Source organism: Colossoma macropomum, unplaced genomic scaffold, assembly GCF_904425465.1.
Source record: "Colossoma macropomum unplaced genomic scaffold, Colossoma_macropomum, whole genome shotgun sequence".
NCBI classification, from domain to species: domain Eukaryota; kingdom Metazoa; phylum Chordata; class Actinopteri; order Characiformes; family Serrasalmidae; genus Colossoma; species Colossoma macropomum.
Window position 1 is genome coordinate 1,344,563 of NW_023495007.1, and position 72,089 is coordinate 1,416,651.

Sequence of the window (72,089 nt, forward strand, 5' to 3'; positions counted from 1 at the left end):
TAGAAGGGCTCCCCCTAATTCGCAGTCCAGTCGTCACCGAGGCACCTCTCGGAGTCAGTGTGGTAAGAGCTCTGGGTTTGCTCCCTGTCATGCCTCTGGTCGTGTGAATGGCTGTTGTTGCGGTCGACCTGATCCTGCAGACGTCCCGGACTCCTTGGCGGGGGTTTACCCTCTGGGGATCGCATAACCAATGACGCATCTCAGCACTCCAATCATCGATCTCATTCTCCTGAATGCTAATCTTGTACACCTGTTCCTTCCAGTCATGTATCTAGTTTGATTTAGTATAAAGCCAAAGCTTTTAGACTAGTTACTTTGTGAGGTGTTGCTGCTTCGAGTAAGAGCTACTGAGTGTTTTTTCTGATTGCCTTCTTATTACTGGTTTTGTCTGCCTGGAATATTTGACTTTGTATGTTTGTCTCTGCCCCTTTGGATTTGGTTACCTGGTTGTTATGGTTTTTCTTTTCTGTCTTTGGATCTTTCTGGATTTGACCTCTGCGTGTTTCATGACCACAAGTTTCGCCCAAGCCCTTGATAATGAAGCCTCTCTCTTTATTTTGTACTGCAAGTGTCTGATTTGTCTGGTTGCATTACAATAATGAGAAGTCAAGGGAAAATGAAAGCTTTAATATATAATGTTTTTGTTGTTTTTTTCAGACCAGGTTTTGGATAACAATTTAATTCAATATGCACACACAGATCTTTCTTTGAAATGGGTGCATGTTCATGTTGAGAAAGATATGTAATTAAGCTTTACTAACAGACCATGCTCCTGTAATCAGTGTCAGAAGAATTAGTCTATGACTGTAATTAGTTTCAGATTCTGAAAATTGTAGTCTAAGTGTGTCAAACAAAGTCCTTAGTCCAGCAAAGATTTGCGATTTTTCCTGTTCATCAGTTAATTATCAGGCTTAGTAGGTGTGTTAGAGCAGGAAATCCCCAAACTTTGCCAAACTGCAGCCCTCCTGAATCAGACTTCAACACCTCTGTTACAGACATACAAAAAGTCACTCAAAAGTAATTACTTGAGTATTTTTATAATACGTTTACACTGAAGTTACAAGTAGTGTTTTAGCCCAAACTACTTTTTCAGTACAGGGTAGCAAGTAAGCTTTGGGCATTAGAATTTGATAAACTTTCATTTCTATTCTCCCATCTAACTAGTGCCAAAATAGCCAATGGAAGCAGCATGATCATGCAGAATGTAGGGTTAGTGTGAATTCAGCACAGTCACCAATCAGGCTGCATGCCAAATTGCACGCCCAGTTGGAGGCATGAGAGCAAAAGTGAAAATGCAGCTGAGCCATCTGCTCTCAATAACATTGTTCCAAAAAAGGCCAGATCGCTTACATTATATGAAAGTGGTCCAGATATTTTAAGTCTGACCAAGCGCAGTTAAGCCCAAAATCCAAAATATTCCACCATCAAGGGCTGACAAAGTCAGGAAATGCTACACCAATTACTCACAGACTGCACTACCATTATAAATGTTGAGCAGAACTGGAAGTTTGGACACACTAATATGTGGTCAAGTTGGACATTGAAACATGATGCCTTACTGTGTATGACACTGATGAGGAGTGGAATTTGCAAAACAGATGTTTGCAAACCATGTTCATCCCTAAGGACCACACTGCAGAATTCATCTCCCAGGTGAGGATGCAACCAAATCTTGGGGACTTAAAGAGAACCAAAAGGTCTATTTTGGACATTGAGTACAATAATGATATTATATTCATGAGTCAAAGTTTGTTAATGACTAAATAAATACATTCACAACTAAAAATAGAAATATATTGTTTTTTTTCCTGTAGAAAGAGGTGGGAGAGACAGGACATTTCAAAGAGCCATAGGATGTGTGTATGAAGGTGGTCAGATATAATATATAATTATATGGGATAATACTGGAGCAAGAGAAGGCTGTTGTAAAAGTTCTGTCTACCGATTAAAAAAAAAACTAAAACATGGCACCTTGTTCCTACCTGGCAAAAAGTGGACATCCTACAGTCTGTCCACAAGGCTGTGAATCCATTAGAGCGCTTCACAGATGCTTTCTCTGGAGACACATATGATAGTGTGTCCTATGTTAAGCCTGAAGACTGTCATTCAGTCACAGCAGCTGGCCTCACAGAACAGGAACTTGTTGAAGCTGAATTGAATAAATTACCTGTTAGCTCCTGATGCTGACAGTGAGACCAGTTCTTTGGAATGGTGGAAGATTCAGTCCACAACATTTCCAAAAGTGAGCCCCTTCGCTAAGTATTATCTCTGAATACCTGCTACATATTCCATCAAAACATGTTTTTAGCACATTGTGACATGCATAAGCTTACCATCACTTATCCATGACAAAGCCAGAGGCAGTGGACAGATTAGTCTTCCTGGCAAAAAAAAACAAAACAAAACAAAAAACTGCAGCACAACTGCTGAGTGTAAAGTAAGAAGATTTACAATATATAGATCTTTGTTTTTTTTTAACCTACCTCAGTGTCACACCTAATAGAGAATAAAGAAAGATATTTATTGCAACATGCATTCTAGTTTTCCAATGATACACACATTCTAATGGGTTAGGTGCAATATGTTAACAATTCAGAACTTCGTACTAAGAGTCTTGGTACTTTTATACTTCTTAAATGTTTGGGATCTTTATGTCTTAAGAGCGTTTTCATGACACAGGAAACAGATTGCTTTTTTTATGGTAAGCAGGCAGGGTAATCAAAATTTAAATGTATATAGGTCCAGTCAAAACTGTCCTCATGGATTTGCTGCAAATATGTTCCAGTTTAGTATACAGCCTTGCCTATAGAGATTTGTGTTTAAATGGAGGTGTGCTTTTGAGCATGACGTAAATGTAGGTAAGTTATAAATGTGTTTGATCTCTCTTGAAATTTGGCTTCAGAAGGTTTTGTCCTACTGCAGAAGGTATTGTATCAAACCACTGTAGATCAGTTTTTAACATCCTGTTCTCATTTCATTTGAGTTTCATATCAGTTGCTATTGATTTATTTTGTATGATACAATTTTCTCTTAATCATTTTTAAATTCATTTATGGTGTGAGGATTTGTAGTGTGATGAACTGTTTGAAGGCCCTATAACTATCCTTCCTTTTCTTTGAAAACCAGTCTCCTGACATGACAACCGCGGTGCCCCTCGAGAATGCTACATTCATTCGCCCCCATGCATTTTACATCAGTGGATTGCAAAACATGCCACATTCAAAGTATTACTATATGTTTTTGTGTTTTGTATACGTTGTGACTATTTTAGGGAATTCTTTTATAATGGGCACTATATACCTGGCACGTACTCTGCACACAGCTAAGTACATAGCTGTCTTTAACTTGGCCTTGTCTGATATGTGTGGAAGCTCTGCTCTTATTCCCAAGTATGTAGACTTGTTTCTGCCTGAGAACCAGTACATATCTTTTGAAGACTGTCTGGCAAGCATGTTTTTTGTTTTTCTCTTCATGAGCCTGCAGTCCTTTACTCTGCTTGCTTTATGCTTTGACAGAGTAATTGCTATATGTTTTCCTCTGAGGTATCATGCTATTGTCACCAAAACCACAATGACTCTGATCATTGGTGTTATGTGGCTTTTCGCTGTATTTATTATTACCATTCTTGTATCTCTGGTTACCAGATTGTCCTTCTGTGCATCTACAACAGTTGGCAGTTATTTCTGTGATCATGGCCCTGTCATCAAACTATCCTGTAATGATAATACTCCTAATTACATGATGGCCGATACCTATATTATTTTAGTTCTTTGCATTCCATTAGCGCTCATAGCTTTCTCATATGTTTGTATTGGTGTTGCATTGCTTAAGATCTCACATGGTGCTGAACGAATGAAAGCTATGAAAACTTGCACTTCCCATCTAATTTTAGTAGGCATGTTTTATGTACCAATCTTTAGCATTTATATGTTGACTCTTACAACAACTGTACATACAAATACTAGAATATTCAACTCAGTCTTAGCACAAGCAATACCACCCATGTTAAACCCCATCATATATACTCTGAAGACAGAGGAGGTATTGCAGTCTATTAAAGTACTCTACAAACGAATCAAGGTGAACTTTGCAATAGAAGATCCTGTGAAAAGCATAGCAAAGAATTAAAATTATATAGTTTTGGTATTTGGACTTACTGACATAATGCAGATAGCTGTCCACTGTTTTTCTGATTTTACCAAACAACATTTTTAATTGTTATTAAAGTAGATTGTAAGTTGATGTACTGAGAGTTAATGGTTTTGTGTTTTGTGTTAGGTTAGAAAATTTTGTTCCATTAACATTTAAGTAAGTGCCTATGTATATATATATATATATATATATATATATATATATATATATATATATATATATATAAAACATAGTATATTATGTTCTGATAATAAATATTTTGTTTTAAATAATAATGAACATTTGCTGTATTCACTCTGCAAGTTTTTTTCAAAGGATATTATTTAAAAAACTGTGACAGTGTTACATCATGATAATGAACAAGATTGATCAAAACAGAAATATTTATAAAATTTATATTGATAACAAATCTGACCATGTCACCCAGGTCTCATTTTGCATATATCAGTTCTAAAGGCATGATAACAAAAGTAGCCTGTTTAATTTTACATTATTAAGAAAGGTTGGAAAATAAAAATGAATTTTGACTGTTTTCAAGAAATAAAATTGCACAAATGCAATCAGTGTATCTCAAGGCAAAAGATAAAGTACAAGAAGAATGTAGGATATGGGTCCTTAGTGGAGCTACTAGCTATATTCAAAAATGGTCAGCTTACTCTAATATAGACAGACTTATGTCCAGTTATCTTACAGAGAGTTGTTAACAAAAAGAGATCTGAATCGGTTACCAACACACATAATCAGTTTTAGTAATATGTGATGTTACATTACTGCTTTACACTGTCCTGTCCATCACAGATGACTGTATGTGAAAAATCAGCTGTGATAGTGAAAGTATGAGTGGGAGTGTTTATTTGACTAGAACAGGACGTTTGATCAATTTTTTTCACATTTGTGACATTGATGACTTTTTTAAATGAAATGAAATTAAGTGACCCTCATTAGTCCCACAATGGGGAAATTTCACCTCTGCATTTTAACCCACTTAAACTAAAGGCCTAGCTCTAATAGTCACAGTCTGCCCCTGTACTTAAAGAAACATGAGGGGCAAGACAAGCCCTATCGAACATAATTTCTTACAGGAAATACATGTGTCCCCTTCAACTCTTTTAACCCTTGTGTGGTGTTCATGTTTTTGCTACTCAGTGGGTCTGCTGGACCCACTGCATTATTGTTTTTTTTTTTAATCAAAACAGCCATAACAATTTATGTAAAAGCACCAGATGTATAAAATATCCCAAGTGGCCAGCAAAGGTTCTTCTTTTGCAGCTGTAGCCAGTCAGCAGCCTGGCCATGTTGTCCACCCTCACACACATGAATACATATACAAACACATGCACACACACACACACACACACACACTAACAGCAAGCCATGTAGGAGAAGAACAGAGTGAAGGGACACAGCACCTCCACACTTTTATTCCCCGCGGGTTCACCCCAACATCACGTGTAATATAAATGTGTAAGGGGTGTACAGCGTGAAGTCAGTGAAAATGTGTTATTTTATATGTTCTTCACAGAAAATTAGCAAAGGTCAAGGAATCTGGGGTAGAAATAATAATAAATCACATCATTTTTTTCTTTTGGTAAACAGTGAAAATGGGTCCCACAGACCCAAACACCACACAAGGGTTAAATCTCCTGCCACAGTAGCTATGATGCATCCAAGCCCTCGTTGGCCATGGTAAAGTGGATATGCATGGGGAATTGCAGCTATCTGTGTTTTCTACCACAATGTAGAACAGAACTCAGATTGGTTAGCACTTATTATTGATTGGTGTCATCAGAGTAGCTATCAAGGCTTGAATTATATTTCTATTCATGTGTTTTCTCAATCAAAAAGATCATTTGTGACAACAAGTATGATGATTCCATGAGATAAAAAATACCACACTTGTATTTTTTAGTCCTTTAGACATCATTGGGCATTCTCTGAAAGACTATAAGGTCCTAAAGTTTCATTACTATATCTGTCACTAAAAGTGTGATTGATAATAACATATAATCTATAGAATTGTTATACCCACAATGGAAAAATTCGATTTTTGTCGACATTCCTGGGTTCAGATTGAAACTGTATGTGTCATAACCTTTAATCTAAACCATAGTAAAATGAATGATGTGACATTTGACCTTTAGGTCATGAAGAACATTTTGTCTAACATAACAACTAACAAAACTGTACTCTCTCCATTGATTTTTTTTTCTCTGGAAGGATTATGTGAAATGCACAAAAAAAGTATTGTGCTGCCTTTAAATATTGCATAAACATGGGCGTATGGCAAGGAGCATTTTATGCAAACAGTCAGTTCAGACATGACTGGGTGCCTTTCTTCTGCCGAACACTACTGAAGTAGGAAGCATGAGTTACATTGCAGATACAACCATGACAATCCTGCTTTCTGTCCTGATTTATCATTTATTATACAAATTTTTTTCTATGAGAGAATTCACATTTGCATTTTTATTCACTGCAAACATGTTTCCAGTTTACTATACTGTACAACTTGCCTATAGAGATTTGCGTTTTGGAGGTGTGCTTTTGAGCATGATGTAAATGTAGGTCAGTTATAAATGTGTTTCATCTCTCTTGAAATTCTGCTCCAAAAGCTTTTGTCCTACTGCAGAAGGTATTGTATCAAACCACTGTAGATCAGTTTTTAACATCCTGTACTCTTGTTTCAGATGAGTTTCATATCAGTTGCTATTGATTTATTTTAGATGGTACAATTCTCTTAATCATTTCATTACCATTTATGTTTCGAGGATTTGTAGTGTGATGAACTGTTTGAAGGCCCTATAACTATCCTTTCTTACATTTGATTAAAACCAGTCTCCTGACATGACAACCATGGTGCCCCTCGAGAATGCTACATTCATTCGCCCCTCCACATTTTACATCAGTGGATTGTACGACATGCCGCATGCAAAATATTACTATATGTTTTTGTGTTTTGTGTATGTTGTGACTATTTTAGGGAATTCTTTTATAATGGGTACTATATACCTGGCACGCACTTTGCACACAGCAAAGTATGTAGCTGTCTTCAACTTGGCCTTGTCTGATATGTGTGGAAACTCTGCTCTTATTCCCAAGTATGCAGACATGTTTCTGCCTGAGAACCAGTACATATCTTTTGAAGACTGTCTGGCAAGCATGTTTTTTGTTTTTCTCTTTATGAGCCTGCAGTCCTTTACTCTGCTTGCTTTATGCTTTGACAGAGTAATTGCTATATGTTTTCCTCTGAGGTATCATGCTATTGTCACCAAAACCACAATGACTCTGATCATTGGTGTTATGTGGCTTTTCGCTGTATTTATTATTACCATTCTTGTATCTCTGGTTACCAGATTGTCTTTCTGTGCATCTACAACAGTTGGCAGTTATTTCTGTGATCATGGCCCTGTCATTAAACTATCATGTAATGATAATTCTCCTAACTACATGATGGCCAATACATATATTTGTTTAGTTCTTTGCATTCCATTAGCACTCATAGCTTTCTCATATGTTTGTATTGGTGTTGCATTGCTTAAGATCTCACATGGTGCTGAACGAATGAAAGCTATGAAAACCTGCACTTCCCATCTAATTTTAGTAGGCATGTTTTATGTACCAATCTTTAGCATTTATATGTTGACTCTTACAACAACTGTACATACAAATACTAGAATATTCAGCTCAGTCTTAGCACAAGCAATACCACCTATGTTAAACCCCATCATATATACTCTGAAGACAGAGGAGGTACTGCAGTCTATTAAAGTACTCTACAAACGAATCAAGGTGAACTTTGCAATTGAAGATCCTGTGAAAAGCATTACAAAGAATTAAAATGATATAATATTGGTATTTGGGCTTACTGACATAATGCAGATAGTTGTCCATTGTTTTTTGACCTTTTTTTACCAAACAACTCAAGTTCCTCTTTTACGGCTGCCATTAAAATTTCTTAATTAATTTTTAGTATAGTAGGCCCAAGATTGTAGTTTGATGTTGATGATTTTATGTAAAGTTAGAAAATGTAATTCTATTAGCATTTAAGTAAGTGCCTGTATATATATATATATATATATGTGTGTGTGTGTGTGTGTGTGTGTATAAGGTTTCCTTTTGACTGTTGACTTCTTTGTTAATAATTAGTTTCAAAATTCACTGCCCAGTCCATACAGCCCATGTATCCTTGCTGTATAAAAATCAATAAACAAACAAACAAACAAACAAATTAATTAATTAATAAATATCTCATTTTTTTTGCTAAATTGATTACATAATTTGAGCTCAGTAGCTGCCCTTTATATTGTGTGAAAATTTTATGAAGAATGGACCAACAAAAAGGCTTCAGAAGTGCTTGGAATAAAATCACGTTGCACTAACTTACAAAGAAAGTTAAGGTTTTTGCCCTCTTTATTCTGGAGATACTTGTTTCATTTTGGACAGCGACATTATGCAAACTGCTGCAAAAAACAGCCCCTTTAGATTTTGTTGTTTTTGTGATGTCATGAAAACCAGTGCGTTTACATATGTCCGTCTAATCAGCCTACTGCAGGTAAGCCTCACCAGTTCCCACTGAAGTTATAAGGAATGTTTTAGCTCAGACTATTCTGAATAAAGTACAATATGGGGCAGCCAATCTGAACAGAGATAATTTACATATGTCTGTCTCAGTTGCATATAAATAAAAATGTTGTGTTTAATTGTAAGTAAGAGAGGTTGATAAATGGTCATGTAAAAATGAATTATAGTATTTGGACTCTTTAAATCTTTAGATTAGTGTAGCATATTAGTCTATAGTAAAATGGATCAGCATGTAGAATTGCAGTTCTCTGTTTTTTGTTTACAACTGTATAATATACTACATGTTACACTGTTACGCTGCCTGGATGCACAGGCACATGCAGTATAGAATTCAGATTGATAAGTGCTGTAGATTGGTGTCACCTGAGTAACAATAATTGCCAATAAATTGCCAATTTATGAAAACCTTTGATTTTACCCCTGGCAAAATGATTGATGTGACCTTTGAAACCACATCCCATTATGGGAAATTGACAGCAACAACAGTTAAATCTATATTGCTTTCAGTTTTTTTGCAAAAAGTGGGTGCCTGGCAGGCAGCATTTTATGCATTTGAACATTACTGGATGCCATGTCCATAATGCCCATCAGGAGGACCTGGAGATTTCCCGGTGGCCTGGCATGTGACATGGCTTAAATGGTCAAGCTAGTTGCAAAGATGCACTGAGCTAGAGCACAGCCCAGCCACATCCATTCATATGTCAACAAGCTCTATTCTCTATGTCTGTCTGGCCTGCGGTCTATCACACCCACATCTCTTGGACCGATGAGCGTGTATTTTTTTACATCACATGGACGTCTAGGGTATGTGTACACAGTTTATCCGGGAAAGTGCTGGCACCAGAGAGCACAGTGGGAAGAAGAAAAGCTGGTGACTAGAGTTTGATGCTCTGGGTAATGTTCTGTTGGGAAATCCAATGGTCGGAGAAACCGTTATTAGATGAGCGAGTGCGAAAACCTTAGATGCAATGAACATTTAAATCCAGTGTCAGAGAGTCGAACAGTTGGAGTGACAGCTCTGAGGATGTAGTAGTTAGCAGCTTAGTTTAATGTTAGTTCCTGATGAATATGTCATTAGTTCAATACTTTTTCTATTTTTTCTATAATTTTTCTTTTCTATCAGTTCTTTTGGTTAGATGTAGCTCTGCTAAATAATCAGTGACAAAGGTTTTGTTCCTTTAAAATGTTCATATATTTAGTTTCATTTTATTACCTAAACTTACTGTCAGTTGCTTTGCAGGAAGATGGGAGTGGGAAAAGGGGACGAGAGAGCGAGAGTAAAAAGTACAAGAGCAAGAAGGTTTGATTCTTTGGCCAGCGGAACAACTGCATTTTTTGCAGTCATGTTATCAGCCCAATATCATGAAAACAACAGTGATACTATGAAACAAGTAATGTCACAGTAATGTCTTGTAATTACTTGTTCTCATAACACAATAGCCAGCAAGTTTGACACTCATTGAACTGCTCTGTAGCCTCCATAGCTCAGGCTAACAGCCAGCCTCATTGCAGTAGCTAATATTGGACTGTATAGGTAGCTCAACCAAGCCGCATCCTGTCTGACCAAGCTCAAGACCTCACTCAACTGTTGGCCATAAGCAGTTAGCAGTTTGGGCGACCGGCAAGCCCAAGCTTCCACTGGTACCATGGGAGTCTGCACCATTATCCTTATGGTGTCCATTTCTGGACATCCTCAGACCTCAGCATCAGACAACAACCTGTCGGACCAAACAGAATCAGACAAAAAGCTGTTGGACCAAGTGGCCTCAGACAAAAAGCAATTAGACCAAAAGGCCCCAGACAAACAGGTATCAGATCAAACACTGTCAGACAGAATTGCCTGAATCCTTAAAAGTAGCATACCATCCACACAGTTAACAACAGCTGACAGTGCAGCCTCTTGTTTGTGGTAGACATGCTGTGAAGAGAGGTGAGCCATATCTGATTTAATTTACCCACAAAACAATGTTATACTGGCTTTTATATCGAGAATACACAGTAGTTTTCTAAGTTATATGAACCAGTAAATGCTTGACCAAGCTCGCATTTGGTCTGATATTTTTTTCTGAGTCTGTTTGATCTGGCACCTTTTTTTCTGTGGCTGTTTGGTCTGATACCACTTCTTTCTAAGGTTGTTTGGACTGATGGATTGAATTACATGAGATCTGAGACATCATGATGATTTTTTCCAAGAGTCAAAGTCATTTAGTCTGAGGAATGATGCCATACTGTTTGATGCTCGAGTACTGATGCTGAGGTTTGAGGATATCCTAAAATGTACACCGTATAGCCGCCTTAGCTAGCTATTCAAGTCACTTGAAGCTACCCTGTCCACGTGACGCTGCTGCCAGAGAGAGAAAGGGAAGGAGAGACTGAAAAAAACATGTTAAGAGACAGAGAGTTCAGTAATGCAGTAAGTTGTATCTGCTGTTAACCTGTTTAGTTTGCTCTTGAAAGTGAGGGGACCTATTGCTATTTTTTTGGGCCATGACGCTAGCTTTGACAGAACCCAACTAGGCTTTAAATGCCAGCTTAGAGCATGTGAGTGAGATTGTGTGTGCATGTGTGCGAGGGCCCACTGCACAATTTGGGTGTAATAGGCCTCTTTTACACTGTAGGGCCGAACGGTTCAAAGCATGGAGGGTAAATGGTTCCAGTAGCTTTTCCACTTGGTTCAACATGCTTAAAAACGCTTAAGAATGCTTTGACACGATTAGCTAACTGTACTCGGGGCCAAAGAACCATTCAGTGGGATGACATGACGACATAGCTATTTGCTGGTTCAACGTTAATGCCACAGCATCCTGCTGCATTATTTCAAACAATCAAAGTTCAATTTGCTTACACGTACACCAAATAAATGAGAGCAGTGCACAATTTTTAAATCCACCACTCAATAAATGTCAAAGCTTCAATCTAACTCCAGTTTCTGAAAGATGACAATTCAGTAGAAATTCAAGAGTTTTTGGCATATGTCTTGGAGCGTTGAGACTCTTGCTGATCCTGCTGGATATAGACGGCAGAGGCGGAGCCTACCCCCAAAGAATATAGAGAAATAAACTGAGAAGCTCTTTAGCTGAAACGAGTAGTCTGAAAATAAACATAATAATAATTATTATTATTATAATATTATTAACAGGATGGAGTCAAAACGTTCGCACAGAGGATTTCATGGAGCAGTTGGTTGAAGGGCAGGCAACAGATTGACTAGATTTGCGAACTAGGACTCATGTATAAACTGATGCTGTACAGAGTGACTGGTACTTGCATAATTTTTGGTCCTCAGACCTATTGTTTTTGAAGCTTGGGGAGTGCTCGTGGAGCTCATGCCCAACATGCACACGGTCAGTGTGAAGAGTGACTGCTCATATTAGCCTGAGCCTCAGCCTCATTGCTTTCAGTCATTAGACAGGGCCGCAGGGACCGTTGCATTCACTCTGTCGACTAGTGGCCATGGGCCCAAACATTCACTCATCGACTAGGGGCCACAGGCCCATTGCATCCACTCGTCAGTTTGGGACCATGGTTCCAATGCATTAACACATCAGGTTAGGACCACGGGCCCATTGCATTCACACATCAGGTTCAGGCCATGGGCCCATTGCATTCACACATCAGGTCACAGGGCCCACAGCATTCACTCTGTAAGCTTGGGGCCACAGGGCCCACCGCATTCACTCTGTTAGCTAGGGGCCTCTGGCCCACCGCATTCACTCTGTTAGCTAGGGGCCTCAGGCCCACCGCATTCACTTCATTGACTAAGGGCCACTGGTCCATCGCATTCACTCCGTTAGCTTGGCACCACAGGCCCACTGCATTCACTCTGTTAGCTTGGGGCTACGGGCCTGTACATGCATTGCATTTGCTTGGGCAATGGGCCCATACATGCATTATGTTAGCTCGGATGATGGGCTCATACATGCATAGCACCACCAGTAGTTTGCATAAATGATTGTTTCCAAAGCCAATATAGTGGATGGATATAGCCCAAAAGTTTTGGAGTTTATGGAATTACCTCAACTGTATTGGATCAGTTGACAGCAAGCATGTGCACGTAAGAGCCCCATCATGAGCTGTGATTACTTTAATTACAAATGCACACATTTCATTGTGCTGCAGGCAGCATGTAACGCCAGGAATAAATTTACAATGGTGGATGTTGGCACTTAAGGGTGAGAGAGTGATGGAGGGGTTTTTCAAGAGAATGAATTTGGATCCAAACTCTTACAAGGAAGATTAGGACTGCCAACTCCAGCTCCCCTGCCTGGTTGCCAAATAATTTCCCTATATGTGTTTATGGGGGATGCAGCCTTCCCTTTGCATGTCAACCTCATGTGTCCTTATCCAGGTAAGTATTAACATCAAAATATTTCATTTGTCATGTGCATCATTAGGAGACTTCAGTTTTACAGTAGTCTGTATATTGCTAAAGTAGAACTATAGTTGTTTTATCATACATTTGAATGAACAGATTTTCAAGTAATTGCACTAAAGCAGTGGTTCTCAACATAGGTCCTGGGGACCCCATTTCTTGCACCATTTCAACTATTCCTTGCACCGACACATCTGATACAGCTCATGAAAGGGCTGAGAAATAAACGATAAGCTGATCATGTTGAGGCAGGAAATAGTTGAAACTGCTGGAGTTCATTTAAGGAAAATTAAAGGCATTAAAGAAAATATTCTATAGGCAATCCAGACATACAGAATTTATTTTACATAACAATTTTAAATTGGTGTTGCAGCTATATTTTTGTTGCAGCTATATTAGCTATATTTCTGAATGTCAGTTATTGTTTCACTTTTCACAGCATCCTATTATCATAGGATGAAAGAATTTACAATTACAGACATTCTCAGGCTTGATGAGTCATTGAAAATGCTTTTAGGATTTGGCTGCAAGGTAGTGAATACTTGAGTGGCCAATTGAGTGTGCTCCTAAAAAGGCAGTGAACTTTGTAAAAGCGTGTGTTACACTTCATGATTACCTGACATGCACAGATGCAACCAATACAAGATGTCATTATCAATAGAGGTGTACTTAAACAGGTGTGAGGAAAAACATTTCTACATAGCTTGTTATGTGTCAAAACTGTACAGTATCATCTTTTTACTATTCTGGAATGTGAAATGTTTTATGTAGTTAATTTTGCAACTACTGGCTAAATATTTAGAAATGTAAAAGAGACATAAAAGTTGCTTCCAAAGTCATATTTAATTTGAAAAACAGACAGTTGTTTGTTTTCTCCGCAATTACATCATATTGCTTGCTAAAGCCAGGCAAATGTTGTCTCTGCAAAAAGAATGCTGAGGTCTTAAAAAAACCCTTTTAAGGGATAAAGACTCCCCAAGGCACCCCAATTACTAGATCATTGTCACCTTAATTCATTAATTAACTGGCACATTAACTGACTATGCAGGATCAGTCCAACTATCTAACTAATTTAGTCTAATCAGGTCAAACTATCTATCTAGGGTCAAGAAAATTCATGAGTAGGACTAACTGACTATCCAGGATCAGTAGAGGTCTTGATTAGGACAAACTGGCATTTTAAGATTGATACAGTCAGACTGTCGAAGATCATTACAGGCATCAGTCATTAAATATTAACACAATCAAAGAATTAAATGTCTATCCTGGCAACAGTTCTGTTGACTGTCCAGGATCAATACAGTAACAGATTCAGTTGATCATTCAGGTTCAATACATTTATGAGCTGGATTAAATGACTATTCAGGATCAGTGCAGTCATGAACTGGACCAACTGGCTATCCAGAATCAAAACGGTCAATCACAGGACTAGTTGAATGCAATCATAAATATCATTAACAGGCTATCCAGGATTAATGAACTTGACTGGATGAACTGCCTATCCATGATCAGTATTGTCATGAACGTGGAGAGGATCAGGAGGATCCAGGATCAACACAGTCAATAATATAACTAACTGGCTTTCCAGGATTAATACCATCTGTATTAGGATATAATTTCCTATCTCAGATTAACACAGTCATCAACTGACTATACAGGATCAGCAGCTACTGGCTACCAGATCATCATGCTGGGCAAGCTACTAATAAGTTTGCTAGCATGCTAACTAGATGAGCTTTAGTTAGCTCATAAGTTGATCAGATGGTATTTATGTCAAACATATCCTTAAAAAGTGACACTTTTCTTAGTTTCTGTTTGTTAACCATAACTCTACCTAACTAACCAGATAGACAGTTAGCAATGCTACTTACTAGCCTGTATGAGAGACTCAACATTATCTGTCCATGCTATATCTCAATGAATGAAATGTCTTTAGTAAAATTTTGTACCCATTTGTTTTATCCTAATACATCTAAGTACGGAAATAGCTCATTAACAGTGCATTTGTGGTGGTACCTGTTGTTCTGCACAAGCAGGAGGCAGTGGTAAGAATTTGAAAAACAGCAAAGATGCAGACTGATGATGTCACAAATCGATGACTGGCCGATAGCAGTGTTTATCCAGGAAGAGGTTCCACTTAAGAAAATCACATTGTGCTGATGATGCTATTTAGCTCGTTGAGGGTGCTATTTCCCCTAGATCCAGAATATACCCACTCACTCAGGCAGAGGAGAACACTATGGAGAAGTATATTTATGAGGCTTTAGCTCAGGAATTCATCCCTCCATCTACTTCCTCTGCAGCTGCTGGTTCTTTTTTGTGAAGAACAATGGTGGACTCAGGCATTGTACAGATTATTGTAGGCTTAATCAGATTACTGAAAGTTACCTGTATCCCCTTCTGCTCATCCTAATAGCCATCAAGCAGCTTCAAGGTGCCACCATATTCACTAAATTGGACCTCTGTAGTGCATATAATCTGGTCAGAGTAAGAGAGGGTGACGATTAAAAAACGCTTTCATTACCACTATAGAGCGCTACGAGTACTTGGTCATACCGTTTGTTCTCTCTCTTCCTCTGTTTTCCTGGCATTTATCAGTGATGTCCTAAAAGACATGTTGAGTCAGATGGTTGTCGCATACATCAATGATTTTCTCATATATTCCCCTGATCACAGCACACACATTCTCCAAGTCTGCCAGGTCCTCACCAGGTTACTAAAGAACCACGTATATGTGAAGGTGGAGAATGTGAATTCCACTTGCCTACTAAGTCCTTTTTAGGCTACATTATCAATTCTAAGTGAGTTACCATGGATAAAGTTTGATGTAGTTCTATATTGGCCCGTTAAGGGTTTGCTACATTTTCTGGGCTTTGCTAACTTTTACTGTCTGTTCATTCGTGGCTATAGCATCAATGCTGCCCCCATTACTGCCCTTCTCTGAGGCAATGCCAAACACCTTGTTTGGACATCTGAGGCTGAACAATCTCTCCTCACTTCAAAGGCAGTCTTCAACTCAGCCCCTATTCTCGAACTTCCAGATCCTTCTGAGCCCTTTTTAGTAGAGGTCAAGGCCTCGGAGGTCGGTTTTTGTTACGTGAGCTTTGTTATGTGATTGTCTGTCTTATTACATGGGCTCAGTCTCACTTCAGTGATATCCATTGGTTTACCTCATCATGCTCACCTGCTCACAATGTGAGGTCCCCAAAACTCTCCCAGCAGATAAACTCATGCCCCTACGTGTCCCAGCATATCCTTGGTTGCATATTGTTGTAGCCTTTGTCACTTACCTTCCCCCACCTAATGATTACACCACTGTCTTACCTGTCATTGATCGTTTCAATGGAGGAGTTAGGTTTCACCATTCCTACCTCTTTCCAGACGAGTCCCTGTTCAACTACATGTTCCTCTTTTGGATTTCTGAGGATATCATATCTGATTTTTTTTTAACTAGATAGTTATTCTAGGATGAATATTAAATAATATATTAGAATGAGTATTATAAGTATAATATAATATTAGTAACAATTGTTATTATAAATTAAACATTACTATAATAATAATAAGAAACATTGTCATTATTATATTATTGAAAACATATGTACATACCTATATATATATATATATATATTATATATATATGGACCTTCATTACTGGCCTGAATAATGGTCCCAGTCTGACCCTGCTGGATGCTGTCCTACCTCAGCAGGAAGCATGTGTTACATTGCTGACCCAGCCATTATAATCTTGCAATCTGTCCTGATAACAGGTCAACTGATGAGTGATATTGCTATTTTTAATTCAACGCAATTGTATTCCAGTTTAGTATACAACCACGTCTATAGAGATTTGTTCCTTTTTAGGAGGTGTGCTTTTGAGGATGACGTAAACATAAATCAGTTATAAATGTGTCTGATCGCTCCTATTCTGCTCTAAAAGGTTTTGGCCTGCTGCAGAAGGTTTTGTATCAAACCATTGTGAACCCGTTTTTAACTTCTTGTATTTTTTAAATGTGTTCATTAGTTTTACAGATTGTCAATTGCTGTTGACTAAGTTTGTGTTATGCATTCTCCTAATCATTTTTTCTGCATTAATGTTTTGATGATTTATAGTGTTTTGAACATTTTGAAGGGTCTATAACTATTTTTTCCTACATTTTAAGACTCGTCTCCTGACATGACTTCCGTGGCGTCCCTTGAGAATGCTACATTCATTCGCCCCCCGACATTTTACATCACTGGATTGTCCAACATGCCACATTCAATGTATTATTATATATTTTTGTGCATTGTGTACGCTGTGACTGTTTTGGGAAATTCTTTTATAATGGGCACTATATACCTGGCACGCATTCTGCACACAGCAAAGTATATAGCTGTCTTCAACTTGGCCTTTTCTGATCTGTGTGGAAGCTCTGCTCTTATTCCAAAATATGCAGATATGTTTCTGCGTGGAAACCAATACATGTCTTTTGAAGACTGCCTTGCAAACATGTTCTTTGTTTTTCTTTTTATGACTATGCAGTCCTTTACTCTCCTTACTTTGGCCTTTGACAGAGTAATTGCTATATGTTTTCCTCTGAGGTATCATGCTATTGTCACCAAAGCCACAATCACTCTGATCATTGGTGTTATGTGGCTTTTCTCTGTATCTCTTGTTAGTGTCCGTGTGGGTTTGATTACCAGACTGTCCTTCTGTAAATCTAGCACAGTTGGCAGTTATTTTTGTGATCATGGCCCTATCTTCAGACTGGCCTGTAATGATAATTCTCTTAATTTCAAAATGGCCTATGTCTATATTGCTCTTGCACTTTGCCTTCCGTTGATGCTAATAGCTCTCTCATATGTTTGTATTGGTGTTGCTCTGTGTAAGATCTCACATGGTGCTGAGAGAATCAAAGCTATGAAAACCTGCACTTCCCACCTCATATTAGTGGCCATGTTTTATCTACCAATCATTAGTGTTTATATTACTGCTCATACAACATACATAGATTCAAATAGTAGAATAATCAACTCTGTCATAACACAAACAATTCCACCTATGTTAAACCCCATCATATATACTTTGAAGACAGAGGAGGTATTGCAGTCTATTAAAGTACTCTACAAGCGAAGCAAGGTGAACTTTGCAATGGAAGATCCTGTAAAATGCATTCTGAAGAATGAAATGATACAATAACTGAAGTGTGGTATACTGGCATAAAGCAGAGTTAAAAGACTGAAATTGCTGCCTTCGGGCTCCGATTTAAATTATGTTTTAAAATATTTTTCAAATAGGCCCATGATTTTAGTTGAATGTAGTGCCAGTTAATGATTTTGTGTAAAGTAAGAACATTTACTTAGCATTTAGTTAGCACTTAGTTAGCATTTAGGTTTAATTTGAATACATTTTTGGATAATGTCTTTACACTGCTTACATATTTACAAAATTGTTTCCATAAAGGGTTTTGAACCTGCAAGGTTGTTCTTTAGGTTTACAGTTATGTAGCCATTATTTTTATCAATGTAAGAAACACATCAATGCAGAAAGATGAAACAAACATAGCAGGCACAGTTGCCAAGGCAAGAAACGCACATTAAAAAAATAATAGAAAAAAAAAAATTACCCTCATTTATTCCTCTGTAAAGAAAAGATCATCTTCCAGGTTTGTTATTTTATTCCATTGACCACCACTCTCTTGGTAAACTGAAATGAGGTGGGCATTATAGTGAGTGTTGACATTGTGTGGTAGAAGAGAGCTCAGCAATGGCTGGAGCACAGTACAGAATAACTTGGTATGGTGCGTTTTGCCCTGTCATTATTTCCTCTCTAAACAAAAGAGAGTTTGATCTGGTATGCAAACATTGTTAAAGTTTCAAAGTGTAGCATTTAGTCCCCAGTCCATTCAGTCTGTATCGAGAAATAAAGCTGCATAAACAATCTGTTATGGTTTCACTTTTTTTGTGATGTCATGAAAACCAGTGCGTTTACATATGTCCGCATTCACCCTTCAGCAGGTAAACTTTAACCGTTCACACTGAAGTTGTAAGAAGTGTTTCAGCCCAGATTGATATTTGAATGTGGTCCAATACTGCACAGAGACCCTTCACATATATCGGTTTTAAAAGCACAGTAACAAAAATAGCCTGTTGGACTAAAACTGATAATGAGAAGTTGGAAAATACATACACATACAAACTTTCTAAGCCACTTATCCTTCTGGGTCATAAGGGGAACTGGAGGAAAACCCACACAGACAAGGGGAGAATGTGCACACAGTAAGGACCCTGGTCGTCCAGCCGGGAATTGATCCCAGGCCCTTGCTGTGAGGCGACAGCGCTACCCACCGTGCCACCCAAGTTAGTAAATAGTCATGTAAAAATGAATTGAGACTGTTTTCTGTTGGTCAAACCACATAAATGTAATAAGAGTATCTCAGGGCAACAAAGTTCAAGACAAATGAAGGACATGAGCCCTTTTTAATATCTTATATCTGAAGATTAGTGGAGCCTGTTTGCTATATGCAAAGATGGTCATCTTACTCTAATGAAGACTATAGTCCAGTCAGCTCACAGACAGCCTGTTAATAAAAAGAAATTGCCAAATCGAAAATAAATGGCAGAGAGCCAGTCAGCTTGCTGGTTACGTGTCACCCAGAAAAAGATCTTCATTCATTCTTCAATTTCATATCGGTCAGTTGATGATTATCACGATCAAATCATTACTTCTTTCAAGTCTAAAGGCTATTTTTTGAAAGTCAGGAAATGATAAACACTCGCCAAAAAGCAGAACATTTCACAAATCTCTCATAGGAGAGTGGGAGAAAGTTCACTTTTGTTGCTCAGAATGTCCTAATGCTAAAATATGACTGTTTACCACTGCTACACCCAGACCATTTTGGCTGTAGTTGTGTGGAGTAGATGTGATTGAATGTAGCTAAAGCTTGTTATGATCTTAGGACAGAGGTCACCAATCGCTCCACTCAAACAGGGAAGGTATAATCCCATGTTTCAGAGGTTATCTTGTGGTTTTTGAGTAGTCTACCTAAAATGCTGGCTACCCACCTAGGTACCACCTATAAAAACTATAAAACACTGGCCATTGTTTCCCACACATTATGTATTCATTTATTCATTATAACAGCTGCCAAACTATATTTGGTGAACCATTTTAGTCCTCACTCACTGCCTTGCCGAATCATGTTTTATACTTTTTGTTTTTCTTTTTTTTTCAGTTCTTTCACTTGCTGCTCTAAACAGTAATGTGATTGGACAGCAGGTGGAGTATGAACAGCAAAGCATCATTCAAACATAGTTTTAAAAAGTGTAGTGCTATAATATCCAAATAATTGTTAGGTCAGACTGTAAAAAAAAACTGTAAAGGTACCGCACCTGGACTCTTGCTTACTTAAAAATGCATTTGCAAAAATACATGTACTCTGCGATTATTATTCCCACCTTACAAATAATACTACATCATCAGAGACTTTTGTGTTGGCTGTGATCTGTGATCTTATATATATTATATCTCATATATCTAAGTATATATCTAAGTACTTATTTACTCTTACTTGAGTAATTTCCTTTATTAATACTTTTACTTGTACTTGGGGAAGTGATCTCTACCATAACAGTACGTTTACTTAAGTAGGGATTTTCTGCACTCTGGTGTCATCAGAACTATCAAGGCCTTTAATGTGTGAAATAAAAATATAAATAATCCTAATAATATCCTGTGCAAAAAATATAAATAAATAACTAAAAATAGGCCAAACTTTTAACAGAGTTGTGACAACAACTCATTAGTCAGTAAATTAGAAAGAGTGAAACAAATAGATAATGTGACTAAGTATGGGATACCTTTTTCCTTTAACCTATTCAAATACAACACACTTACAGCACACTTACAACACACTAAGACTTATAATATATATATTTTTCATAATATTATAATTCAGTAACTACAGGGACTTCAGTGTATATTGATTGAGCTATTCTTAGGCTAATAGAAGTATGTAATGAAACTCTGGGCCCGCCAGCAGGCTCTGACCTTAAGGGGTTAAATGTTGATGTCTTGTAGTTAAACTTGCAGATATCCATCTACAGAAAGAAGAGTCAATGTTTTTCCACTCTGAGCTGATGGTTTCAAACAGTTGGACAACTTCTTCATGCTGGTTTGTGTTTATCATGAGAACAAACATTCTCTACAGGATTTAAATCTGGATTCAGACCAAAACCAACAGTAAAAGCCATTAGTATTCTGGTCTTGTTCCATTTTTTGCACAGGAGTGTATATTCTTATTCATATGTTTTCTTGATTGAAAAGGTAGTTCATAATAACAAGTATGATGATTCTATGATATAAAATGAAGAAAAAAATTACAGACTTGTATTTTTATTTCTGAGAAATCATTGGGCCTTCACTGAAATCCTAAAAGGCCCTAAAGGTTCACCAATGTAGCTCTCACTAAATATATGATTAGTGTTGACTTATAACCTATAAAATGTCCTGGATGATTGTTAATACTCACAATCTGATTTTGGAACCGTTTGATTTTTTTTGACATTCTATAGTTCTCTTTGAAACTGTATATGTCACAGTTTATAAGATTTAAAATGTTGTTTGATCTAACCCCTGGCAAAATTATTGATATGACCTTTGACCTTTAAGTCATTAATCAGATTTTGTCTGAAACTGCATCATCATTAGTGTGCGTCAGAATGAAGGTAGCCTTTTCTTATTAGAAATGACATTCTCAGTTAAAACGATCACAAATAACTTGAATGTGTAAAAAAAGATCTTAGTCCATTTAAACTTTATTTTTTTTTATCCTAAAGAGTTATGGGAAATGGAAAGCAACTAAAGATAATCTACAATACTTTTGAAAGCATTTAATGAAATTTAGTCAGTTAATTCAGATATGACTGGGTGCCTTTCTGCTGCCAAACACTGCTGGAGTTAGAAGCATCAGTTACTTTGGAGACCCATCCATGATAATCTTACATTCTGTGCTGATTTATCATTTATTGTAAAATTTTCATTCACTTAAAAATACGTTATTGCATTTTATGAATCCATGCCAATGTATTCCAGTTTAACATACAACCTTGCCTATAGAGATTTGTGTTGTTTGTGTGTGCGTGTGTGCTTTTTTTTTAGTGTGCTTTTGAGGATGACGTAAACATAGGTCAGTTATAAATGTGTTTGATCTCTCCTGACATTCTGTTACAAAAGGTTTTGTCCTGCTGCAGAAGGTATTGTATCAAACTATTGGGTCATACTATTAGTCATATGCTATTGATTTATTTTGTATGATACATATTCTCTTGATCATTTTTATTTGCATTAATGTTCTGATGATATGAGTGTGATGAACTGTTTTAAGGTTGTATAACTGTTCTTTCTTACATTTTATTTAAGACCAGACTCCTGACATGAATTCTGTGGCGTCCCTTGAGAACACTACATTTATTCGCCCCCCAACATTTTACATCAGCGGATTGTACAACATGCCACATTCAAAGTATTACTATATATTTCTGTGCTTTGTGTATTCTGGGACTCTTTTAGGAAATTCTTTTATAATAGGCACTATATACCTGGCACGCACTCTGCACACAGCAAAGTATATAGCTGTCTTCAACTTGGCCTTGTCTGATCTGTTTGGAAGCTCTGCAATTATTCCAAAGTACGCAGACATGTTTCTGCATGACAACCAGTACATATCTTATGAAGACTGTCTGGCAAACATGTTTTTCGTTTTTCTCTTTATGACTATGCAGTCCTTTACTCTGCTTGCTTTGTGTTTTGACAGAGTAATTGCTATATGTTTTCCTCTGAGGTATCATGCTATTGTTACCAAAACCACAATGACTCTGATCATTGGTGTTATGTGGATCATCTCTGCATTTCTTGTTACTGTCCGTGTAGCTCTGATTACCAGATTGTCCTTCTGTAGATCTGCCATAGTTTACAGTTATTTCTGTGATCATGGCCCCATCTACAGACTAGCCTGTAATGATAATTCTCTTAATTACATGATGGCCTATGTATATATTGCTGTTGTGCTTTGCCTTCCATTGCTACTAATAGCCCTTTCATATGTTTGTATTGGTTTTGCTCTGTGTAAGATCTCACATGGTACTGAGCGAATCAAAGCCATGAAAACCTGCACTTCCCACATCATATTAGTGGCCATGTTTTATCTACCACTCTCTGGCGTTTATTTTACTGCTCATACGACATATATAGATCCTAATACCAGAATAATGAACTCAGTCCTAGCACAAGTAATTCCACCTATGTTAAACCCCATCATATATTCTCTGAAGACAGAGGAGGTATTGCAGTCTATTAAAGTACTCTACAAACGAATCAAAGTGAACTTTGCAATGGAAGAGTCTGTGAAAAGTATAGCAAAAAATTAAAATTACATAATAACTATGGTTCCTTTATTGGCATAAAGCAAAGAATTGTTTACTGTTTTTTCACTGAGTTAAGAGAATGAAATTCCTCCCTTCAGGTTTCTATTACAATTGCTCTTTATTAATATTATGAAAGGTCTATAATTGCAGTTTAATGTACTGCAAGTTACCCTATGTTGTATAAAGTTAGGACATTCATTTGGAAGGCATTCAGGTATATTTGAATAAATCATTTTTGAATAAATATCTATACACAGCTTACATATTTACAAAAATGCTCCAAAAAGTCATTTGAACATACATGGTTGTTCTTCAGGTTTACAATTATGTAGCCATTATTTTCTTCAATACAAACAAGTGAAACTTAAACATAGCAGGGGCAGTTGCCAAGACCAGAACCACATGTAAAAAAAAACAATAAAATAAAAAAAAAATTTAAATTTCAGTTAAATTTTTACTTTCTCATTGTGCTCTTTGAAAGAATTGTTAAGATTTGGAACAAAGGTAAAAGCTTACTTCAGCCTTTGTATGGTATGTTTTATTATTCAGTTCTCTGTTAGAAAAGATACATGTTTTAGGTCACTCATTGTATGCCAATGACTACTACTTTCAAAGAGGTGGGGGATGTAGGGAGTGTGCACATTGTGTGGTTGAAGAGAGCTCAGCAATGGCTGCAGCAGAACACAGCATAGTTTGCTTTTTAAATTTGCTTTATAAGTAGCCTTTGGTTAGCCATTTAGCTTCACTAAAATAATGCTAATTTCTGTAAAGATGTCTACGGGATTTTTAATGGTGTGTTACCACCAAGTTAAGGATGGGTGTATATTCACATTTTATTGCTGATTTCTACTGTAATCACAGACATTTAATGTTTATTACATTCATGTAACATATTCTTTGAATAATTTTTCTCAAATTTTTAAATAAATGTTTGACGTGGTATATAAACATTGTTCATTTCAAAATGTAGCACTCAGTCCAGCCAAAAACAGTCCATATATTTCTACGAAGCTGTGCAAATAGCCCATTTAGTTTTTACTGCTTTTGTGATGTCATGGCAAGAAATGAGTTTACATATGTCCAGGGTGGGGATAGCTACTGAATAATTAGTAGTTAGCTACTTTGTAGCTACTTTCCCAAAATTTGTAGCCAGCTACAATTTAGCTACTTTTCCAGAAAAAAGTAGAGGCCACTTTTTAGCTACTTTCAAAGCCCGTTTGTCAGAATGTGTGTGAATCTCCACCTGACATACCAAACAGGCCCAACTGAAAGTGTGAACAAGACACTGCATTTAATCATGTGCCAGAAAGAAACATACAATTGAAAAGCTGCAAATATGCAAAAAGATCACCAAAAACTAGGTTTAAGTGTAACCTACAATCAAACTTACACAACCAAAGACATGATATCCAACAAAAATTAAGACTAAAGGGAAAGTCAATCATTCCAGGTTTTTCCTAACAAAAATCAACAAAAATAACTGTACTGGACTGTAGTGGTGAAGAGGGAGCTGCTCTCCCAACTGCTACCGTGACCCTATCTGGACTAAGCGGTTAATGATGATGATGATAATGATGGACAAAATGGCTCTCAACATTTCGGTTGTGACCCCTGAGCTAAGCCTACTAGTAAGGGGTGATCAGCGTGTGGGGCCAGCGTGTGACCGTCTGCTCAAACTGCTTGCACCGTTTGCACAATCACCACCAGCCCAGTTACCAACCAAGTCCTATGGTTCACATTTTGCATGGATTGCCTGAAGACTGTAGCAAAATTGTAGCGAAAATTATCGCTATAGCTACACGAAAATTTGTAGGCGCTACAGCTATTAGCTACATTTCATAAAACTGTAGCGTCCACCTGTTCAGCAGGTAAGCCTGTTCGCACAGAACATATAAGCAGTATTTTGGCTTAAACAGTAGGACAACCAGACAGAAATGAAAACATTTACATATACATAGGCACAGTAACACAGGCACAGTAACAAAAACACCTTGTTTATTTGTAAGTAAGAGATGTTAAAAAATGGTCATGTTAAAATTTGTGATGACTGTTTTCAGTAAATAAAACCCCAGAAATGTAAGAAGTGTGTCTCAGGGGAGAAGATAAAATACAATAAAAATGAAGTATATGGGCCCTTTAAATCTGAAGATTAGTGGAGCCTGTTAGTAGGACGGTTGAACAGATGGCCTAGCTCTTATAATCATTGTTTGTCACTGTAACCAAAGAACCATGAGGAATAAGACTAGCCTTTGTAAATGTAATTTCTGTCCAGTGAGGCGTTTTGCCTCTTTAACTTATTGAACTGCTGCTGGGTGGGTTGTTTTTTCAGAATTCTCTTCTGGCAGCAGGACCATTCTCCCTTCTTCCTGTAACCTGTAATCTGATTACTGTCTCTTTTTTTTGTACTGTAACGAATTATAGATCCATATTTTTTGTATCTTGATATGTCACCATTACATGTATTCCATTACTACTCAACCCTGGACCGTAGTATTAACTTATTGTGCCAGATTCATAACACACCATCATATTTACCGTTATGTTTAGAGCAACTAGCGTCATGGTAACTGGTTTTCATATTCACATGAGGATTACTGACAAGTCTTACTGCTTGTGCAAGGCATTGCCACATTTTTCCTTCATTTACATGTGACAGTGGCAATTCATAACATGACATATGCCTGCAAAAACACCTAAACCCTTCTTACGTTAATTTTTCTTAGTAAGAAAATGATTTGGATTAAATTATACTTTCTACAGTGTTTCCAAACATATGTTGTGACACATGCAAGTAATTACCAAGTTGTGCATATTCATCCACTCACTTAGTTAACCAAAATAATTAAAAAACTACATGTAAACTGAATTATTTGCAAAATTCATTCTGAATTGAAAAATAGGATTAAAAAGTAAAGCTGCTTGAATTGAATATGTAATTCATTTTTAACATGCACAGCCTCATTTCCAGAAAGGTTGGGGCGCTGTGCAAAATGTAAATAAAAACAATGCAAAGACATGCAAATCGATTAAACCCTATATTTAATTGAATAGAATACAAAGAGAACATATCAAATGTTGACACTGAGAAATGTTATTGTTTTTTGAAAAATATATTCCAATTTTTAGTTTGATGCCAGTAACACAAAATGTTGGGACAGGGACAACAATAGACTGGTAAATTTGTGTAATGCAAATTAAAATATCTACCATGCAAATAAGAAACCATATATGAACAGGATCCAAAAACTTTCTCTAGATAAAAGCTGTTTTAAGATGGACTTTAAGATGGCACAGTGGAAAAATGTTCTGTGGTCAGACAAATCGAAAAGGATGCCACATCCTCCAGGCTAATGAGGAGAGGGACCAAAAGCCAGCATCCATGATGGTTTGGGGGTGCATTAGTGCATGTGGGATGAGTGACTTGCACATCTGTGAAGGCACCATTAATGCTGAATGACATATACAGGTTTTGGAGCAACATATGCTGCCATCCAGGTGACATCTTTTTTGGGGAAGGCCTTGCTTATTTCAGCAAGACAATGCCAAACCACATTCTGCACATTGTGCAACAGCATGCCTCCGCAGTAAAAGAGTCTGGGTGCTAAACTCGTCTACCTGCAGTCCAGACCTGTCAGGCATTGAAAACATTTTGTGCTAAATGAAGTAAAAATATGATAAAGGAGACCCCAAACTGTTGAGCTACTGAAGTCCTATATCAAGCAAGAATGGGAAAACATTTCACCTTCAAAAAATTCTTCTTCTTCTTATGATGATGATGATTATTATTATTATTATTATTAATAATAATAATAATAATAATAACAATAATAATAATACATTAATATATACTCTATATTGACAAAAGCATTGGGGCACCTACAAGAGCTTTTACAACACCCCATTCTAAATTCACGGACCTGTAACAAGGTGCCTGACTAGTCCCCATGTGAGGATCAAACCAGTGATCCTCGCATAGGAAAGCCTGCAAGGCACTCAAACTAGCAACCTCAAGAGGCGAAGGCGAGTGCGTTATCGGTGCGCCACCATGGTGGTGCTGGGGAAAGTGTTCCAGAACCGACTGGTGAACTGAGATCCATGGTCAGACACCACATCAGTCGTGAATCCATGGACTCTTACCACGTGCTGTAATAGTAGCAAGGCTGCTTCTTTGGCTGACGGTACTCCAGGCACTGCAACAAATTTGCAGGCTCTGGAAAACTGGTCAACCACATTCATAATCCCTGTGTTGCTCTGAGACACAGGCAACCCAGTGATGAAATCCAGGGAAATGCGGGACCAGGGCCGAGATGGTATGGGAAGGGGAAGTAGCAAGCCTGCTGGTCTTGTCTTGGGTTCCTTGTTCTGAGCACATACCTGGCAGGCTGCTACATAGGCACGTACATCCTTCTCCATCCTAGGCCACCAGAAGCGTCTCCGTAGGAACTTGAGTGTGAGATTAGCCCCTGGAAGGCACATAAAAGGAGATGTGTGCCGACCTGGGGGTCTGGAGTGCCCCCTGGATGTCGGTCTCCAGCCCCCAGTGCAATGGGGCAACGATCTGGGTTCCAGGAATAATGGGCTCTGGAGACTTGTCTGTCCTCCGTCTGAGCAAAAGTTCTCAAGTGGGGGCACACGTCTCCTTTTACGTGCCATCCAGGGGCTACTTGCACACTCAAGTTCCTATGGAAACGCTTCTGGTGGCCTAGGATGGAGGAGGATGTGTGTGCCTATGTAGCAGCCTGCCAGGTATGTGCTCAGAACAAGGAACCCAAGACAAGACCAGCAGGCTTGCTACTTCCCCTTCCCATACCATCTCGGCCCTGGTCCCGCATTTCCCTGGATTTCATCACTGGGTTGCCTGTCTCAGGGCAACACAGGGATTATGGTTGTGGTTGACCAGTTTTTCATCCATCCATCCATCCATCATCTAAACCGCTTATCCTTCTGGGTCACGGTGGGGTGCTGGAGCCTATCCCAGCTGTCATCAGGCGGAAGGCAGGATACACCCTGGACAGGTCGCCAGTCCATCGCAGACCAGTTTTTCAAGGCCTGCAAATTTGTTGCAGTGCCTAGACTACCGTCGGCCAAGGAGGCAGCCTTGCTACTATTACAGCACGCATACAGCAAGCTGGATAACAGGCTATGAGAGCATTGCAGGGAATCCAGTTCCCTCTTCATATGGGACCCCACCTCCAAGGACCCCAGGGCCTCAATCACCCCCACTTCTGCCCAACCAATCGCCAAAAGAGCAGGATTCTCGCATGCGGGAGGGCAGGTGCCTCTGCTGCGGGCAAGTTGGTCACTTCCGGCCCCAATGCCCTGAGCTGGCAGGAAAAGCCAGGGTCTGTTACAAGGTTGGTGGCCTGATTGAGGCCCTGGGGTCCTTAGAGGAGGCGTCCCAGGTGAAGAGGGAACCACGTTCCCCGCAATGCTCTCATGGCCTGTTATCCAGCTTCAAGGCCTGCTCTATCAATTTCTTAAGAGAGGTAGGAGCTTCTCTTGTAGCCAGCTCATCCTTCACCTCACCACTGAGGCCTTGCTGGAAAACAGCGATTAGCACCGAAAGTACGGCGCATAGTTGCCATGAATAGTTCTGTGGAGGAGCACATGGAAGGCTCATTGTCCCACACTGAGGTGGCCCATGCCAGGGCTCGATCAGTGAGTAGCGATATTATGAATGTTACTTTGGAGCGTTCAGTGAGGAACCTCAAGGGTTGCTACATGCACTCCGCTCAGCGACAGAGTGGCTGGCGCTGTCACCTCATGGCAAGAAGGGCCAGGGTTTGATTCCCTGGCTGGGCAACCAGGGTCATTTCTGTTTGCATTTTTGAGTTGAAGATGCTAAATTACCAAGTGTGTGTGTATTTGTCCTGTGATGGACTGCTGACCTGTTCAAGGTGTTTCCTGCCTTCTGCCCAATGAGTGTTGGGGTAGGTTCCAGCACCCCCCGCAACCCAGGAGGATAAATGGCTTAGATAATGTGTGTGATTGTGTTTCTGCATTAAGAGAGTGAGAGGAGGGGCGCTGTTCCAATCCACTAGACTGACTGTGCTTTCACACAAACAGGCCCAAAAACACATTTTAACAGATAAATAATAAATATGATAAATATTATTCAAAAATTTAATCATATTTAAACCCTGTCTTTCAATTTCAATTTTAGCACTCAACATTAATCCAAGTGGATAGAAAATCAATAAAAACATGGCCGCCCTAAGCTAATTATTTATTTTTACCCAATTATAAACAATAGAATGACCATCAAAATTCTAACATTTTCAACTCACAAACACTCTAAACTAACAATTTCTGAAATGGTGTCTTAGGTTGGCCCATTTTCAAGATCTGTATAAGCAAAAATGTCATTTTTTTTATCAAAAATTAGCCAAATTCATAAAGATATGAAAATTTTATTAGCATTTAAATGTCAAACAATGGCATATCTGAGTAGCCCAGGGTCTCCTGAAAATAACAACATGTTATGCATGTGTGACTGTCTCATGTAAATACTTTATAATTGTAATTGTAATTGTAATTACCAAAAATCATACAAAAATACCCCAGGGTTTGAAGAGTTAATCCACATCCTACACTTCTTCTCTTTTGTCTTTGGTTTACGAAATAGGTAAAATTTCATTTCTTTTGCCAAACTCTTGAGATGTTGGGTATTTGATTCATAAATTCCCCCCACATACAAAGCTTCAGCATAGTTGTGAGCGATTGAGCGTACAAGCCTAGTTCCAGTTGCTAAGCCATGATTGGTCAACCAGTAATTGGGATGGATTTTAGTGAAGGGTGGGGGCCAGGGTAAGAAGCAGTCTGGTTCCTTAGCCACTCACAGAGAGCTTGGCAAATGCTGTACTCTGTAATCAAGGTCCTCACCTATATGGATGCACGTGCCCTGGGTAGCTGTACATGGAAACTCTCAATATGTGGTCAAATGAGGTGTTGATTCAAGTGAAGGGGCCATTGTTGACTGAAAAAACAAAATAAACTTATTATACAGAGAGCAGAAACTTTAGGAGCGGTCAAATCAACAATTTGGTACATTCTTAAAAAGAAGGAATGCACTGGTGAGCTCAGCAACACCAAAAGGACTGGAAGACCATGGAAGACAACTAAAGTGGATGATTGCAGAATTCTTTCCGGGTGAAGAAAAACCCCTTCCCAACATTTAATCAAGTCTAGGACATTCTAGAGGAGGTTGACGTATCATTGTCACAGTCTACAATCCAGAGACGCCTTCATGAATGTAAATACAAAGAGTTTACCTCAAGACGCAAACCACTGACAACATTCAAGAACAGTAAGGCCAGATTGGACTTAGCCCAGTTCTAGAACAAGTTTTTTCAGGCAGATGAGACCAAGACTAACTTGTACCAGAATAAGGGGAAGAGCAACATGTGAAGAAGGAATGGAAGGGCTTATGATACAAAGCATACCACGTCATCTGTCAAACATGGGGGAGGTAGTGTTATGGTTGGGGCATATATAGCTGCTAATGGAATTGGGCCACTAGCATCAACCCAACTGAGCATGCTTTTCAAGCAGAAAGACCCACAAACAAGCTGCAATTGAAGGTGGCTGTTGTAAAGGCAAAGCATCTCAAGAGAAGAAACTCAGCATTTGCTGAAGTTCATGGGTTCCACACTTCAGGCAGTCGTTGACTGCAAAGGATTTGCATGCAAGTATTAAAAGTAAATACTTGTATTTATAATTATGTTAGTTTGACCAATTACTTTTGAACCTGTGGAAATGGAGGGACTGTATACAAAATTGCTGTAATTCCTAAATGGTTAATACAATGTTTTTGTTAAACCTCTTGAATTAAAGCTGAAAACATACACTTCAATCACATCTTGGCTGCTTCATTTCAATTAAGGGAATAACAGCATGAAAAAGAGGCCACAACATGTTAAACTTATTTTCTTCATATATATATATATATATATATATATATATATATATATATATATATATATATATATAGTAGTTCATCATATATATTGTAGTTCATCAACATTAGAAATACCCTCTCTTTTTGTGCTGAAGTTGTCTTTTTTCTATGCTACTTGGGCCTCTGCTTCACTGCCATTGTCTCACTGCAGTTTCCCTCAGTATTTATGAAATTAAATGTTTAAAATGTACTTCTTTGACATTTTACCTTCCTAGCTAATTTATAATGCTATTCAGGCAGCTGCCTTGCTCATTAGGTATAAAGACGGTGCCGTTAAAATCATGTACTCTTTATTTAGAATCACTTTTCATCTACTGCAAACCGTTCTACTCTCCAAGAGAGCTTTCTTCTTTTATTTTGGTCTGTGTTTGATTACATCAGAAGATGCAATAAAGATTCTGGGAGATTTTAAAAGCACAAATCTACTTAAGGAAATACCTAAGTACAGACAACGTGTCACATGGGCCACAAAATAAGGAAACATTTTGGACCGTTGCTACATCACTATTAAAAATGATATTCCATCACAGGTGTGGTTCTCTGGCTTTCTGACCACAGAGTTAATTACCTCATCCCAACAGAGGCAAAAATGTAAAACCAACAAACTTGTCATCACAACAGTGAATAGACATACCAGTGGAGACATTGAAAAGCAACAAGGCTGCCTTGAATCTTCAAACTGTCACCTCTGCCCACTGCGTTTCTCAGCATCAATGAGCAGGACATCAACAGGCTCTTTAGTGGACAAGAGATGGGAAAAGCTCCAGGACCAGAATCAGTCTCTACAAGTAAGTACTGCTTTGCTCAACTACCATCACTTTCCACAAACATCTTTTACAAATCACAAAAACTTTGTTTTGTTCCCATATGTTTCAAAACCTCTTTTTTTGTCATTACGTTACTGTACCTAATGACTGCAGGCCAGTAGCTCTGACCTCTGTAGTCATGAACGTCTTTAAAGGTGGCTTAAGCACACCACAAAAAACTCACTCTTAGTAAGATCCCCTACTGTTCATGTACAGAACAGGTTTGTTCATGATGCAATCATCTTGGCCCTGCAATTCGTGTTATATCATCTCCTCTTGGAACGTATTCTAGAGTACTGTTTGTGGACTTCAGCTCAGTTTTCAACACCATAGTGCCAGAGCTTCTGCAGATCACACTGTCCCAGCTGTCTGTGCCAGATCTTATTTGCCATTGTGACAATCAGGAGACAGCAAGTGCAGCTAAGAACACATGCATCAGACCCTCAGACCCTCAGTACTAGAGTTCCACCAGGCCACATATTCTCACCCCTTCTCTTCAGCCTCTACACTAACTGGGAATCAGATGTGAAGATCCTCAAGTTTGCAGATGACAGCAGCGTGTTAGGCCTCATAGCCAACAGTGATGAGGCTAGCTGCAGAACGGATAGTCAAGCACCTGTTGTCCTGGTGTAGCAGCAACCACCTGCTGATTAACATGCAAAAGACTGTGGAGGATGGTGGAGGACTTTAGATGCAAACCCATCTCCATACCCCTTCTCAAGATAAATGACTCTGTAGTTTCCACTGTGGAGTCACTCAATTTGCTGGGCATAACCATATCCAGGGACCTGAAAGGGGATAGGAACACAAACTCCATCGCCATGACAGCACAGCAGAGAATGTTCTTTCTTAGACAGCTGAAGAAGTTAAATCTGTTGCAGAGCCTGATAATCCAGTTCTACACAGCGATCATTAAGTTCATCCTCATATTATCCTGTCTGGTTTGATTCTTAAACCTCACAAGAAAGTACCAAACTCCAGCTCCTAATCAGGACAGTAAAAGGGAACAAGGGAACAGGGTGTAGTCTGCCAAAGCTTTTGGACATCTACAACAGCAGAATGCTGAAGTGTACTGGCAAGATTACAGCAGACCCCTCTCATGCTGCACATAAACTCTTCCATCCACTTCCCTCTGGTAGAAAATTCAGGGCCATTAAAACCAGCACAACCAGACATGTTAGCAGCTTTTTCCCCAGTGCCATAGTGATGTTAGTTATATATCTCATCAGATGTGCATATGTATAGATATTCATATTTCTTTAGCTTTTTCCCTTTGGCCTTTTACAGTTCTTTCTTATTCTTTATTCTATTTTAAATTTTCCCCTTGGTTAAGTACTTATTAGCCTTTGTACTTGTTTGATACTGTTCAGTATGTTACATGTCATACATGTGTGCTCTCACTAAGACAAATTCTTTGTCTAGCGTACATGGAGAAATAAAGTGATTCAGATTTTTAATTATGATTATGAATACAATGATGACTGATGTGTGTCTCTTTTGATCTATCATTACTGCCCTTGTAGCTCTGATTGAAGCTTTGACTTATTTAGGGAGTACTTTTATAATGCACCACGTCAAGCTGCGGTGTTAGAGACCATCATACAATTACAGAATGAAATGATCAGCGTTTCAACATCCTCACATTAATATATCTACATCTAATCCATATATCTATTAAATTCTCCTTCCCTTTAACCTCATCCCACATGAATGTGTCTGTGTGTGTTTAATTTGAGTTTGTTGAAATGTTGACGCTGACCATATCTTCCTGTAATTGACTGATGGTCTCTAACACCGCAGCTTGACGTGGGAGCAGAAACAGCGCTAAACGGCCGTGCTGCATTTGTATCTCTGTTAAATATAATAATTAGAAAATGCAGTTTAGTGAAGATTGTGGTTGTAGTTTATTGTCTTCATCCATTTCACCAAACTGCAGCTGCACTGATGAATCTGTAGGCCGGTCGCTGTGAAGAGGGCTACAGTATCCATAACGCTCCAAATCAAAAGCAGACCTGATGATCTCTGTCCATTATTTTATCAATCTAACACATCAAAACCCATCCGACAGTTTCAGGGAGCTGTTAGTTACTTATGCACAGGACAAATGACACGACCTGTATCTACAACACTGATTTTGCCCACAAATAAAAAAAATAAACAACGTGCATTCAGTTAAAAATAAAGCATGACAATGATTAAAAGAAAACGGGAGAACAAATTAGAAAATCGTGATCACGAATAAAAAAAAAACATACCCACGAAGTAAAGAAAACGTGCGCACGTTTAAAAGAAAACGAGGGAACGATTTAAGAAATCGCGACCACGAATAAAAGAAAACGTGTAAGAACTGCAAAACGTTCACTCTAATTATTTTTTTTTTACCTCCGTCCCCTCCAGGGCTCCATATTTTACAGCTTCAGGGGTGCTGGAGACAACAGCAGCTGGCCTACTGCTTTTTTTAAGCTGCAGCTTTTTTTACCTGTTAATATGTCTTTTGTTTTGTTGTATCACACATCGCTTGTTCGGGCCCTATTACCTTCCTCAGGAATTTAGTGTGGTTATTGTCATGTTTACATCCCTCCACAAAGCGATGCTAAGCTTGTGCTAACGATGCTAGCTCTTGCTATTAGCAAGCTGCTTGCTATTAGCTTCTAAAAGTTGCACTCATCATCGCGGAGGACTTCAACCAGACTGACCTCAGAATAGTTTTCTCCGATCAGCATATCTCCTGTCCAACATGGTGGGGAAAACACACTACATCACATCTAAATGAATGTCAAGGAGGCTGATAGCACCACCCTCATGCCTCCATTCGGCAAGGGTGACGTCTCTCTACTGATGAAACCCATATAACTACAGCTGCTGAAACAGACCGCAGCCAACATGGACTCTCTGGTTGATGTGAACAAATATGCAACACCTGTCACTGGATTCATCAAGAAATGTGTAGATGATGTGATTCAAACAAAGCAAGTTTGCACACTTCCAAACCAAAACCAGAGATGAACAGTGAAGTCTGCAGTCTGCAACAGTGAGCAACTTAAAGCTGCCAGACACAACCTAAGGGCTGCCACCAGGGCTGCAAAACACTGGAACAGCACACAAATTGCAGCCTACTTCAACACCAACATGGATCCCTGATGCATGTGGCAAGAGATCCAAAGCAATCACTGTTTATAAAAGCAAAGTCAGAAACTCAATGACCATAGACACCTCCTTCCCTTCTGAACTGAACACTTTCTATGCCTGCTTTGAGACCAATGCTCAGGCTCAGCTAACCACCACTGCCCTGCCCCTGGGAGCCAGCCCTCATACTGGCTACAGATGAGGTGAGGAGAGCACTGATTAGGGTCTCAACTTGGAAAGCAGCAGGTCCAGATGGTGTCCCAGGTCGAGTCCTGAAAGCATGTGGCAACGAGTTGGCTGCCACCTTCACAGACATCTTCAGCACGTTGTGATTTTCATAAGTGGCGCCTCATCCTGGATAATCATTTGTTCTCCTTTCCTGGATAAACATCGCTACCGTCCAATCAATGATTTGTGACATCATCGGCCTGTGCCTTTGCCATTCCAACCAGTGCCTCCTGTTCATGCAGAGCAACAGGTAACTCCTCTAATACATTGTCTATGAGCTTTTTCTATACTGAAATCAATTAGGATAAAACAAATGGGTACAAAATCTTACTAAAGTCATTTCATCAACTGACAGATAGATAATGTTGAGTCTCTCATACAAGCTAGTCAGTTATCTTACCATGTAGCATTGCTAACTGGCTATCTTGCTAATTAGTTTGTGTTTAGCAAACAGTAAAGCTAAGAAAAGTGTGTTTTTTTAAGGATAAGTTTGACAACATTCACAAATGCCTAACAGATCAATTTATGAGCTACCTAAAGCTTATCTAGTTAGCATGCTAGCAAACCTAGTAGTACTTTTCACAGCATGATGAGCAGCTTGTCTTGGGTAGCCAATAGCTGCTGATCCTGAATAGTCAACTGGATATTGTTCATGACTGTATTTCTTCTGGAACCTGCATGAAATCCTTTTAATGACTATGTTAATGTGAGATTTAGATCTAGCAAATTAATCCTGCTACTGACCATTAATCTTCGACAGCCAGTTAATCCAGTTAATGACTGTATTGATCGTGGATAGCTAGTTAATCCAGTTAATGACTGTAATGATCCTGGATAGTCAGTTAATCTAGTTTATGACAGTATTAATCTTGGATAGTGATTTAATTTTATGACAGACTGCATTGATCCTGGATAATCACTTAATCCACTTAATGACTGCACTGATCCTGGATAGTCAGTTAATCTAGTTCATGACTGTATTAATCTTGGATAGCCAGTTAATAGTATTATAGACTGCATTGATCCTGGATGAACATTTAATCCAGTTCATGACTATCTTGATCCTGGATAGTCAGGTAATATAGTTTGTGAGACTGTGTTGATCCCTGGATAGTTAGTTAATCCAGTTCATGACTGTATTGATAGCCTATCATTCTATTATTGACTGAATTGAGCCCAGAAAGTCAAGGGATCCTGTTCATGACTCTAATGATCCCAGACAGTCAGTTAATCCTGTTCATGAATGTACATACCCTGGATAGCCAGTTAATCTAGTTATTGACTGTATTGATCCTGGATAGGCAGTCAATCCAGTTTCTGACTAAACTGTTCCTGGATAGTCAGTTAATCCAGTTCATGACTGTATTGATCCTAGATAGACAGTTAGACATATTATGGACTGTATTGATCTTGGATAACTATTTAACAGAGTTCATGACCTTATTGATCCTGGGTAGCCAGTTAATCCAGTTTATGACTGTAGTGATCCTGGTCAGATAGTTAGACATATTATTGTCTGTACTGAACTTGAATAACTAGTTAATCCAGTTTATGACTATATTGATCCTGGATAGTCAATTAATCCAGTTTATGACTATTGATCCTGGATAGAGAGTTAACCCCATTTATGAGTGTACTGATTCTTGATAGTCAATAAATGTAGTTCATAACTATTGATTATCCAATTGGTTAGCCAATTAATCCATTTCATAACTTTATTGAACCTGGATGTTCAGTTAATCTAGTTCATGTCTGTATCACTCCTGGCTAGTCTATTAATTCAGTTCATGAATGTTCAAGATACCTATTTGGTTTGACCATTATGTAAGCATTACCTATTAAATTACAGAAAATGTGTTCACTGGTTTGGATTGTAAATATATGACTATATTCTACCTTGTAGACCTTGTGACCCCTGGTTCCTGTCACCACAGCTGTAAAGAAATCTGAGTCTGTATGTTTCTATACAATGAACAATATTACATCAAATCACTCTGAATCCACTGAAATATACATTTTAAGTGAGTCAGATTCTCTGTTATAAACTTAAAGTCTGTTCATTATTATTTTTAATTTTACAAAGACATTTGTAAATGCATGGTTCATCACCATTATTCTTAATTATTAATCATTCAATATCAAGTTGTAATTCCATTAATCATTTAATATTATCAAATTGTAATTCCATGTCTGCTTCTTATATTGAATCATTAATTTAAAGATTTTTTTTCAGTTGATCAAGTGATTACTGAGTGGAATGAATGGTGACTTATTGATTCAGTTGAATGACATTGATTTAGTATCATAACGAAACAATGAGTTGAAACAATGAGTTGTTTAAGAGCAGAAAAAATGCAAAACTATGCAGAGCTCTGGCCCTCCAAGATCTGACTTTGAGATTATGGTTTATGATAATATGTGATAATATGTGAAATGCTAATAAAAACAAAAAGCAGTGATTTGTGAAATATGTTTGACTTGTATTAAATAAAAACAAAAACAGTGTTGTATGTTGTACCTGATAAACTCCATTGTTTTTTGTAAATAAATGCTCATTTCAAATGTGATGCCTTCAATACATTCCAAAAAAGTTGTGACAGGAGCATGTTTATCACTGTGTTACATCACCTTTCCTTTTAACAACACTTAATCATTTGGGGACTGAAGACACAAATTGTTCCAGTTGTGAAAGTGTAATTTTTTGACAATCTTCTGTTTTACGAGTCTTCAGCTGTGCAACTGTACGGGGTCGTTATTGTCATATTTTGAGCTTAATATTGCGACATATTTCCCATAGTTACTGATTAATTTATATAAGTTACTGAGTCGCTCATATTAGTTACTGTATCATTCATAGTATTTACTAAACAAGTCATAATAGATACTAAAATAATTCTTAGCAGTTACTGAGTTATTCAGAGCAGTCACAAAATAATTCATAACAGTCACTGAATAACTTATTGCATTTACTAAATGATTCATAATAGGTTCTGAATTCAAAGTAGCTACTGAAAAATTCATACTATAATGCAAAAGTTTGGGGGCAAGTGCAGTAAACTAAGCAAATAAATAGAAATGAAGCGCTAAAACTTGTAGAAAAAAATACCCTGTATTTTTGTTCGCTGTAGAAGATGTTTTATTATGTCTTATTTTCACTTAGAAAATCAACAAAACCTCATCTGAACAGGAGTATTCAAATTTTTGCACATGCCTGAATCATGTTAAGTACATAATATGCATTGCAATATCAAATATTAATTATAATAGTGTGTCCATTAAAATGCACCTAGGAACATGCATAAGACACTGGATTATGTTTTATTGCTCTTAGTTAGCATAAGGATTAAAAATACATCACACAGATATCTTACACTGCAATCTCTTACCATACTGTCAGTGTCTAAAGCATACATACATACATACATACATCATCTAAACTGCTTATCCTTCTGGGTCACGGTGGGGTGCTGGAGCCTATCCCAGCTGTCATTGAGCGGAAGGCAGGATACACCCTGGACAGGTCGCCAGTCCATCGCAGGGCAGACAGACAGACATATTCACAACCAGGGGCAATTCAGCATGTCCAGTTGGCCTGACTGCATGTTTTTGGACTGTGGGAGGAAAGCGGAGTACATGGGGAGAACATGCAAACTCCACACAGAAATCGAACCCAGGCCATTCTTGCTGTAAGGCGACAGCGCTACCCACTGCGCCACCATGCCGCCTTGTCTAAAGCATATAGCTGAATAAATATATTGAATCTCCTTTGATAATTTCAGGTCAGCATGTCTGGGTCTGATTATTGTAGTATTTTATAAAAAGAAATGCTAACATAGTTTTCTCCTTCGCAAGTACGTTGGCTGATGAAGTCTGATTCAGGAGTCAGTGGACCCTTCAGTGCAGGCTCTAGAAAAGCAACAATAGAGTTCTTCAGAAGAATATAAGCCTACTTTACACATTTTTCAAATTTTTTACTTTTTTAAAAAATATTTTAACAAATTAAAAACAAACAAAAAATTATATACCATTTGAGCATCCATTACGATGTCATCAAGCCATCTTCCATCTTTAAATGACTGAAACGATATCTTCACAATCATTATTCTACTAGAAATGTGATCCAATCTGTGGAGATAATTAAATACCCAAGAAAACACGATACCATTATGCTTGATCAGAATACAACCATCACTGAGAATCACCATCATGTAGTCAGAGATTACAGCCTATCAATGTAAAATGGAATGCATGTGTTATCCTCTAGCTCTATATAACTGTTCAGTTTTTTTTTGTCTTTTATTTTGAACAAGAACATTTTTTGGATGGTGGACTATTCTGAACCCAGCAGTGGTCTTGGTGTGTAAAAATCCAGCAACACTGTTAGATCCACCAAACGAGTACCATATCAATGTACTAATCTACCACTGTCTAATCAACAGCAGTCCCAGAAACTGACCAATAATTACAGGGGTTAAACACAGCTGATAAAATATGCATGACAACATATGGCTACAGCATCTACAGTGGACTATCAAAATAAAGTGTAACTAAAAATTTTTACAAGCAACATCAAAAACAGAAAAAGAATACACATAGACCATTACAAAGCTATTTTCTAGGCCTATTACTATCTTCCTATTTATCCTCCTGAAAAATCTACAATTATTTCTCTCAATAGTTTTTACTGTTAAAACTGCAACATTTTATGATATCCATGGGTTTTCCTTACACTTTTTGAACTGATTAGCCTTATGTATTTTAATGTAGCAAATACACAATATTTAAGGTAAGGGCTGTATGCATATTCTAAACAAGAATCCTTTGACTGGCACTTTGGAATGCTTTGGAAAGAATGCTTTGGCTGGCAATTGAATGAAGAGATATTAAACCTACATATATTTCCACTATGATATAGAGTATATTTTGATGTCAACAAAGTTATGTTTTTCATATATTATATTAATATACTGGAGTTTAAAGTTTGTTTAAAGCTTTATCATTTTGAGCTTTTTTTTATCATTTTTAATACTTGGACACAAATCATTTGACTGCCTGAATCTGGAACCCACAGACTAACTGGATATCCAGAATGGATACATCCATGAACTGGATTAACTGGCTAAACAAGATCAAAACAATCAATAATATTACTGACTGGTTATCCAGAATCAATATGGTCATGAACTGGAATAACTGCTTTCCAGGGTCAGTACAGTCGTGAACTGGATTAACTGCTTATCCAGGATCAGTACAGTCATGAACTAGATTAACTGGCTATCCAGAAAAAACACAGTCAATGCAGGAAGTAAATGGCTATCCAGGATCAACACTATCAGTAACAGGATTAATTGGCTATCCGGGATCAATACAGTTATGAACTAGATGAACTGGCTGTCAAGGATCAATACAATCAATAATAATATGAATAACTAGTTATCCAGGATGAATACAGTCATGAACTGTATCACCTTCCTATCCACGATCAACACAGTCATGAACTGGATTAACTGCTTATCCAGGATCAGTACAGTCATAAACTAGATTAACTGGCTATCCAGGGTATGTACATTCATGAACAGGATTAACTGACTGTCTAGGATCATTAGAGTCATGAACAGGATCCCTTGACTTTCTGGGCTCAATTCAGTCAATAATAGAATGATAGGCTATGCAGGATCAATACAGTCATGAACTGGATTAACTAACTATCCAGGGATCAACACAGTCATGAACTATATTACTTGACTATCTATGATCAGTACAGTCAAATACTGGATTTACTGATGTTCCAGGATCAATGCAGTCTTGTGCTGGATTGAATGACTCTCCTGGATCAATGCAGTCATAAAAAGCATTGAATGACTATCCAGGATCAAGATAGTCATGAACTGGATTAAATGTTCATCCAGGATCAATGCAGTCTATAATACAATTAACTGGCTATCCAAGATTAATACAGTCATGAACTAGATTAACTGACTATCCAGGATCAATAGAGTCATTAACTGGATTAACTATACAGGACCAATAAAGTCATGAAGTAGATTAAGTGATTATCAAGGATCAGTGCAGTCAGATACTGGATTTACTTAGTATCCAGGATCTATGCAGGATTGAATGACTATCCAGGATCAGTGCAGTCATTAAGTGGATTAAGTGATTATCCAGGATCAATGCAGTTTGTCATAAAATTAAATCACTATCCAAGATTAATACTGTCATAAACTAGATTAACTGACTATCCAGGATCATTACAGTCATTAACTGGATTAACTAGCTATCCACGATCAATACAGTCATTAACTGGATTAACTGGCTGTCGAAGATTAATGGTCAGTAGCAGGATTAATTTGCTAGATCTAAATCTCACATTAACATAGTCATTAAAAAGGATTTCATGCAGGTTCCAGAAGAAATACAGTCATGAACAATATCCAGTTGACTATTCAGAATCAGCAGCTATTGGCTACCCAAGGCAAGCTGCTCATCATGCTGTGAAAAGTACTACTAGGTTTGCTAGCATGCTAACTAGATAAGCTTTAGGTAGCTCATAAATTGATCTGTTAGGCATTTGTGAATGTTGTCAAACATATCCTTTAAAAAATCACACTTTTCTTAGCTTTACTGTTTGCTAAACACAACCTAATTAGCAATTAGCAACACAGTCATGAACTGGATTAACTGCTTATCCAGGATCAGTACAGTCAAAAACTAGATTAACTGGCTATCCAGGATGAACACAATCAATAAAGCAAGTAACTGGCTATCCAGGATAAATAGCATCAGTAGCAGGATTAAAGTGCTATACAGGATCAACACAGGCAATAATATGACTAACGGGCTATCCAGAATCAATACGGTCGTTAACTGGATAGTAACAGTTTATGACTGTATCAACCCTCCAATAAATCTAGTCATCAACGAGATTAATTGACAATCTAGGATCAATAATGTCAATAAAAGGATTAATTTGCTATCTCAGATTAACACAGTCATTAATTGACTATCCAGGATCAGCAACTATTGGCTACCCTGGACAAGCAGCTCATTATGCTTTGAAAAGTTTGCTAGCATTCTAACTAGATAAGCTTTAGGTAGCTCATAAGTTGATCTGTTAGGTATTTGTGAACGTTGTCAAACATATCCTTAAAAAAATCACACTTTTCTTAGTTTTACTGTTTGCTAAACACAAGCTAACTAGCAAGATAGCCAGTTAGCAATGCTACATGGTAAGATAACTGACTAGCTTGTATAAGAAACATTATCTATCCACACTATCTATCAGTTGATGAAATGACTTTAGTAAAATTTTGTACCCATTTGTTTTATCCTAATAGATTTCAGTATAGAAAAAGCTCATAGACAATGTATTTGTGGAGTTACCTGTTGCTCTGCACGAGCAGGAGGCACCGGTAGGAATTTGAAAAACAGCAAAGGCGCAGGCTGATGATGTCAGAAATCGTTGATTGGACGATAGTAGTGTTTATCCAGGAAAAGAAAATAAATGATTGTCCAGGTATGAGGCGCCACTTATGAAAATCACAATGTGACCCCAGAACCACCGCCAGCATTGACAGCATGTGGCCCCGCCAGCAGGCCCAGAGGGTGGCCAAAAACTTCTGCTGCTGACAGCGTCACCTAATGACCGGGAGGGAAGCTCCATGCCTCCCTGGGATGCTCCATTATACCCAATCATGTTACTGACCTGTTGCCATTTAAACTCCAGGTGTTTTTTTTAGCATTACACAACTTTACCAGCCTTTTGTTGACCCTGTCCCAATTTTTCTGGAATGTGTGGTTGGCATCAAATTCAAAATGGGCATATATTTTTCAAAAAAGAGTTTCAACATTTGATATGTTGTCTTTGTACTATTTTCAATGAAATATAGGGTTTAAATGATTTGCATATCATTGCATTTTGTTTTTGTTTATATTTTGCACAGCATCACAACTTTTTTGGAAATGGGGTTGTATGTAAAAAAGCAGCTGTCATGGTGAAACATGGGGCAGGATGTTTGGTCAATTTTCACATTTATGATATTGACATTTGGGTGTACCTAAGGATAAATTAGATGTAACATGGCGTTTGTGGTGAGGGATGGAAGGAAAGGACACAGACAAAAGCAGTGCCCCTTTTAGTCAATGCTTTACTTTTCAATAAAATGGGGAATGGAGACCAATATATATGATAGATATTTGGGTTTAACAACAATAAATAAAAACATAGACGAGCAGCATGAGTAGTATTAAAATGTAGCAGGTTAACAAGTGGATGTGTAAGACACAGTGTGATTGACGGGACATAGTAAGTCAGTAATAACTACACTGGAGGGAAACTAGGCTGATCTGTCAGGAATCAGGAACCAGGTGGACTATGGATGATACCAAAGAAATGAAAAGAACAAAACATATTTCTACCATGCCTAAGCAGACAACCTAACAAAAACAAAATGAGGCTAGAGCAGTAAATAAGCTAGCTACATATTCAAACAAAAATTCAAACAAACTCCCAACGACCTAATGGCCACACACACACACACACACATTTTAAAATTCACAGCATTATTGCTTTTTTTATTCCACACAACCTTATCTATAGAGTTTTTTTGGAGGTGTGTTTTTCAGGATGACATAAACATAGATCAGTTATAAATATGTTTGATCTCGCTTGCAATTTTGCTCTCAAAGATTTTGTGCTGCTGCAGAAGGTATTGTATGAAACCTTTGCAGATCAGTTTTTAACATCCTGCAGTCTTGTTTCATTTGAGTTGATTAGTGTTACATAGATTGTCATTTGCTATTGATTTACTTTGTATGCTACACATTCTCTGAATCATTTTATTTGCATGTATGTTTTGATGATTTATAGTTTGATTAACTGAAGCCTCTGTAACTATCCTTTCTTACATTTACTTTAAAACCAGTCTCCAGATATGAATACTGTGGTGCCCCTTGAGAATGCAACATTCATTCATCCCCCCACATTTTACATTAGTGGACTGTACAACATGCCGCATGCAAAGTATTACTATATGTTTTTGTGTTTTGTGTACGCTGTGACTATTTTAGGGAATTCTTTTATAATTGGTACTATTTACCTGGCACATACTCTGCATACAGCAAAGTACATAGCTGTCTTCAACTTGGCCTTGTCTGATCTGTGTGGAAACTCTGCTCTTATTCCAAAGTATGCAGACATGTTTCTGCTTGAGAACCAGTACATATCTTATGAAGACTGTCTGACAAGCATGTTTTTTGTTTTTCTTTTTATAAGCCAGCAGTCTTTTACTCTGCTTGCTTTGGCCTTTGACAGAGTAATTGCTATATGTTTTCCTCTGAGGTATCATGTAATTGTCACCAAATCCACAATGACTCTAATCATTGGTGTTATGTGGATCATCTCTGTATTAATCAATACCATCCTTGTATCTCTGGTTACCAGATTGTCTTTCTGTGCATCTACAACAGTTGGCAGTTATTTCTGTGACCATGGCCCTCTCGTCAAACTATCTTGTAATGATAATACTTCTAATTACATGATAGCCGATACCTATATTTCTTTTGTTCTTTGCATTCCATTGACGCTAATAGCTTTCTCATATGTTTGTATTGGCACTGCATTGTTTAGGATCTCACATGGTACTGAGCGAATCAAAGCTATGAAAACATGCACTTCACACCTCATATTAGTGGCCATGTTTTATCTACCAGTCTTTAGCATTTATATGTTGACTCTTACAACAACTGTACAAATAAATACTAGAATATTGAACTCAGTCGTAGCACAAGCAATACCACCCATGTTAAACCCCATCATATATGCTCTGAAGACAGAGGAGGTATTGCAGTCTATTAAAGTACTCTATAAACGAATCAAGGTGAACTTTACAATGGAATATTCTGTGAAAAGCATAGCAAAGAAATAAACTGATAAAAAAAATCTGTAATTGGAATATTTGTAATATCTGTAATTACTAGCAGATAATTGCCCACTGTTTTTCTCACTTTTTCTTACAAACAGACTCCAATGCTTTTCTTCAGGCTGTCATTAAAATTTCTTGACATGTCCTGCAATTTAATTTAATGATTTTGGGTAAAGATTACTTGTTTCGCATTTACACATATATCGCCTTCTTTTATCCCAAAACTAAACAATCATAATATGTCCATATTATATACATATAAAATATATCCTATTATCATAAATACAAAGAGGAGAGCTTAATTTTATGGCAAAATGCAGAGTATTAGTTAATTTGTCACTGGTGTTGCCCCTTAATAGGGCAACATATATTTCATAAATGTCATAAATTTATTTATTTTTCATTTATGTTAAATGTGACTGTATTTATTGAAGAGATTCAATTCAATACTAGTTTACATATTTTAACATACCACCATATGCTAGTCCAGGTGGTTCCAAGAGTTCAGAAACTGTTTCATGCAAATGCACATACTGTAAACACAGAAAAAGTGCTTGCTTTGCATGTTGTCCAAATGACCAGTACACTGGACACTGAATATGTTTCCCAGTAAACAGAAACACAGTAATGTATTAATATAGTAATTTCACTAATTAATTGATGTATTTAGTTTTTTAGTAGGCAGTAGCAGACACATTTTAAAACAAAACATTAGTTTTTAAAATGTCCAGTATCAGGACTGAGGAGGGTACGTCTCTTGTTGCAAAGTAACCAGCTTTACCTGAATCTCTACACTGCCTACACAGCCCCTGCCTTTCCTGCACTCTGTTTGGCTGACCTAGCCAGGGTAGCAAAATGATGAAACAAGCAATCAAGGAGTTAAATATTGGTAAAGATCCTATTTCTATATTTACTACATGACATTAACATTAGACTCTGATGTTATATGAATGTGGTATAACACCAGTGACTGTGATGCCAGTGGCATTCTGGTTAAAATTAATGATTTTGTATATTGGCTGACTCTTTGGCAGTCAGGTGACCTTGTAAAACAGTAATAAAAATGACATATGGCATTATTTTTGACAAATTTTTAATTATCCAGCCATTAAAGCACATGACACCAGTGACACACAGACGTTATGCACTGTCTGATAAACAAAATTATTAATAAATTCATTAAATATAGTTAACAAGTATGGACCTTCTCATGCTTTGAGACATGCTTCAAATCTGATGAGCCTTGATCCAAGGAAACAGTTTAATAGAGTTCAAAATACTATGTTAAAATGTCCTGATAACATCAGTGATCACAATCTCTGTCACAAATGTCATTTTTAAATAAAATACATATTTTTAAATGTAGTATAATGTTAATGATACACAACGTAAACATGAATATGTTTTATATAAATACCTAAGTTACACCTTTTAAAAATGTTTTGTATTAAAAATGGTTTCTCAAATGATGAAAATTGATTGTGTGATGAGCGGTTTTACATAAGAAGAGCGACTACGAAACAGGATTAAAAAGAAATCTCAGAGAAATCATGAGGGAAATGTGTTTTTTAATCTTAGGTCAAATGTGTAAATGTATATACTGATTTTTGGAGCTGTGCCTAATATCTTAAGCATCTTTTTAAGCCCTGCAACCTGTGCAGTTTCTCACTTCAAATGGAGAACGACCCATATAAATATATATTGTGCCCTCATGTATATAGGCACCTGGTGAACATAAACAAAACAGGCTGTAAAAAAGCATTCTTTACAGCTTTCCCTTTAAATCTGACATCCAAAATATTAACAAAAGTCTAACTTTTATTTGAAGTACAATTATTTAAATAAATAAATAAATAAATGAATAAATCTTATCAGCAAATAAACATTTTTCTCAAATCTGTGTGCCACAATTGTTGGCAGCTCTTCATTCAATACTTTGTGCAGGCTCCCTTTGAAAAGATAACGGCTCAGAGTTTTCTCCTATAATGCATAATGAGACTGCAGAACATGTGGTAAGAGATCTGAGACCATTCTTCCATAAAGAACCTCTCCAGATCCTTCAGACTCCAAGGTCCACACTGTGGACTCTCCTCTTCAGCTCATCCCACTGTTTTTCTATGGAGTTTAGGTCAGGACTGGGGCGGCAATGGCAAAACCTTAATTCTGTGGTCAGTTAACAATTTTTGTGTTTGATTTTGAGGTGTGCTTTGTATCACTGTCCTGCTGGAAGATCCAAACTATGAACCAGTTTAGGCTTCCTAGCTTAGGCAGTTTATTTGTGCTGGTACTTGATGGAGTCTGTGATACCCTTTATCAGGATAAACTGTCCAGGGCCTTTGGAACAGCCCCACAGTATCACAGTTCCATCACCATACTTCACAAAGGGGATTAGGTATTTTTCTGCAAGGCTATCTTTGTGTCCACGCCAAACTCACCTCTGGTATTAGTCGCTAAAAGACTTTTTGGTCTCATCTGACCATAGACCATGGTCTAACTGAAAGTTCCAGTAATATTAGACCATCAGTAGGAGCTTCAATTTATTGGTCCTTGACTGCAGAAACTTTCTTCTGGCAACCCTCTCAAACAACTTGTAGTTATATTGGTGTTTGATTGTAGTTTGGGAGGACGCTGCAGGTCCCCGCATCTTTGTTTAGCATATCTAAAATGAGCGATGCCCAAGCTGAAGATGAGGGGGACATATTGCTGTTGGGGAAAGGAATAGGTGCCACTTAATTTGAATAGTTGAAGTACAAGAAGTAAGCAGTTACCATACACAAATAAAAAGGTGTTAATTACAAACTAAACTGGAGTGTACGCTACACCACTGTGCTTATATGCATACACTCATTGACTGAGTATATGATTCTGCAGAACAATTGTTGATATTTGAACACAGCAAACAGCAAAATAAATACTACACTCCATTCAGTGAACCTTCAGAAGCTCCACCCCCCAAATTCATAGACACACCTTGCCAAGGGGCAAATGACACTGGGCTAGCACACTTGGTTTTGTGTTTTTTGGTTTTTAGATCTTCGAGGCCATAAAACCCTTTGCAAATTTTGTGCAGACAAATACCATGATAACATTAAAGCGAACAATCACAGCAAGTAATTAGCAAAGTAACGAATTGCTGCTGCTAAGCTAACCAGATATCACAAACATGGAGAACAAATGGAGAAAAAAAAACATAATTAACTAACATGTTGCTTTCAGGAAACAGCAGAAATAAGTTAATGTTACCCACCTGTCAAGCAGAAACAGGTCAACCTTCTAATCCTGTTTCATGCTGCTCAGCTCTTCATGAAGCTGAATTTCCCTATTCCACCTTAAATGGTGCAGCAGTTACATTTTGGTGCCTCAGCTTCTTGTTTGAATTTTCCCGTTCCACCTTAAATGGTGCAGCAGTTACATTCAGGCGACAGAGTGGGACTTCTGCACAATTTAAGGTGGAACTGGAAAATGCAAATAGGTTAAGTCTCATCAAGGTCATGAAGGTCTCTTCATCTTTGAAATGCCTCACTGTCAACTTTCGGAGGTCTCTTCACCATTCTGATCTAAGAACTTCTTTCTCAATCTTTGTTCTCAGGTCTTTTCCTCTTGAGTAGTTTCTTTACGATCTCTCCTTCTTGACGCTGTGTGGACTTCAGCACATAGCCCATGCGCATGAATGCCCTCTGTTGCTGATTGGCTGGAATACAGTTGCATTTCTCGTCGTGAACTACTGTAGTAGAAAAAAACAGCATACTTCTAATTCAAAAATAAAACTTCACCTATTACAAACAGAAAATGATTAAACACCAAGAATGGCATAGAAAAGTTACAATCTTTTAAGGCTTCACAAATGAAAGTGTTAACCTGAGTTGCCTGGGGCTGCAACTGAAGCTCACCAAAAAAATGGATCAGTTTTTACACACATCTAGGCAAAGGAGGGCCTCACCTGTCTACTCATTTGATCTTCCATTTTATTCATCTTTACATAATTTGGGAACCCTTAATTCTCAAATTACTTGATTCTACTGGCTACCAACACAGGGCACACAGGGTTCATTCTACTATGGATACAGATCTTAAAAAAACCTCCACACCACTTTGTTTCCCACTCAGGGCTGTGTATGAACACCAATACCAACTGTGAGGAAGCATTCACTGAATTTGGGAAAAAAGTAAATTGAATCGAATCATACACTGTGCTTTTAAGATCCTAAAAGAACAGTAGACAATACTAAAAATAAATCTACAAAGCAACAAAAAGAAAAAGGGAATGTTTATGCAATAGAATATAAGGATATGTTACTATGAACAACAATGTGCTATGTTTTCCTTTTGTACAACCCCATTTCCAAAAAAGTTGGGACACTGTGAAAAATGTGAACAAAAACAAAATGCAATGATGTGCAATCATTTAAATCCTATATTTCATTGAAAATGCTTCAAAGACAACATATCAAATATCATTTTGAATTTGATGCCAGCAACACGTTCCAAAAAAAGTTCCAAAAAAGGACAAGGATAACAATAGACTGATAAAGCTGTGTAATCCTTAAAAACACACCTGGTTGTTGATTGACAATAGGTCAGTAAAATGATTGGGCATAAAAAGAGCATCCCAGAAAGGCTGAGTCTTTCAGAAGTAAAGAGGAGGAGGGGTTCACCACTCTGTGAAAGACTGCACGAGCAAATAGTGCAACAATCCAAGAATAATGCATAAAATAGCAAAGAACTTTTACTTTTCATCATCTACGGTACATAATAACATCAAAAGATTCAGAGAATCTGGAGAAATGTCTGTATGCAAGGGACAAGGCCAAAAGCCATTATTTGCTGGCCATGATCTTTGGGCCTTCAGACGGCACTTCATTAAAAATGGACATGATTCTGCACTCTTAAACGCAAAGAAGAAAGCATATATAAACAGGACCCAGGAATGCTGCCACCTTCTCTGGGTCCAAGCTCATTTAAAGTGGACTGAGGGGAAGTCGAAAAGTGTCCTGTAGTCTGACGAATCAACATTTGAATTTCTTTTTGGAAATCATGGACACTGTGTATAGTATGGGGGTACATTAGTGCACATGGCATGGGTGACGTGCACATCTGTGAAGGCACCATTGACAAATATCTATCCTCAATGTGGTTTTCTTTTCTTTTCTTTCTTTTCTTTCATTGTCGATTTCATTTCTTCATGCATTAGGTCATATTCAAATATTACAGGCAAACATTACCTGTGTTCTTCAACATGTGTTGTTCACTCCTTGATTTTGAAAGTTAAACCGATTTGGTGTTATAAGAATGTTTCTTTTTCTTTGTTTAAAACTAACTGAAACAAAAAAGGCAGTGATTCTGGGGAAGGCATTCCTAGAATTATACACAACCAATCAGAGTTTGAAACAATGAATAGCTAATTAACTGGTAGGTGAGGAGAACCTATTAGCACTCTGGCTCCACCTCCAAAGGGTAGGGCCTACAGCCGAACAAAACTGGAGTGCAGCGCAAATTTGGGGGAAGTCCTGCGTTGTCAACAAGAAGATAGCTAAATTTCTAAGTTTGTGCTGGCCTTGGTCAGAAAGACAGGTCAGAAGTATTAGAACGCTAAAATTTCAGATCTGAAACCTTTGTTTGTTTTTGTAACTTGTCTATCCATCTACACACCTTAGGTTTAAACCACCCTTAGAGAAGGAAGGTGGACATTTCTTGTCTAGCCAGGGAGAATATATCCACAACTTTCAATTATGCTAAAGAGTGGCAGTTAGTTAAATTAGTATCACCAGCCTCAGAACCCTGATAGCAATCTAAACCTCACCAATGGAGTTGGAGCAGTTCTGACGCCACAGAGGCCCAGCATCACACCCAGAGCCACGCACTAATCTGTGAGCAGATTGACCATCAAAAGGCTGCCCAAGCTCCACTCTCAAACAGCCGCAAGACGCCTCCGCCCAGTCACTGACGGAAGGGCACGTGCCCACATGGAGGCCCAGCATCCAAGACCAGCAAGGAGATGAACCAACGTGTGAGCTCCAATGTTCGATTGAGCCTGTTCTGAGACAACCCCTCCTAAAGTCAGCCCCTCGACGTAAGCTGTTTCCTTCAATTTGCATTCAGGGCCCAGAGGAGGGGTAAGGAGGGGTTGTAGACGGGGGGTATGAATAGAGATGTAGGGTGCAGAGATAAGGGGGGATGATAGTATCACCTTAAGGTTGTGAGACGAAGGGTCATTTAAATACAAACAAAGGAGGGAGAGGGCAAGGTGAGAGTGTGACAGTTATCACTACTTCTGCAAGCAAAAGACCATTTGCTAAAACTCTACAATAAACATGGTTAAGATTATAAGAAAATAGCAGACACAGAAGAGTAACATATGTTGAGAGAATTACATTGGAAAGGAAAATAACATATGGTGACAATATTTTCTCTTAATGTAGACCAAAAGTAGTTTGATATTTAGCCAATAAATTCCCTTTTATTGAAGCATCCTTGGTGCAAATGTTTCTCTCTCTTGCCCTGGTCTGTAGACTTCAAATAAATCCGGGTTACCCCACACCCTTATCTAAGGTTCTAGCAATAATAACATTAAAATTGCAAAACCCGCTACATTTGGCACATTATAAAATGAAAAATACAGCAAAGGAGAACTGAACTGTTGAGCAGCTGAAATCCTATGTTCAGCAAAAATGGCAAAACATCACATTCAAAACTACAGAAGTCGGTTTCCTGAGCTTCCAAACGCTTACACTTAAGTGTTTACACTCTTACGCTTAAGTGCTGTTAAAAGAAGAGGTGATGAAACACAGTGGTAAACATGACCCTGTCCTGATTTTTTTGGAACATGTTGTTGGCATCAAGTTCAAAATATATTTTTCAAAAAACAATAAAATTTCTCAGTTTCAATATTTGATTTGTTGTCTGTACTATTTTCAATGACATATAGGGTTTAAATGATTTGTACATCATTTAATTTTGTTTTTATTTACATTTTGCACAGCGTCCCAATTTTTTTGGAAATGGGGTTGTATTTATCCAACAGTTTTTGCAATGTAAAGAAAAAAAGCAAAGCAAGAGAGCCATTGTTTCAAATACATAATATTGGCAATGTCATGTGCTAAAAGATGTAGTAAAATATGTAATGAAATGTGTACTAACATTACAAAGAGCAATACTATAAATGTTACTATAAAAAAAGTACCTGGGACAAGCTGTAAGTCCTTATTAGTCAAGAACCAGTAGCAGCAGTTGGATGGCTGTAGGAAGATAACACATTTGGTAAAGGTTTAATATACTAACTTAAATAGTTGAAACAGATACAGACATATTTCTTTTAACTTTTAAAGTACTTGAGTATCAGAAGTAAACTTTATTATATAAGTTATGTGATTTTGATAAATACTTTCTGCTAAGGAGAACTATAACCTATGAAGAGGGATTGAGATACATGTCATCACCATATGTAATTGGTGGATTTGTGTGTCCGTCTACATTTTGTGTAACACTGACCAATAGACAGAAATCAATCAGGACTTACCCATCACATCGGAAATCCCTTCATTCCTCATTCAGCTGATGTCGGATACATGTAAAATGGTGTGCAAAATGTCTACAGCTGCTGAAGTTGCTGCAGCAGTTTTGGAAAGTACCAACAAAGATAATGGGGCATTTTGGTATGAAACACATGGCTAGCATCATGTTATGCAGGAGTGCCTTAAAAGCCAAATTTAAGATATTCAAAAAATGAGAAAATGCCCTTAGACTATAGAAGTTTAAAACTGTAATTGTATATTATAAGACAGAGATTCACCATGAAAGTATATATAAGCATGCATCCCCCAGGAGACAACATTTAAAAACATCACAAAACTCATCTTTCCCAGTGGTTAAAAACAAAAACAAACCAGGATACAAACCAAATGTGTAGGTGACTGCAAGAAGTGAAGACATTTGGTTAAGTTTTAAGTAGTGCCAATCATGAGAGTGGATGAAAGAATGGGGATTTCAAAAACATTATTCTGCCTGACCTCTAGTCCATGATGCAGTGATTTCTTTTGCTACATTATTTTTATTTCACTTACCATATATAAAATAATATTACCATAAAGTTGATGCTCAAATTCCAGTTTATACAAGATGCTGAACTTCCAAAAGTTGAACACTGACCTGTAGTGAATGTAGTGGACCTGAATTCAGAAGGTCTGGGAAAGGACCATCAGATGAAAAAAGATGATGCACACAACTATTTCCAGTGTTATTTATGAGGCCCTTTTTGCAACTCCCCTGCGGAAACCCCCTATTCCTTTTCTCCAGAGATAACTGGACTTTTCAGGAATGCAAAGGACTCCTCTTCACCAAACAGCAGGCTTGGAAAAAGTTAATCCAGTTTAAAGATACTGAACTTTCAAATGAAACATTGATTCATAACTGTCACGAAATGCAAAGTCTTAGTCGGAAAGGGCAGAAATTGACAAAAACCATAACTTTGTGCTTTTTTTAAGCCAAGTTATAATTTACAAGAAAAACTATTTCTGCCATACACTGACAGTGCCCTCGAGAATTATGTGTCCACACCTTGTTAATGAATGTATCTCCAAGGTAACTCATGTTCTTGTTAGATAATCATGATTGAAAGTTTATTGGTCATCACAACTACCTGGTTCTCAATCATAGTATAAGCAATGAACAATGTTGGTTAAGATTTCCTTTAAGTGTTCTAGGCAGTTTCCTGTATTGTTTTCTCTTTTCTTTTTTGCTCTTAAAAGATTGACTCAGCAACATTTAATCATTTTATAACAGAGTCAATTTCGTTTCTCAGTTATTCATTAGCTTAGGGATCTCATTATGTTGTAAGAGTCCTTTAGTAGCGTTAGAAATACTTATCTCCTTTGTCTTTTATTAAACCTTTTATTTGGTAGTCCTTTATAGAGCGAAACCTTAGGCCCTTAATGTTGTAAGACTGTAGTGCTTATACCCTGTGCCATTATACAGGTATGTATATGTGATCATGTTTATATTCTTCTTATGCAAACTAGGGCTTGGTGTAACAAGGTATTTGTAATACTCTTGTTATGAATCAAAATGTTTTCTTTTCTTTTCTTTTGTTTCACAGTTTCGACAGGATGATTCAAACTGTTAGTATATTTAGAACAGGCTTGTTCATGATATGCCTGATTTATTCAGTTAAGCATTTCACATTTAATTTAGACAGAAGTGGGGGTGTCTCACAGACCACGTACGAAGGTAAGGGCACCAATCAAAGTTGAGGACAGTGAATATTAATCATATCTATATGAGAAGGACCTATCAGTGCCCTGCCTCCATGTCCAAAGGGGTTGGTCTAAAGCCAGCCAAATTTAGGGGCGTGAGGTTTTTGAGTTAGTTTTAGTTAGTTGGAAGAAGAGAATAAACTCCTACCAGATATGAGTTAGTTTGTACAGATATGCCAAGATGAATGTGATGAATAACAAAACCATCAGTGAATTTGTGTGCACTCATCTTACAGTCAGATGTGACCATAAGCATCTTTAATGAACAAGAACCGATGTGAGAAAAGTGAAGCAACTGAATATATGGAGGTGATGGAAAGTTAATTAACAGATAATTAGCGGGATTAACACATAAGTACTAGTAAGTTATCACGTTACTTCTTTATATGAAGAAAAATACTTATTAGTTAATTAACAATGTAATAAGCAGCAGTTAGTACACAGATAATGAGTAAGTAAGCCACAAACTAACGACAAACTAACTTATCAACTAACAGTGTACTTAATTACTAACTGATAAGTGCTTAATCAATTACTAAGTAATAGCTAATGCTTAATGAAGAGTTAACTAATAACTAAATAATGGCAAATTAATAGTTGATTATTATAAAATTAATGATTGATTAGCGACCCTTAATGTAAAGTGTTACCAGTAAACTTTAGAACAACTTTTATTGCCAGCCTAAGCTAGACAGTTAGAAATTCCTGATCTGCAAAGAGTCTTTGTTTGTGTTTGTTTTTTTTTTTTACACTCACCGTAAGCCTGTCTCATGCTACGCCAAAAGAGAGGGTCGGAAAACTCCCTCAAATGGCCAGTGACAGGTTGCTTTTTCTCATATCTTAGCCAGTCGAGCAAATTATTTTAGAAAAAGAAACATGCTCCTCAAAATCCAAGTACAACTAAAACTGTAGTCCTGTCATCTAGACTGGACTTTCTGAAACATTTGGGAAGTCCAGTCTGGTCCCAAGAGCCATGGGGGCCACACCTGCCACCAGCAGCAGCGCCAGCAGCAGCGGCATCAACAGCATGACAGTTCATCAGTTGGGAAGGCTTTGAGTCTCCCCTCCTTTGGATGCCACCGCAGCCACCACCGGGAACACCCAAGCTCCTTTGCTGCTTGTGACCATCGTGGGTACATGATCATATCTATATCAAACGAATAGAACAACATGATAATATAGAAACAAATCTGGAACATTTAAAAAAGATAGTCCCTAACATAGTATGTACTTTTCAAGGAGACTCCCATGACTCTGTGCTCAGCATTGTGGTTGTCATTAAAAGTAACTTTTTAGGGTAAAAGAGTTCCTCTCATTCCCATCTACGGTCAGGAAACAGGACCAGAGAACAAGGTAAAGTGTAGACCCAAAAGCATAGTGGCTCAGGTTTAAGTTAGTTCCCGTTTTCCACCTTTAAAAGCTGGTAGAGCTGCTAAAAGTAATATGATACCCAGTAAATGCATATGATATGTGCTATTTACTGTTAAAAATTGTATACAAAAGTAGGTCTGGATAGCCAGAATAACATTAAAGGGGATGTATTATGCTTTTTGTTTTTTCCCTTTCCTTTTGGGTTTTTGTGCATGTAAACGATCTGCAAAGTTAAAAAAGCTCAAAGTACCTGCCTGCCAGTAAGTCTCTCCCATGGAAACCACTTTTCTCAGCTGCCTGAAATGGCTTGTTGGAATTCCTGCTCTTTTTGTTACCAGGTAACATCATCTCATAACACAATCCTTATTGCCGTCCTACCAGCAAGCTTGACACACCATCGCACAAGGCACAGCAGCTAGTGGAGGCCAGAAAGAGTGAATTCTATAATTCTTTATGGCCACAAAAAAGCCACACTGGTGTTTACAGTTGGTCAGGAGTGAAGGGTCTGTCTGCTAGTGATGTTATGTTCACAAATGATCTGGTTCTTTGAAGGGCTCTTTGGTAAGAATGAAAGAAGCTGAGTCGTAGTTGAGAGCCATTCATTTTATAGTTGTGCCAAATTTTCACGACCATCCACTCCATTTCCCTGGTAAACAGTGAGAACCACAAGAGATAGACGATGTCACGTTAGGCTCCATAAAGGCAAAAAGAACAGGATTTGTCAGTTGCTGTTTAAATACACCATTCAAAGTTGCCCAAAAGAGAGAGAGCAGCAGTGGTTGAACGAACTAGAAAGTGAATGAAGAGAGGGAGTGGCATTAGCAAGAACCAGGTAGTGAATCAGAGAAATGAAACTTTATTTACTGATTGTTTTATGGCAGTTGTGTTCTAACACCTCCGCAAAACCCTGCGGAAAGGATTTTGTGTAAATGCAGCCAAAGTGCACGCTTCATTCTGTTTGCTGCTGTTGCCTTTCTTTGCTCTTTGCAGACTGCAAGACAGGGGCAGAACTGCTGTGGTAGTTGACCAGTCAGAACAGAGTGGGACAGCTGAGCAATCAGAGCACACTGGGCTCATCAAAAGGTAGGGCTTGAAAACACAGGAGCTCTAACAAAGTATTGAATAGAGATGCACAGAGAAAAAGAATGTGTTTTTGCTATATAAATCCTTACTGAAATAATTGCATTGACACACAATATTTATGAACCCCTGTTGACATGCCCTTTTAATCATAAGCAAATTTATTTGTACATGTTATACTTGTTTGAATGAGCAATACTGCTGAATTAGCACCCACAACACCTTCCTCTGGGCCAAAAGGAGGCTGCAGACCAGGCCTCGGAAAAGATGCAGTGCACAGGCATCACAGAGCCATCAGAAAGCCCCTGGGGGTCACCACTAGTCACAGTCCTAAAGAAAGAAGATGAGTGTCACTTTTACAAAGATTCCTGGATGCTGGACCCAAAACAGCCACCTGTAAAGAAATTCCTCAGGCACCATCTAGGCAGGGAAGGAATTGGTAGAGATGAGGACAAGGTGTATGTCATATAAAAGTGGCCTGCCTCAGCTGACCAAAAGCAATTAAAAAGCTTTTTAGGACTGGTCTCTTTTTACAGGAAGTTTATGTGTTTGCATTGATTGTATAAGTTGCTTTAGAAAGGACAAAAATTCAACTGGTTGGAGGACTCAGTTAGTTTTCAAGCCACTAAAACAAGCTCTAATGAGTTCACCTTTCTTGGAACCACCACACCCTAACCTTAATCAAAGATACAGATGCCAGTGGAGAGTGGGTGGGTGCAGTGCTTTAATAGTAGTAGTCTGACAGAGAATAGTAGTGGCCTATTTTAGTAAAAACTATGAGTAAAGCTGAACAAAGGTACTAGTGTTTCCCCCACGTGAGAACTGTTGGCTACTGTCTCAGCTATCAGGCACTTCAAGTATCTGTGTGGCAGGGCTTTCACTTTTCACTCCGATAATGCCTCCCTGCAGTCCCTGATAACCTTCAGGGAGCCCGAAGGGCAGGTGTCCCATTGGCTGGAAGAGCTACAAACCTGGTAATTCACTGTAGTCCATTGTTGTGCCAGAGAATAGGAACTCAGTCAAGGAGAAGACGAGCAGGTTGAGTTGGGGTGTAGGGCAACCGTACAGAGCTGTGTGGAGCTGCATTAGGTGGATAGTGACGAGTGAGCTGAACAGCTCATGCAGGACCCCAACCTGCAGCCGGTAGTGCAGTGCATAAGTGCACAACAGCAGCTCCACTGGGAGAAGGTCATGGCCCTATCCCCATTTACAAAAGGGTTGTGGGACAAGTTTCACACTCTGCAGCTAATTTACAGTGTTCTAAAGTGAGCCTGGATAAAGCCAGTGATGGGGAGAAGACATGGCAGATGGTTGTGTCAAGAGGGCTGCTGGTAGAAGCTTTAAAAGCCATGCATGGCTTTGTTTGGTCCAGTCATTTCAGAGTCATGAAAACACTGCTGCTTCTAATAAAGTTTTTACTGGGGATGGTTGAGAAGGGATGTGGAGGACTTCTGCAGAAGATGTGACCTATATATATAGCACACAGAAAAACTCAAGGGCAGTCCCTAGAGCTTTTGGATAGATCCCCAGGGTCATGGGCAGTGCACACGAGTGGCAATGGATTTGTCTCGCTGAACAGAAAATATTGAGCCGTCAAGTAGCCCTAGGAAAAAGGCTGCAGTTTTGTGTGGACTACCAGCAGCTCAACGCTGTAACAAAGTCTGACTCGTATCCACTACCCCATACATTGATGATTCTGTGGACTTGCTCCAAACACTAGAGAAAAGACGGATTGGATTATGAATGGATTATTTCACTAAATGGTCCAAAGTGTATGCAGTCCTGGAGCAGATTGTGATGCTGCTGACAGAAGAGTTCTTCTTAGTGTGCTGGAGGAGCTCCACAGTGACCAGGGCAACCGTCATGGCTGAGGTTTGCAACTGGCTGGGCATCTGGAAAACTCAGACCACTCTGTGATGGTCTCATGGAGCATTTTTAACAAATGCTCTCTACTCAGCTAATGCCACTGACCTGCACCAGCATTTGCTCCTGTTCCTGCTGGTGTGATGCTCCACTGTGCAGGAGTCGACCAGGTAAACTCCAGCTCTCCTTATATACAGACATAAACTCAGGATGTCCATTGAGCTGGTCAGGAGTTCGGAGTTTGGAGGACAGTATTACTTGAGCAGAGCATGCAAAGGAGCTCTGCCATGTGAGTCATGGAGATGGCTGACCTTTAAGGGGAGCTATGAGGTGCACCACAAGGCCCAACTAAGAGTTTGTATGTATTGCAGAGGAAAATGGCACAGAACTGGTATAAAAAAAAAAAAATAATAAATAAACTGGGAGAGTTAAACAAGGGCTGGACTCTAAAATGAAAGATCTCATAGAAGTGCATGGAAAAGTGTAAGAGGTATAACAAGTAGAATCTGGAAAGAATGACAGGAGCAGTAGTGTGAAGGCAGTAGAGTGAAGTGAAGGCAGAAAGGATCCATCAGGGCCTGGGAGAGCTCTGGAGCTCTAATTTGCTAATTCTGATGGGCCACACAGTGGGAGAGTGTGGTGATGGCTCTACTTCAGAGTGATGAGCCACACAGTGGGAGGGTGTGGTGATGGTTCTAGTTCAGACATTTACTAATGTTTTGTATGAATATGAATACCTTTACTGTCATTGTACAAGTACAGCAAGATTCAGTGGGCACAACACTACAAACTACCTAAATCAAATGAAGAAATAAAAATGAATTAAAATAAAATAGTATAATATTAAATAAAATAGACATATACAGCATAATTACAGAAAAAGAAATATGCAAGGTGCAATACAGGCTTAGGTGCATGTGAACATGCATGTGGCATGAGAATGTGCAAGTTCTGGAGTGGGGGAGTAGTAAAATACAACCCCAATTCCAAAAAAGTTGGGACACTGTGTAAAATGTAAAAAAAATGTAAATAAAAACAGAATGCAATGATTTGCAAATCTCATAGACCCACATTTTATTCACAATAGACCATAGAACATATATCAGATGTTGAAAGTGAGACATTTTACCATTTCATGAAGAATATTAACTCATTTAGCACTTGATGGCAGCAACGCATCTCAAAAAAAGTTGGGACAGGGGCAACAAAAGGCTGGAAAAGTAAGTGGTACTGTTAAAAAATGCTGGAGGAGCAATTTGCAAACTAACTCACATGTCTGGGCATAAAAAGCGCATTTTAGAGAGGCAGAGTCTGTCAGAAACAAAGATGGGCAGAGGTTCACCAAGCAGCAAAAAACAGCATCCAAAAATTGTAAAACAATTTCAGAAAAATGTTCCTCAATGTAAAATTTCTAAGACTTTAGATATCCCACCATCTACAGTACATAATATCATCAAAAGATTCAGAGAATCTGGAGAAATCCCTGTACCCAAGGACAAGGTCAACGATCAATATGGGATGCTTGTGATTCTTGGGCCCTCAGGTGGCACTGCATTAAAAACAGGCATGATTCTCTACTGGAAATCACTGCATGGGCTCAGGAACACTTCCAGAAATCATTGTCTGTAAACACAGTTTGCTGTGCAATCCATAAATGCACGTGAAAGCTGTATCATGCAAAGAAGAAACCATATATAAACAGGATCGAGAAACGCCGCCAACTTCTCTGGGCCCAAGCTCAATTAAAATGGACCAAGGTGAAGTGGAAAAGTGTCCGATAGTAGTCAGATGAATCAAAATTTGAAATTCTTTTTGGAAATATTGGACACTGCATCTTCCAGAGTAAAGACCTCCCAGTTTGTTATTAGCACACAGTTCAAAAGCCAGCATCCAAGATGGTATGGGGGAGCATAAGTGCACATGGCATAGGTGTATTGCACATCTGTCAAGTCACCATTAATGCTGAACGAAATATACAGCCTTTGGCAACATATGCTTCCATCCAGACAGCGGTCATTCAGGGAAGACAATGCATATTTCAGCAAGACAATGTTAAACCATATACCGCGTCCATCACAACAGCATGGCTTCACAGAAGAAGAGTCTGGGTGCTGACCTGGCCTGCCTGCAGTCCAGACCTGTCACCAATAGAAAACGTTTGGTGCATCATGAAAAGAATAATCCATCAAAGAAGACCCAGGACTGTTGAGCAGCTAGAATCCTACATCAGACAAGAATGGGACAACATTCCTCTCCCACTCCAGCAACTGGTCTCCTCACTTCCCAGACGTTTACAGACGGTTGTTAAAAGAAAAGGGGATGCTACACAATGGTAAGCACAGCCCTGTCCAAACCTTTCTGACATGCGTTGCTGCCATCATTTTCTAAAAGAGTTAATGTTTTTCATGAAATGGTAAAATGTCTCACTTTCAACATCTGATATGTGTTCTATGTTCTATTGTGAATAAAATATGGGTCTATGAGATTTGCAAATCATGGAATTTTGTTTTTATTTACATTTATTTACATTTTACACAGCGTCCCAACTTTTTTGGAATTGGGGTTGTAGTTCAGGATGGAGGACCATGGCTGGAATATCGCAGTACTAAAGTGACAACGTTCATAGCTGGAATGTCACAGTATAAAGTGACGTGTGGTCGGTAAACAGTGACCATATAGCAATAGGTAGTAACAGATGCAATCAGTCAGGTTGTGTAGCAGTCTCACATTCTATCTAATGTGAACATTAGAGATAGACATGTGTACCGTAGTATACTGTAACGGGTTTTGCGATTTTTAATGTTGTTATTGCTAGAACCTTATATACGTGTGTGGGGTAACCCGGATTTATTTGAAGTCTACAGACCAAGGCAAGAGAGAGAAATGCTTGCACCAAGGATGCTTCAGAAAAGGGAATTTATTGGCTACATATCAAACTACTTTTGGACTACATTCAATGATAAACAACAGAAAACAAAACCAGAAAACAAAACAAAACAAAGTGAAAGACAAAATAGCTCAAGTAAGTTAGAGTGATTCACGGCTAAATGGTATGAGGCAGTGTGGTTTTGGGAAGTTGCTTGGGAGAGCCTCTAGAGAATTAACCTAAGCATGGACAGGAATAACTATATGGCTGGATGTACCTATTAAAAGTTCTCTTATTAAATAAATTGGCGTCAGGGCCCTGACTGCAAATTGATGGTTCCAGCTTATGTTGGAGTCAGAGTCTGACTTCAGGAGGGGTCGTCTCAGGATGGACTCGATCGAAGGCTGGAACTCACGCGGTGGTTCATCTCCTTCCTGGCCGTGGATGCTGCATCTCCGTGCGGGCACGCGCCTTTCTGTCAGTGATTGGGCGGAGGCGTCTCATGGCCGTCTGACGGTGGAGCTTGGGCAGCCTTTCGATGGTCGATCTGTTCACAGATCAGTGCATGGCTCTGGGTGCGATGCTGGGTCTCCGTGGCGTCAGAACCGCTCCCACTCCGCTGGCGAGGTTCAGGTTGCAGTCAGGGTTCTGAGGCTGGTGATACTAATTGAACTAACTACCTCTCTTTAGCAGAATCGAAAGTTATGGATATATTCTCCCTGGCCAGACAAGAAATATCCACCTTCCTTCTCTGATTATGGTGCAAACTTAAGGTGTGTAGACAAACATGCAAGTTAGGAAACAAACAAAGGTTTCAAAATTTAGCGTTCTAATACTTCTGACCTGTCTTTCTGACCAAGGCCGGCACAAACTTAGAAATTTAGCTATCCTCTTGTTGAGAACGCAGGACTCTGAACTGAACAACTGAAATTTGCAGTGCACTCTGGTTTTGCTCGGCTGGAGGCCCTACCCTTTGGAGGTGGAGCCAGAGTGCTGATAGGTTCTCCTTACCTAAGGTTAACTAGCTACTCGTTGTTTCCAACTCTGATTGGTTGTGCATAATTTTAGCAATGCCTTCCCCAGAATCACTGCCTCCTTTGTTTCAGCTAGTTTAAACAAAGAAAAAGAAACATTTCTATATCATCAAATTGGTTTAACTTTCAAAATCAAGGAATGAACAACTAGGATATTCAGGTATGTTTCTAAGAGAGAGTTTAACCCTTGTTACCTGATACACAACATATGTTAAAGAACAAAGGTAATATTTGCCTATAATATCTGAATATGACCCAATGCATGAAGAAATAAAATTGACAATAAAAGAAAAGGAACAAAGGAAGAAAAGAAAGGAAAACCACATTCAGGATACATATTGGTCAATGGTCTAAACTCATAGCAATTAAATGGTTGGGTCTGTCTGTTGTCAAGTTATACTCTATGTATTTCTAGCACTTAATAGTAGAAAAAGATACATATTTAGGTACTACACAACAACAAGATTAATACAACAAGTAGTATTGCTTACAGATTATATAAATGTTGATAATCAAGCAGACAAAGCAAGAAGTATCTTGGGTTCCTTATAAGCACATGTCCTTATGGTGGTGATGTGGTATTTCTCATTTTCACCCCTTGGGGGTGCTGTGGGTCCATGCTTGAGATCCCCAGGGAATTTAGAAAGTTTAAATTTGCAGTCCAGATTGTTGTATCAGTTCCGTTCTTGGTATGTCTAGTTTAGTTAAAAAGAGTTCTAACGAATGGTTGTAGTTTGGAGTGGACATATACCTTAGAAATGTACTTTCTGTTACTTAAAGATAAAGTTGTCCACAGGACTTTGGAGGGCCATGTGGCCAATATTCCAGGGAGGTGTTCTGTTGCCCCCAGGGTCGAGGGAAAGGGGTGCTGGTTCTTGATTCAATCGTAAATTTGACTGAGTTTGGGGTTGGGAGTGTTAAGTCGACAGATTTACACTTTCAACTCCAGACTCACTGGAGCCAAGAGGCCCTTAACTTTTGGGTTGTTGATACATTAGAAACACTCAGCTTGGGGGTAAAGTTTCAGCCAGTGTTCGCTACAATACAATACTATTCTGTAAAATATACTATTCTACGCTACACTATGCATATTATATATACGATACTACACATCATATACTGTATGTAAAATATAAAGTGAACAATGTGCAATATTTAATAAGTATGTCTTGTGTGGTTGAAATACAGTTAGTGAGAAAGTGCTCAGAGCTGCCATTGGGCAGTTGAGTTTATTGTGGTGTGTAGGATTAAAGTTCCTCAAATCTGGTTACGGAAAATTATTGCTCTGGGGAAGAAACTGTTTTGTAGTCTGGGAGTGCAGGCACTGATGCACCTGTATCGACATCCAGAGGGCAATAAAGTAAAGAACTGGTTGCAGGAGTGTGTTGGGTCACTGCAGATAGTGGTGGCTTTGCAGAGGCAGAGGGAATTGTAGAGCTCCTGAAATGATGGTAGCTGGGCTCCGACACATGCAAAAATGACGCATTGTTGATGACTTGCTACAGGGTGCAATTGGTGCACCAGGTTAAAATGCAGTAAGTGAGAATGTTTTCAATACTGCAATGGTATAAGGTAACAAGCAGATCTTTGTTGATATTTACTTTCCTGAGTGATCTTGGAAAGTAGAGTCACTGTTGTGCTGTGGTGTTGACAGACCAGGATAAATCCTCAGATACTCAGATATGTGTACACCAAGGAACTTGAAGCTGGGTACTTCTTCCACTATATCACCCTAATGAAGAGTGGAGCATATACACCCCGGCCAAGGATGAGCTCCTTGGTCTTGCTCGTGTCTAGAACTAGGATGTTGTCTGAACACCTAGCAGCCAGACGCTGTACCTCCTTGTCATTGCCCAAGATCAGCCCTATCACTGTTGTGTCATCCGCATACTTGATGATGGTATTTGCATTCTGGACAGGAACACAATCATAGGTGAAGAGAGTGGACTCAGTACACAGCCCTGAGGAACACCAGTGTTCAGTATCAGTAGTGAAACCTGGTTCCCAGCCTGACTGATGGTGGCATTCGGATAAGGTGATGTGCAGGGTTGTGGAGATTGCATCCTCTGTGGATCGACTGGTGTGGTATGCGTACCAGTGAGGTTTAAAAGTAGGGGGCATAATGTTTTTAGTGTGTTTCTGGACAAGTTTCTCAAAGCACTTTACAGTAATTTGAATGAGTGCAACCGGACAGAAGTCATTGAGGGTTTTGGTGATCGTTTGTTTTGGTACAGGAACAATGGTAGCAGTCTTAAGGCATTTAAGAACATCAGCCAGTGACAGAGACATGTTGAAGTTGCTGGTGAATACCTCTGCGAGCTGAGCTGCGCAGCCTTTCAGAACCCTTTCTGGAATCCCATCTGGGCCTACTGCTTTCTTGGAGTTCACACATGCGAAGCACTTCCTCACATTATATGTCTGTAGCACCAATGGTAGGTCTGATGCTGTGGGTTGCTCTCTAGTGGTTTCCCCACTACCCTTGTCAAAGCGGGCAAAGAAGCTGTTGAATTCTTCAGCTAGTGTGGCATCACCAGTGGACAGGACTGTGCTGTTGCTGTTGTGGTTGATAAGAGACTTGCCTCAAGAATGCCTTGCCATCCTTGAGGGTTACTGCTGATGAAGTAGTTCTCAATTTTCTGCCTTTGAGCTCTTTTGGCTTGCTTGATGCCCTTTTTCAGGTTGGCAATAGCAGTACTGCATGCTACTGCGTCACCTGACCTGTAGGCTGCATCCCGTGCTCTCAGCAGATTACGGACCTTGCTATTCATCCAGGCCTTCTCGTTGGGGAAAATGCGGATGCGTTTCTGTCCCATGGTAGACGTTATAATAGGGGGCAGTAAGGTTCCCTGTTCAGTCGATATTGGGTCAATGGTGACAACACTAACAAATATTTTTTTTCCATGAGCTCTTTGCTAGGGTAGAGCAAGAGAAGCTGCGGAAATGTGATTGGCTTGGGTTAAGGGCTGCAAACAGTCTTGAAATTTTGTATAGTGGTTACCTGTAGCTGAACATAGAAGTCTAGAACTATTCTACATCGAGGTATATTGATTGTTAATGATCCATCCAGCCCTGCTGTCCAGTGCAAAAAGAATGCTATAAAGAAATGTGTAAAGAATGTGGTGCAATTAGTGGCTCTGGAACTGCAGTGTGCATTGCGCTACTGTCAACAGGTGGAGGCTCTAGCGAAAACTGATGCTCCAAGGTGTGATGGCAGGGTAAGAATTTATTTCATATCCCAGCAGGTACAATGATCTTGACTCCTGTTACATGCCCTCAGCTTCACTGTGCTACTGGTATGCAGCTTGTGTTGGAACCTTTAGATCTTAAAGAGGGTAGCGTTCCTGATGGTCTTTTAATTTCCCTTGCTTTCTTGTATTTTGAGAGAAGCACAGCTTATGTCCCCTTTAGTCAATGTTGGATGTAGTAATGTATGTCTGGTTCCTCTTCATGTTCTCAGTACTGTGCAGAGCCTCGTTGAGGACCTTTCCCCTGCAGAGACCCTACTTTGAACAGATGGTACGTGCTGCAAAGCTTCAGTGCTCTCTCATAATTTAGAGCCTAAAAGTGCGGCCCTTATTCAGTGTAATCTTCTATCCCTTGAAGGCCTGTCCACAGAAGAAGTTGTAGAGAGATTAGAGGTAGAGATAATTGGATAAGTATCAGATTATTTTTGCCAGGTGAAGCTCCTTGATAATCAGGTTGTAAGAGAAAGTAACAATCCCTATGCCTTTCTTATTGTGCTAGAACAACAGAAGGATGGAAGTATCAGGAAGTCTTCTTATGCCCTTTGGACTCTGCAATGCACCTGGCACCCCCAGCGTCTGATGGAGCGAATGTTTGTTGATGTTCAACAGCATCTTGAGTGATTGGAGACAGTGTTCTCTCATCTCAAACAAAAAGGCCTTAAAGTTAATGTGGGCACAAGCAGCGCCACTGGTCTCCTTATAAGCCCAGTTATCTGAATACGGCACTTTCAATTAAGGGATGAGAGCAACTTGTGAGTTAAAAATATATATAAGAACTATTAAACACTAATGCCATCTATACTTCCCACCATTAGGTCTGTTCAAATAAATGAACGTCACGTGGCAGATGTGCTACAGGATAACACTTTATTAATTAATTAATTTAATAAAAACTACACAAATAAAAGCTTAATTTGGATCAACTTCCATCATTAAAGTCTTAAACATATTTATATGGCTAGTGCAACTTTCAATGATTCCCAAGATGTCAATGAATACCCACTGGACTTCAAGCAAAGCACTCCACCTCAAGTGGCACAAAAAAAAAAACAAAAAAACACAAGCAACCAGTAAATAAGTGACAATAAAATAAATAAATAAATAAGTAAACACAAATCCCCACTTTCTACACAAGACTCACTCTATATACCAATGGGTTTTAATCCTATCAACAAGGGATATGGTAGATTGCAATATGGAAGACTTTATAATTTTATAATTCTAATTTAAAGACAAAGTTAAAACAGTACAATGCAGTTATTTAAATCCCAACAGTAATAACAGGCCAAAAAAAACAAAACAAAAGAAACTACAATATGACCATCCAGAACACAAATTCCAGAACCATAAAGAAACAAAACCATAAAGCAAATGGTCAAGCAAAATAAAACAAAGCAATAAAAAAAACCAAACACAAACAGTGGCTAGTGCCACTAGTGTAGTTGACTGCACCTACAACAGCAGCAGCTATTTACCACCTGGATACCCTCCCCAGATCCCAGGAGCACTATGAACTGTCATGAAGATTTAAGCTCTGGTTGGAGTCATCTGACAACAGTAAGAAAGCTTCAAGTAAGCACCACTTGGGTTTAAGTTGGAAACAGCACCAGTCATCCAAGGCCTTTACTGGCCTTCCACTAGCTCAACCTCAGGCTTCAAATGCCTTGACGGCAATGATACTGGTTTGGGCAACTGCAACCTTTCTGAGATGGAATTTATTTCCACTTCCACGCAGGCACACCGGTCTCACACGACAGGGGAACATGTTTTGCCCGTACACACACACAACATGAATTATACTCAAGCAATATATACTCAAGCAAGCCACAGGTGAGCTTAAAAAAGAACCGGTGAAACAGTCAAACATAGTTTGTAAAAACTACCATGCAGCTGGGTCCTACTGTCCCTCAATTAGCTGCATTTCTGCCGGGTCTTACTGCCGTTGTATTGTGTGTTTTTTAAACATACCCAAGCGATTCCCACCAAAGACCAGCGTGTTGCCACTGTAGCTGAAGTTTTGGTGAAGAATTGGTTCTACTTGTTTGGTGTACCAAAAAAGAACTCGTTCTGACCAAGGTTATAATTTTGAGACTTTACTCATTCAACAGCTTTGCAAGGTTTATGGAATATGAACAACTCGGATTACCCTTTACTATCCCCAAGGTAATGGACAATGTGAGTGGTTCAATAGGACCTTGCATGACCTCCTTTGGACTTTACCGAGTGACATACAATGCCCATGCCGTTGGCTCAGAATTAACCGAGGAACAACTTGTGTGCCTCAGAAAGCATAATGTTCAGGGCAGAAACAAAATTGAGGATTATTGAACCTGTACATATTTTATGCAGACTGTGTGGCAAGCATGTTGTTTTCATGACCATTAAGTCTTGCTGCATACTCTGCTTACTTTGTCTTTTGACAGAGTAAATGCTACGTTTTCCACTGAGATATCAGGCTAAAGTCACCAAAACAACAATGACTCTGATCAGTGGTGTTATGTGGCTTTTCCATGTTGTCTATGTCCTTCTGTAAATCTGCCACAGCTGGAAGTTATTTCTGTGATCATGGCCCCATCTTCAGACTAGCCTGTAATGATAATTTTATTAAGTTTAAAATGGTTTATGTCTATATTTCCTTCCATTAATCCAATGGATTGTTTGCATTGGTTTTGCTCTGCGTATGATCTCACAAACCCTGCACTTCCCACCTCATAATAGTGGTGATGTTTTCATTAGTGGCAGTTCTTTACTTTGAATTTTCCTCACATTATTTTTAATTAAGGGGACACATACAGCCTGTCTTGATTTCACTTTTTGTAATGTCATGAGAACTAGCATGTTTACATAAGTTCACTTTCAGCCTACATCAGGTAAGCCTCACCCCTTCACACTTATCTTTTAAGCACTGTCTCAGCCTAGACTGATTTTTGAATGAGGTACAATACCTGGTAGCCAGTCAGCACAGAGACTATTTACATATATATCAGTTTTAAAGGCATAATAACAAAAACAGCCTGTGTGATTATAACTGATGAAGAAGTTGGAAAATTTGGTCTTGAGTTTTGAGTGTTTAAGTCTCTCCTCATTCAAAGAAATAGGTGGCTGCCGAGTGGACAGACTTACCTATGAGGACCTTGGTAATAGTCACAGTTTGCCACTGTGACCAACAAAACATGAGAAACAAGTCAAGCCCCTGTCAAATGTAATTACTTATTATTGATAACCTCTTTAACTCATTTAAATCTGCCTCCACAATAGCTATGATACATTCATGTCTACGTTGGCCATAGTAAAATGGATCAGCATGTGGAATCGCTCTGTGCTTTCTGCCGCTATATAAGAGAAGCATGATGTTATCTTTTTTGCTGGATGCTCTGCGAAAGATTTGAGTGAGCACGTAAGCGCATTCATAACGGAATTTAGACTGATAAGCACTTATTATCGATTGGTGTCATCTATATAGCACTTTTACATTTGAGTTTACTTCGCTATTGTTATTTTTCATATCTGTTACAGAATAAATATAAATTATGAGTACAACACCGCATAAACCAATTAGAACAAAGGCCAGGTAAATTTAAAAGATTGAGTTCTGAAAACCAGTCGAAACACAGCAGCTCTCAAAAACAGTTCAGCTCTTATGAGTTTAGAGATGTAAAGACATATAGTGGTGGATCCCACAGGAATCCATGGGAGTGCAGACCTTTACTCTGCTGTAAAAATCAAGGCTACTAATCTGTGAAATAAACTCCCATGCAAAATAAATGTGCCAAGCTTTTAATGGTCAAAACAACAAATTATTTTCCCTTAGATTTTTCAAATGTTGACATCTTGTAGGTAAACTTGCAAACAGCTTTTTACAGAAAGAAGAGTCAATATTTCTCCACTTAGCACTGATGGTTTCAAACAGTTGGAAAACTTTGCCATGCTGGTTTGTGTTTAATGTGAAAATAACTATTTTCTATAGGATTTAAATCTGGACTCTGATTAGGCCAAAACCATTAGTAAAAATTATTAATATTCTGGTCTTGTCCCAATAAAATCTTAATCATATGTTTTCTCAGTTAAAAAGATTCTGAGAAATCACTGGGCCTTGTATGAAGGCCTAGAAGGCCCTAAATGTTCACCACAGTATCTGTCATTAAAAATAGGATTAGTGTTGACATGTAACCTATAAAATGTATTATTTTATAAAATCTTATTATGTAACCGTTTTATAATTTTTTTTTTTTTTGGACATTTGACATTTTGTTTATTTCCAAACTATATGTCACACTACATATGATAAACTTTGATCTGACCCCTGGCAAAATGATTGATATGACTTTTAGGTCACGAGTCAGATTTAGTCAGAAACGGCATCACCATTTCTGTTTGTCAGGATAAAGATTACAGTAGCCTTTTCTCAATCCAAATGACGTCTTTAATCAAAACAATCAAAAATAATCTAAATTTGAAAAAAAGTCCCTTTCCATTTGGATTTTTTTTTCTTCTGAAGGATTGTGGAAAATGTAAAACAACTAAAGATACATCTACAATACCTTTAAATGTTGGATAAATATGGATGTATGGCAGGCAGCATTTTAAGCTAACAGTCCCTTTGAACATGACTGGGTTCTTTTCTTCTGGCGAGCACTGCTGGAGTGAAGCATTGCAGACACAACCATGATAACCTTGCATTCTGTTCTGATTCTTCACTGATTGTAAAACTTTGATTCATGAGAGAATCCACTACTACATCTTATAATACACTGCAAATGTATTCATATGTAGTAGACAATCTTCTGTATAGGGATCTTTTTTTTTTTTTGGAAGGTGTGTTTTTGAGGATGACGTAACCATAAGACAGTTATAAATGTGTTTGATCTTTCCTGAAATTCTGTTGAAAAGGGCTTTGTCCTCCTACAGAAGGTATTGTGTCAAACTACTGTGGATCACTTTTTAACATTCAGTCCATGTGTTGATTTTGAGGTTTACAGAGATGGTCATTTGCTATTGATTAATGTCTTATATTACAAATTATCTTATTATTTTTTATTTGCATATGTGCTTTGATAATTTATAGAGTGATGAACTGTTTGAAGTTTGTATAACTATTCTTTCTTACATTTTATTTAAGACCAGACTCCTGACATGACCACTGTGGTGCCCCTCGAGAATGCTACATTCATCCACCCACCAGCATTTTACATCAGTGGATTGTACAACATGTCACATGCAAAGTATTACTATATGTTTTTGTGCTTTATCTACGCTGTGACTGTTCTAGGAAATGCTTTTATAATAGGTACTATATACCTGGCACGCACTCTGCACACAGCTAAGTATATAGCTGTCTTCAACTTGGCCTTGTCTGATCTGTTTGGAAGCTCTGCTATCATTCCAAAGTATGCATACATGTTTTTGCGCGAGAACCAGTACATATCTTATGAAGACTGTCTGACAAGCATGTTTTTTATTTTTCTTTTTATGACCATGCAGTCATATACTCTGCTTGCTTTGGCCTTTGACAGAGTAATTGCTATATGTTTTCCTCTGCGGTATCATGCTATTGTCACCAAAACTACAATGATTCTGATCATTGGTGGTATCTGGCTTGTCTCTGTATTTCTCGTTGCAGTCCGTGTAGCTCTGATTACCAGACTGTCCTTCTGTAGCTCTACCACAGTTTACAGTTATTTCTGTGATCATGGCCCCATATACAGACTAGCCTGTAATGATAATTCCCCTAATTTCATGATGGCCTATGTCAATATTGCTGTTATGCTTTGCCTTCCATTGATGCTAATAGCTATCTCATATGTTTGTATTGGTGTTGCATTGCTCAAGA

General features: G+C 38.4%; 6 protein-coding genes across 6 annotated transcripts in view; all 6 read left to right on the forward strand.

Annotated features, from left to right (window-relative positions):
• The first annotated feature begins 3,135 nt into the window (after positions 1–3,135).
• On the forward strand, positions 3,136–4,128 carry LOC118800822 (olfactory receptor 1468-like). Its single transcript, XM_036560965.1, has one exon. It carries the CDS (start codon positions 3,136–3,138, stop codon positions 4,126–4,128), a length of 993 nt encoding a protein of 330 aa, XP_036416858.1.
• A 2,868-nt stretch (positions 4,129–6,996) lies between these two features.
• LOC118800897 (olfactory receptor 1468-like) lies at positions 6,997–7,989 on the forward strand. The gene has a single exon (XM_036561059.1). The coding sequence runs from the start codon at positions 6,997–6,999 to the stop codon at positions 7,987–7,989; it is 993 nt and encodes a 330-aa protein (XP_036416952.1).
• Positions 7,990–17,282: 9,293 nt separating this feature from the next.
• LOC118800823 (olfactory receptor 1-like) lies at positions 17,283–18,287 on the forward strand. The gene has a single exon (XM_036560966.1). The coding sequence runs from the start codon at positions 17,283–17,285 to the stop codon at positions 18,285–18,287; it is 1,005 nt and encodes a 334-aa protein (XP_036416859.1).
• Positions 18,288–22,522: 4,235 nt separating this feature from the next.
• LOC118800892 (olfactory receptor 1-like) lies at positions 22,523–23,515 on the forward strand. Its single transcript, XM_036561055.1, has one exon. The coding sequence runs from the start codon at positions 22,523–22,525 to the stop codon at positions 23,513–23,515; it is 993 nt and encodes a 330-aa protein (XP_036416948.1).
• Positions 23,516–44,562: 21,047 nt separating this feature from the next.
• LOC118800824 (putative gustatory receptor clone PTE03) lies at positions 44,563–45,555 on the forward strand. The gene has a single exon (XM_036560967.1). It carries the CDS (start codon positions 44,563–44,565, stop codon positions 45,553–45,555), a length of 993 nt encoding a protein of 330 aa, XP_036416860.1.
• Positions 45,556–71,392: 25,837 nt separating this feature from the next.
• Positions 71,393–72,089, forward strand: part of LOC118800881 (olfactory receptor 1571-like) — a 993-nt gene continuing 296 nt past the window's right edge. The window contains exon 1 of the mRNA XM_036561044.1: positions 71,393–72,089. This exon is cut by the window's right edge and continues 296 nt beyond it. Within this exon, the coding sequence (XP_036416937.1) occupies positions 71,393–72,089 (697 nt within the window).

Coding starts and splice junctions, on each gene's coding strand:
- LOC118800823 (XM_036560966.1), top strand. CDS start 17,283: ATGACTTCCGTGGCGTCCCTTGAGAATGCTACATTCATTCGCCCCCCG.
- LOC118800897 (XM_036561059.1), top strand. CDS start 6,997: ATGACAACCATGGTGCCCCTCGAGAATGCTACATTCATTCGCCCCTCC.
- LOC118800822 (XM_036560965.1), top strand. CDS start 3,136: ATGACAACCGCGGTGCCCCTCGAGAATGCTACATTCATTCGCCCCCAT.
- LOC118800892 (XM_036561055.1), top strand. CDS start 22,523: ATGAATTCTGTGGCGTCCCTTGAGAACACTACATTTATTCGCCCCCCA.
- LOC118800824 (XM_036560967.1), top strand. CDS start 44,563: ATGAATACTGTGGTGCCCCTTGAGAATGCAACATTCATTCATCCCCCC.